Consider the following 72,089-nt stretch of genomic DNA (forward strand, 5'->3'; position numbering starts at 1 on the left):
TCACTACACACCTTTTGGGCTATTCTATCAGTCTTTTGCTTTGCATACCCTCTGTTGGTTGATTCCTAACATCTCTTTCTTAATGGGAGTGTCTTCTTCTCCTTGTTGCTTATCTATTCACTTTTTCCTAGTTTTTCGTTCGATTGGACTACTGTTCTCCATTGTAATAGCACAGCTCAGTAGCTCATCATAAGTTCTTGTTTCCATAGATTAGAAGGCCGAGTGGGAACACTCAGTAGGCATGTTCTCATGGTCTTGTCATTAATAGGCTTTACACTCAATGGATTAATAAGGGCTTGCATTTTGAGCACAAATTCCTGAGTAGACCCGGTCTTCTTCTATTCTAGGTTCTTCCTCTTATGTCTTCCTTCATTTGTCTCTTAAAACTCATCCAAATCGCCTCAAGAAATCTTCCTTTTTTTGCTCCCATTCCTGAACGTAACCCATCATGAACTAGTGAAATAAGCATTGTGTAGTCTCTGTGCACAAAGTAGTACATATAAGTTTACTTAGTGCTGTGTCGATTGATTGTGCATACCCAATAGAAGCTTTGTATTTGCTTGAATGAGTTGTCATCCTCTAGTTGTTGAAAGCTTGTAATTTCAATTTGATTTTGTGCAGTAAGACCATCTTCACCTACCTTTCCTAGCTCATAGCATAGGTTGCAACTGGCTTGATGCTTACTCTCGCATCATGTTGCTTATGGCTTAGAGCAATGCTCACATCCTCAACCATGTTGTTCTCTACTTATGTGGGTTTATTTTTGCTTTTGGAGGACTTCAACCACTTGTGCAATATGTTCTTTTGAATGTTGGAAAATGGGGTCCATTGTCCTATCTATAAGCCCCCGTATGAGGAGAGCACAGGGAAGTGGTACCAATGTAGGAATGGGGGCTATGAGAGTCTACTATGTGAGCATTAGGTTTAAATGCCACATGGGTAGATCTAGGTGGAGGGAGGTATCCATAAGGCAAGCATGTGGGCAGCACCGTAGGCTGCATTTGGGCTACTCATAGTCTAGCTCTGGAAGAGGGCAAGCCTATTGCAGCACACAACAAGAATAAGATGTTTGGTACAGTAGTAGGTATAGGTGGTACGACAATAATTTGTGGGGCTTCCTGGAGCATCCAGATTGGCAGAAGATCTATTGCAAATGTGTAATCATGGTGGATGTTGTGAAGGACAACACAGGTGCTGCTATAGGTCCTAGTGAAAGGGCAAAATGGTGGGTTGTTGTAGGGCCAAAAAGGTCTAGCATATGGTGTGTTATGTGCAGATGAGTAGAGTGGTTGCAGCAGGTATGGAGCAAGAGCCAACAGCCTGGTGCACAGATAAGGGACTAGGGCTGTGGCCTTATGTAGCCTTGTAGGCATGATCTGGTTAGGTTAGTAGAGACTCAGCTAGTTGGGTGGATGTACAGAATGGGTTCGCCAGTCTAGGGGGCCTAGAGCCCTTTATGAAAGGCCCCATTGTGGGGGGAAGCAACCCTCACCGCACTTGGTGCGTACCTACAGCTAGTAGAAGAGCACATGCATGCAGGAGCCAACTGTCCAAGTGCCACATGTGATGACTTCTTCTCTCCCCTTCCCAACTAGTATCTTATTTAAGGAGTTCATCACCACAAAAATAAGAGCTACTAGACACATGGGAAAAATCTATAAGAAATGTTCCATTCGTTTCAAGCTATCATCTAGAAGACATCATAGGCCCATATGCAGATAAAGCTATTCATGTTTGGATTGCGCATAGACTAAACATTACTATTTCTTAGATGTCTGCTACTAAAAACTACACAAATTGTACTAGTGTGTGTCGTTGTGTGCAATTAAGAGTGCTCCTTATAATTTTTACAAAATATGCGTTAGTACTTCGCTCCAATCATACCAACAACATTTAAATACAATAATGATTAAAGTAAGGTAATTGACAAAAGTGCAACACCCAATTTTATATAGAGTTACAAATTACAATATTGTAATTGGAGTGCACTGACAATTCACATTTTGTAGAGCAATGACATTTCACATTTGTCTTCACCCTCTCGCATTCTTCCTCTCGCATTACACAAGCACCACTACTTATAAAAACTGTTCAACATGACAATTCATTGCACTTATAGACATCCCAACACAAAATCAAGGAAGCTTACTAAAACTATCTTTCGAACTTTTGGACTCAATAACTCTTTACTCTGAATATTTCGACCAAGCGGTCAGGGTTCCTTACGCATGCACCTAGGGCTTTATTTAAACTTCGAACATTATTGCTTCGCCTTATTTAAACTTGGAACTTTACTTGCTTCTCTAAATAATGTTGGTTCCTCATTTTCATTACTTTAGTCATGCATGCAAGTGCACCCCATTGTCCTATTGAACCTTTGGTTGGCCAAGCTAGGAACTAACAAAAATGCATGAGTATTAAGTAGAACATATACCTTTGTGTAAGTTTCATCCATGCAAGGGCACAATTTGTAGAAAAACATGGGATAACAGCTTGCTATGTGCCAATTCCCCTCATAGTGAAAGAATTACCACAAGAAAATGATGGAAAGTACATAACGATAAAGACTGCAACACACTGATTTGGAAGATAACTTAGATGTATAACCAAAATAAAATAGATATAATCATATAAACCAAGTACGAAAATTGTTCAGTAATGTATCAACACCTTCAACAAATAATCAAGGGATTAAGATACCAAAGATGGCTTTGTCTTCTACACTCTTTGAGGTAGATGACTCTTGTTTTGCCATGCACCTTTTATGTAGACTTCAGTAGCTACTCAAAGGTAGCTTTTTACAAAGTTCTACTTTATGGTTCTCTGTAGACAAGGTCCCTCCAACGTGAAGAAGTGTGGGACTGTTGCTCTTATAAGAGCTCCTAATTCGATCTCAAGCTCTTATGTTGCTTTTAACCTTTAGTAATGATCTATAACATTGTTGCACTTATGCCCTCCATGTTGCTGGTGGGTAATAGGTCGTTGGTCTATAGGCTAGAGTGCCTTGGAATGCTAGGCCATATACTTTAGAATGCCTCCTAAAAGGCATAATTTTGTTGTAATATCCAACTGCCTTGGCATTAGGTTGGCCCTAAAATCTCTCAAATAGACGTGGCTACTAATTGGCAATGAATTTTGGGCAAATTGATGAGAATTTGTGGTTTGTCAACTAGGTGTTTGACCCCCCCTCGTGCTGCATCTTCAGGTTGGCCTTATATATAATCTAATACAATAAGGATTTCTATGTACTACCCATGTGGTAGCCAATCTATTACCCACATGGTAGCCCTGAACAAATCGTCTTTGTCCCATCTCACATTGTATGTCATCCTCCCCCATTTCCTCCTCACAAGTGGGGAGGTGGCCTTAATATTTCAACACCCCTCTCTCATAGACTCATAGTGACCCCACATCTACATGTCGATGCAAATACTCCATCGGCTCCCTTGGAGAATGGAGAATCTCTCTAGAACAATATTTGAATTCCAGTCCTTGACTCCATACCTTTTGCTCCATCAGGTCACTCCATACATGCAAACCATCCCAAAATGCAAGTTGCATACATCCATTGTTGATCTCGATCCTCATGAAGAAGTCATTCTTCAGCCCATCTAGGTACTTAGGCAAACCCACCTAGTTGTCACCCTATGAATCGGAAACACTCTAAATCTTGCAGAGCACCAAGTTTACCAAGTCTATCTCAACCTAACTATAAAATTAACACCATTGGTGAATTGATCCATAAAACACCACCTTATCTCGAATGGGTATACTCATGCTTATTTTTTCATGTGGATCACCAATCTCCACCAAAATATTTCAATTGGTTTACCAATTGGTTCTTTCAGCATAATGCAATTGGATAAGTATAGCGAAGCCTCTTGATTGCCTATACTAATCGACGTTCCAAGCTCCTCGAAGTCCAAGCTATATGGCAATCTTGTAGCAAGTGTTGAATGCCTCCATAGTGAGAACTCCCCCTCTGTGCATACACAAAATTTTCACCCTCCATTCTTCTAGCAATTAAGAACTCTTGTATAGAAAATCACCACAAAATCAAATTGCTAAAGTCTCTAGTAAAGTAAAATCACATACCTTGGAAATTCAGTTTGTTGCTTGCTATTGAAGCAAGCGAGACATCTCTCAGAAATAAACCATCATATCCCTATCTTTGTTATTTCCATGACCTTATCCTCAAGTCCTTTGATTGAGCAACATCTAATATCTTCCCACATAGTCCAAATCCATGGATCATTCCACCATGTCCTGACACTGTCACCCTTTGCTCTATCTGAGGGATGTTGGGAGCAACGACTTGATTCCATTGTCTTCTGCTAGCCCTCCTTCTTTCCTTGATTTTCCATCTTCTTCTTGCAATCCTTAGCAATATGTCTTGGCTTATCATACTAAAAGCATCTTCTTATTATTCACCTAAAACTTTTGGCTAAATTTTATGGTTTGGTGAGATATATCGAGGCAACCTATTAAGGAGGTATGCACTCACCTTGGAGGACCTATGTTTGTGACCGCTCACTCCTATAGAAGGGTTTAAAAGGAAGTCAAGATCTTGGTACAGTAAATGAGTTCATTTGGCGTGTACATTGTGCTACCTACAATGGACTACTAGCTAGCATTGAGGGTTTCTTTTCCTCCTATCCCTTTCTTGAGTAATAAGACTACATTCTTGGTTTGCATTTGTCTTTCATTAGCTCATCTAGGTTCTTGATAGTTTCATTGAGTAAAATCGGTGCATGTTGAAATATATGTATATGTACATATCTTTGCAAGTTGGAGGGTTCCGTGATGCATGTGTGATGGTCCACATTATTGCTAGTCCATGTGCAAAACTTAAAATATCACTTGATCTATTTCAATATCATTATTTTCCTAGAATAACATTCTTACCATCTTGTGGTGACAAAGTTCGACCCAACTAATTGTATTAAAAGGCCTACTAGAGAGCTATAAGTATTCCACATTCAATGAACTTTGTGATTGTTACAGAAATTATATTTCTGGTATGTCTTGATTTGGATATTATTTTATTTTACTCAAGTGTGACTATGCCAAAGTATTCCATAGGAGCGCTCCAGATGCAGTGGGGGTCCTAGTGGATGCTTTGTGTGGTTAGTTGGGGACGCCTGACTAGCTTGTGTTTTGCCATGCTTGATGGTTGGTATTGTGGGTGATTCCATGTTAATACTGATGTCGCTAGTGTTGCTGGCGTTGTGCTTGATTATTGTACTTTGAGTGCAGTAATGTTGGGATCGGTTGATTCGACGATTCGTTTAACCAATTGTTAATAACTAATGTAATTGGCGGTTTGAGTACAGGTAATGGAACTCACATCGAGGATTAGAGTTAGTGCGAGGGTACCGATCGAGGTGTTGCACAACACATCTTTTATGGCCATAGGCCAATTTTGTATTTCTTTAATATTGCAAGTTTGAGCAATACATTTTAGAGAGGACATAAATCAATTTTGGGCCCAAAGAGGCTATGTAAAGAAAATCCCTTATTTTGGAAGAGGGCGATTGACTCGGGTTGAGTGCTCAGTGGACTGTACATGCCATGGATGGAGAAAAGATAGCGTGCGACACATAGGTAGAGAGAGAAAATTCGGAGGTGCAATGCAGTAAGCCGTCATTGGTACAACACACGGGTCGAGACTCAAGTAGTCCTCCCCAAGACTACTCTCTCCAAAGTGTCCTTTTCCAATTCCACATGAGGGAGCTTCTCACTTTCTTTTCTTCCTCCACGAGAGCATCACCAAATCTCTAATACCACTGAAACCAAAAGGGAGATCTTTCCACACAATAATGACCACTTAACTTAATTGGATAAGAGAACACAATCACAGCACAAGGAGCCATGTGCTAACACTGGCCTTCTGAACATGTATCTATGCCCATAGACTATAGCCTTGCATTGAATAGGCATGTCCTTTACTTCTCCACCCACACTTTTCTCCTAGTTGAAGCGAACCTACTCCTGTGCGAAGCATGTCAGCTCCATCTTGTGCTCACGGATATTATATATCTCCATGAGCAAGGTCTCTCAGGCCTCTAGTGTGTCAGCCTGGCTCGTGTCCTAGCTGAAACTGGAATGGCTGAGACATGAAAGTATGGGGATGAGTTCGAAAGCTGGGCAGTGACTGGGTGAGTTGGGGAAGGTACAAAGATGATGGTGGAATGGATGAGGCAAGCCTAATAGGATGTGGGAGTGTGGGCTGACTGAGAGGGAGAGGGGAGAGAAAGGTCGAGGCATAATGCATAGCAATGTATGACATTACAGAAGTAGGTGTCATAAGTGGTGAGAGAGCTATAACAGGAGAGGAAGGGATGGAAGCAACCGACGTCATGGGTATGAGTATGTCACTAATAGTGTTTGTAGTAGCTATAGCTGGGGATGTAGAGGCTGTAGTAGCTGAAACTAGTGCTAAAGTGGAAGCTAAAGCCGAAAGTGAGGATGTAGAGGGAGGTGACATTGGAACTGAGACTAAAGCGAGGGCTGAGGTCAAAGTAGAGATAGTGGGAGTTGAGACTAGAACTGAGATTGGAGTGGGGGCTGAAGTCGAAGTAGAGATAGCGGTTGAAGTTGAGGTTGAGGTGGGGCCCGCCTTTGCTTTTCTGCAATTACAATCCTTAGAGGAAGTGAGTGAGCAAGATTAACAAAGAAAGTATATAGCAGGTCTAAAATCTAAATTCAGAGCCGAGATATATATTCCATCCTCCTCAATTGAACTCTACGATTTTGCTTGCAAACAATGAATTGTGAGAGGAAGAATGGAATCCCAAAAGAAGGGAAGAGTTTGGAACAGCCTGTACCCTTCCATAAGAAGAGGAGGTTTGATAAAAAACCTTTCTTTAAATCTAAATCTAGTTTTGTTCCACAGGAGATAGATTCTTCTTTGAAGCCGAATGGCAGAAATTTTCAAAAGACAGAAATAAGGTGCTTCAAGTGCAACAAGGTGGGACATATAGCAATTGAATGTCTAGAAAGAAAGAAGACTCCAACGACAAAAGTGCATATGATCGAGAACAAAGCAATTAAGCAAGAGGGAGACACAACTCCAAGCCACTTTGAAGGTGGAGGTAAGTATAATTATCATGCTCTTCTTAAAATGAAAGGTTTCATTAATAGTGAAGTTTTTGTAATTCTACATGATGATGGTAGTACACATGATTCATTTCGGAAAGAGCTTTTAAACCTAGAGTCATTCCCATCTCACTATAAATTAAACCTACTTTCACCAAGACAAAGTATAATTGCACTAGAGAAGTCAAGTATCTAGAAATTTCAATCAAATCTTACAAGGATAGAAGAGACTTCCTAGTGGCATCCCTACAAGGAGTTGATGTCATCTTAGGAATGCCATGGAGACATCAATATAATCTTAAGATAGAATATGACTCACATCAGATGTGGATTGAGAAGCACAAATAAGAAATATGTATGAAGAGATCTATTAAAATGGAAATCAATCCTTTACTCAACCATACACAAGCCAAGAGAGCAATTAGGAAACGGGAGAAAACATATTTGATTTTGGTGAATACGGTAACCACTACTTAGCCAAACACTAAGCCTACACACCAAAAGCTTCTTTCTCAAATTTTTGATTGTTTCTTAGAGGATTTACCACCTGAATTACCATGTTCTCGACCTGAAGATCATACTAGGATAGAAATACTATCGAGCAATACTCCACCTTGCAAGGCTTCTTAGAGTCAACTAGCTAGAATAAAAAGAAATTCAAAAGCAAGTGGAGGAACTAATACAGAGAGGATTAATAAGACCCAGTAGTTCTCCTTATGGAGCACCTATCTTATTGGTGGTAAAAAAGAAGAATGGAACCTATTGAATGTGCATAGACTACCGTGCAGCATGCACTAAACAAAATCATAGTGAAGAACATATACCCAATCCCTAGAATTGATGATCTTTTAGACAAATTGAAAGGGGCCAAGGTTTCATAAGATTGATCTTAAATCTGGCTATCATCAAGTCCGTCTGGTAGAAGAGGATAAATACAAGACTACCTTTAGAATTCAAGTGGGACATTATGAATTCCTAGTTATGTCTTTTGGACTAACTAATGCTCCAGCTACTTTTAGTAGAATGATGAATCAAATCTTTCTTAAACACCAAGATTGTGTGGTAGTATTCTTTGATGATATTTTGGTGTTTAGCAAGGACATTGAGGAGCATAAGGAACATCTAAAGTTAGTCTTTTCACTTTTAAAAGAAATTAATTTGTACATAAATCCTGAAAAGAGTAGTTTCTTCCAAGATCAAATAGAGTGTTTGGGTCGTATAGTATCCGCTGATGGGTTTTTGGGATTATGTAGCTTCTATAGGAAGTTTGTCAAGAATTTTGCATTCATTCCACATCCATTGACAGACCTTCTTAGGAAAGCTAAACATTTCTTATGGATCGAGCATCAAAATAAATCCTTTGCAGCTTTGAAAGAAGCTCTCACGCAAGCTCCTGTGTTGCAACTAACCGATTTCTCTAGACCATTCTTTGTAGTTGTAATCGATGCTAGTGGATATGGGATTGAAGCCATGCTTATGCAAGATGGACATCCTATAGCATATGAGAGCCAAAAATTAAAACCAATAGAATGTAATTAAAGAACATATGATAAAGAATTAACTGCCGCTGTTGTGCATGCCTTACAAAGTATCAAGCATTTGTTGACTTAGCCACCACTAATATCCGATAGGGACATCAAGTGGGCATCATTTACGCAAAGTTTTTAGCCCATGATTGAGTATCATCTTGGAAAAGAGAATGTAGTTGCTGATGCTCTTAGCAAAAAGCCAAGTATTAACCACCTCATTGCTGTAGAGACCTAGACTTTCGAAAGTATGAAGAATTCTTATGAAGAGGATCCAGACTTTTCAGATATATGGAACAAATTAGAGAATAATAATTGGAATCCTATGTTGGACTATATCATGCAATGATGGATACCGCTTTTATCCCCTTTAGAACTATCAGTTCCTATAATCAAACACGCAACTGAGGTCAATTGCAATCCAAGCAACAGGGATGTTACGAAAATTATATTTTGGTATATCTTGCTTTGGATATTACTTTATATTAGTCAAGTGTGACTATGGCAAAGTATTCCATAGGAGCGCACCCGACGTGGCAGGGGTCCTAGTGGATGCTTTGTGTGGTAAGTTGGGGACGCGTGACTAGCTTCCGTTTTGCCATGCTAGATGGTCGGTATTGTGGGTGATTCCATGTTAACAATGATGTCACTAGTGTTTCAGAGAGGACATAAATCCATTTTGGGCCCAAAAAGGCTATGTAAAGCAAATCCCTTATTTTGGAAGAGGGATAATTTTGGCTCCTTGTGCTTTCATGAAATATTATAAATACTCTAGATGAGGAAGCATGAACCACACATCTAGGGGGGGTGGATTGTACCTAGTCTACCGTTGCTATCGTGGTGTGATTGTGTTCTTCTTCTCCAATTAAGTCAAGTGGTGATTATTGTGTGGAAATATCTCCCTTTTGGTTTCAGTGATTCTTTGATGAGGTGACTTAAACTAGATTTTTTTGTGAAAAAGGACGGCCTATATTATGGGAACGTAAACCCCCAATAGACCTAGATATAGAATGTGGCCAACTCAAATAGGCCTGTAGCCCATGGTCTATGATTAAACAACAAGATAAAGATCACCAAACATGGTTTATGTTATGCCAAAATGGTTCTACCTATATGTACCAGGTACTATAGTGTGAGAGAGTCTTGTTTACTTTACAATCCAACCCAAATCCAATATACTTGTTTAAACCAAACCTAGAATAATAGAATCCTTATAGCCCAAGCTCACACCATGACAAAATATCACTTGATTCCTAACCAACAAGAGTGCATTAACAACATCTGCTTGCAAGGTAGTTTTCCAGTTGGAGCCCAAGTAGAATCGGGGTATAAGACCCACTTGTCGAGTTGCATCCTCCACTCTGCCTTGAGTTCTTGGACATTTCCAAAGGATGTGCTTGAGTATCTCTACAAGGACAAGCTCTATTAACTTCTTGTATAGAGGACATGTTGGATTGACCTAAAAGGTCTCGGCTAGTCTCACCAAGACTAGGAGCCACTCATGAAGGATTTTCCAAAGCAAAAAGCTACACCAACCAACCCTATAGCCTTGTCAAATTTCTTTGCATTTGGCCCTCCACGGTCCTATATAATGGCATAGGGACCATTTCTTGTTCAAGTCATGAAATAGGGGTTGTGTCACTAGTAGCCCCTAGTATAAAGCTTTGGTTGTCATTTTTCTTAGGCAATCCTACCAAAGACCCATTGTTTGACCCTCCAATCCCTAGATTCAAGGCAATTCGATGGCCAATAATTTGGGATTCTCCCCAAAACTATCCGAAGTACTGACACTTCTCTCTCATTCAAGGAGAACTCTCCCGAATTACCATCAACTATAGCCAATCCCCTTTGGAGGCATCCCATATGTGTGACGAAGATTGAACACCTTTCTTAAAAAGAGACATGCCCCTTGAGACCCCCCTAACCTTTCTTAAAAAGAGCCATCCCCCCTGAGGCCCCCCTAACCTTTCCAAACAAGGTGAGTCACATAGGCTTTCCAAGGTGTGACTAAGCCCGCAATGAGATTTGAGCCCCTAATTCCTAAAGTAAGTTTAGAGAATAGAAAATCATATGACATGAGACCAATCCATGACTCCACTCCTACACCCTACTCATGCTCAATGTACCACTTATCGTTGTCAACTAAGGGAGAGGAATACTAAAGTAGTCGTGGTAACCACTTCCCATTAATGATGCATTTTTCAATCCCACATCCAGCAAGCCAAGGCCTCCTTGTAGTTTCTTCATCCCTTATGAGTGCATGCTTTTAATCTCATTCATGCTTTTAAAACATACAAGATTATTACTTATCATAGCACATGTAAAACAATGAAACATGCATGTAACTAAAGCAAGCATTGATTAATGCATGCATTTGGGGCTATGTAATGTACCCATATGCAATATATTGGATTCTTTCAAGTTAGATAATACGGATATTGTAAAAGATTGCCATGGTTTCTAGTCATGTTAGCTTTGCCTATGGATTTGGCCTTATGAGGCCCTCAATTCAAAGTTTGCTCTTGCAAGGTAGCCAAAGACATCACCAAAGACAAATTATTATTTTTTTGCTGAAAAGTGGACAAAATATTATTACTATAAAAGTAAGAAAGCCGTACAAAGAAAGATAAAAGTGTAGCTTTCATGTACAAAGGCAAAAGATAACTCCTCCCAAACCTTGCTTATCATTCTCAGAGCCTCATTTCTACTTCCATTAGACTGAACTGTCCTCTTGAAATGCACCATGAACTCCTCAACAGCCATTCTTGAAATAGGTAACCTCTTAAAAACCATCTTGTTTGTGAATGTCCAAATCTACATAATAACCAAGCCTCTGACTGTTGCCACAATGTGTACAAGGCATCGTTCATTCCATTTTTGTCTCCTAGCAGTCACCTTCCATCTGGGATTAAAGAAGACTTGAACAAAACATAATCTTGAACAGTACCACCTTCCATCTAGGATTAAAGAAGACTTGAACAGATTTGAATCTTGAAACTACACCCCTCCATAGTTCATGAGCCAATACACAATCCCATAACAAATGATAGTCCATTTCTTTGCATCTATTGCAAAACAGGCATAAGGGGGAAACCTTTGGGTTTCATTACAAGTACCATCCACAGTAGCAATTTGATTTTGAATGAAGGGGTAGCCTTCTAGTCAGTGGAATCATCCAACAATCGATCGCTGCGAGGTGCACGACCACTCGAAGCCTAGAGGGGCATAGACTTTCCATTGATCTCGTGCCACTATAGAACCCTGTAACGAGGTCTTGTGATTGAAATCTTTTAAGCTCATCTTTGAAAAAGGCTTGCCCGTCTTCCATAAAAGCCTCTGTATCTAGAATCTTATTTAAAGATGTGGTTGGTGGGTCACTCTTCTTTGATCCTCTCCAAAAGAGATCTCACCATTTCACATTCAAGATTAGATAAAGAAAATGTTTGTTTAATACTACATAAATCCAACCACGTGTGCCCTCTTGGATCCTAGGTCTCCATAAAAGTCCTCAAGCCCTTTCTAAGCATCCATACAACCATGGCTAAAAATTTGTGTGGGGCTGCCCTCATTAAAGGTGCAGTCTGTAAGCCAAATAGACCCACCCAAGGAGACATCTCCATTTAGGGATCTGAGGCCTCCCCAACAACATCCTTTAACTTTGCTTTTCCATATCTGTATCACTCTAGCCATAAATTTAGATTGCAAAATCCTTCTAGGCATCTTTGATAGCATGGCATCCTATCACGGATAACAGATTCCCTTTGGAGCATTAAGGCATATTAGCTCCCTTGCAATCTTAGCCCACGGCATCTCCCCTGCAACTAAGAGCAACCACTTCGAACACAAAGCTTCATTTTTAGTTTTCATTCTCACCAAACCCAATCCCTCGAATTTCTTGGGTGTCACAGCTAAGTCCCAATTGAAGGCATGCCATCTACCCTCCCATACAAAACTGGAAATGCTACTATCAACCTTTCGGAGACACGCATTCGAGAAAGGCAAAATGGGATAGCACGTATACCGACAAAGACTCCAAAGCATGCTTAGCCACTGTAATCCTACCTGCTAAAGAAAGCATTCTTCCCTACCATTTATCAAGTTTTGCTATGATCTTTGGAAGCCCACTCAAACTTACTCTTGAGAGAAACTCCAAAAGGATAGCCAAGGTATTTGAAGATTTGGCATTGGGGAATCCAACTAAATAGGACATTGGCTAGTTTTCATCCCAAGGCAGCCACACAGCATTAGATTTATCACTGTTGACTTAGCGTCTGATAGAGTAGCAAATTCACTGATTAATACCATGAAGTTATGCACATTCTCCTCAAGCTAGATTCAAACACTATTGCAGAGGGAGACATGGTCTATTTGCATCTGCTCGCGGAGAGGCTAAAGGATAGTGGTCATATCAAGGTACAACCACACAAATATGGACCTTTTAAAGTGTCAAGCACATTCATGATCATGACAATGCCTATTGTTTTGATCTGCCCCGTTGCTCTTTCTCCACCCAATCTTTCTTTGTTTGCAAGGAAATATGTTTTATACAGTGTGAAGAAGGACTCGGTATTGTTAACGTGGGGGTAATGCTACAACCCTGGGTTGGGTTAAGTTTGGGTTGGCTTATGGTTTATGATGGAGCAAATTAAGATTTCACTAAGCAGGGTTTGGGCTAAATGATGATTGTTGTGAAGAGACGCCGACGTTAAGCGGCCGTGCCCTTCCGCTTAACTTTGACTGACGGCGGCACGCAGAGCCGGAGCTGTGCACAGCAGCATCGCCATAGCCATCCAATCTCCCCTTGCCTTCGATTTTCCATCCTTCCTCCTTCATGCCATCGTCTTCCCACCTCCTCAGGTCCCCATGTATGCTTCTTGCGCTTCTTTCCACCCCAGCATCGTTTCTTTTGGCCCATCCTAGCTCCCCCTCCATCCCCATGCCGTTTTTCCAGTGTTCTCGCCTCCCCTGCACGTAATTGCCTCTGGATCTATCAGCTCCTCGCTCTAGTGGCGTCTCCGAGTATGAATCCCTGCCCCTTTCCCTCCCTGCACTCCCTAAGCTTCTGAGTCTGCATCTGGAATCCGTTGTGGACCTAATGGCTAGCGATGAAGACTTCATACTCTACTCTGCCCTTGCCCCCTGCGGAAGGCCGGACATAGTCAGGCACGACGGTCGAACACACAGCGACGAAGCAGAGTCTTCGCAGAAGCCGTACAGTGCCGGTGATGCCGGGGACGACTACAGCGGAGATCAAGATTTCTGTGGAGGGCATCCGGGGGGCCTGGAGGCGGACCACAGATTGCACAGCAAAGCCCTGGAGGTGCTTCACGGAAGCAAGAGCTTAGAGGGGTTAGATGGCAGAATTTTGGCAATGCAATCACATAATCTAATGGACGGAATCAATGGAGGGCGCCTTCATAGGCGGTCTGATCGAAGCACAGGAAGCAAGAGAAAAGATCGGGACGAAACGAGCGATGGTGGAACGTATTTTAAGAAGGGTAAGAGCAATGCAGGGGGTGATGGGAACAAGAAAGACAGGGAAGAATGGAGCGACGGGGCCATTTCTTGCCTTCTGGATGCTTACACGGATAAATACCTGCAATTAAACAGGGGCAATCTGCGCGGGAATGACTGGGAGGAGGTGGCAGCGATGGTGAGCGAGAGATCGGATGGGCACAAACCGATGAAGACTGTGGATCAGTGCAAGAACAAAGTGGATTCTTTGAAGAAGCGATACAAGACTGAGAAGAATAGAGGGACAGCAGCCAATGGGATGACAGTGAGCTACTGGCCATGGTTCAAGAAGGTAGATGAAATTGTTGGGACAGGACCCAAGCTCACAGTGATGTCTGATGATGAGAAGGAGAGGGCCTCGGCAAGTGCTGCACCCACCAAGCCCACCATGGCTCTGCCCACCAGCAACAACGCTGCCATCGCCCAATGCACTAAGAGGTGAGTCTCTCACGAACCCACTTCATTCTTTTGATCTGTTCATGGTCTTCGCAGACAATGGTTGCGCGCACGCGCGTTACCCTCCCATGCTTTTGCCTAACGCCTCCAACATCCATAACCGCCGTCGTCTACATGTTTAGCCAGGCGTCATCTTCACCAGCATTTTGTGTCGTATCTCCTCCGTCTTCTTCTTCTATTTTGGAGTTTCTTTATATGCATCACTCCTAAGTAGGTTCGCTTAAAAGAGAGAGAAACTTAGACCCACCTCACTTAGATTCTATGCCTCTTGAAAGAGGCAAGCGGACCCCATTAGCCTTGTCCCCAACAACATGAATATGGAGTCAATTCATGCTCATGATGCATTAAAGATTGATACAAGACTAACAACTTGATTAAGGACCTTGGATCTCTAGGTATTAGAGGTTCTCTCTCAAGATGGGCAAGGGAGAGGTTCTAAGATCACGATCTGAGATCGGTTGGCTTCCATAGGTGAAGATCTTGATACGAAGGCTTTGAGAGCTTTGTGCAACGTGCTAAACAAGCTTCCCCATAGCTATGAGGGATTTGTCAAGGCAATTACTATTGATAAGAGCCAGATCAATTTTGAGGAGCTCGGAGCGATGATCGTTGAAGGAAGGCTATGGATGAAGATGTAATAGGGCGATAACAATGCGAAGACATACAATGCTGATGCAAGTGGTGACGATAAAGGGGAGCTAAGGGCTACTTCGGAGATTGATGTTCTCCTAGCAAGGAAGTCTACTCTTGAAGGGTTACACACTTCATCCAATGTGGTATCCAATGTAGTGTTTTGAGAGCTGGCTTTCAATGTAGGCAATTACACGCACTAGATATCTCATGGATAACTCTTTCACACCCCTTTATGTATTCGGTGCCACCTCAAGTGTATCTTCACGGAGAAACGTATAGTGGAAAGGGTACCAACAACTCTAAACGTAACCACCAAGGAGATAATGTTCATCAAAGACATCATGTTCCAAGATGTGAAGTCCCCTCTAGGATCTTATCCAAAACAGCAATCATCAAAACAAAAGGATAAACCCAAGCAAGGGGCTTGGAGATCAGACTCCCACATGGTGTCCCATACCACTATAACCTATACTTTGAATGAACTCACAATAGCTTGGGCCACTCTGTATATAGAAGATCCTGTTTATGGAAAGTGCCCTTGCTAAAATTATGCCATTGCTTTTTGCTAGTGTTTGAGTCCTCTAGCCCCACGTTAGCTTGCTTCCCTTGATCCTAGAGGACCCCCTAACCTTGCTAGGGTTAGTTGTGTAGGCACTTAACACGAGGAAATTGAAGCCCAAGGCGACATGCAAACACTCATGGAGATGCCTTGCAAGACGGGAGACTTCCCATGAAGCACAACTCTTACAAGAGCTACAACTCAATGCAAGGTACAATCTTCTTGAAGAGGACACTTCTGTCTAAACCGAATCTAATATACACTTCCTTATGAAGGGCCACACCCTTTTCAAGGAGTACTTAGTTCATGAACGTACTCGGCCTGCTTATATCCCAAAGGATGGAGAAGAAATAAAAAATCTGGTCATGCTGAAAATGCTACAGAAAATTTGGCAAGACCTAGATCCGAAAATGGACGACTACAAACGAGATTTCAACCCAATTGACAAGTTTGAATTGGAAGACTATCTCGGGAAGGACATATCATGGTACAAACGGCATTTTATCTATGAAGCAAGGAGCAGCTCTCATGAACTGGAGGTGGAAAAGGGCAGGTGGACAAGACACAGAACCCAACCCCTTGGAATGCAAGACTTTGTAGAATTTGTCCCTCAAGGGAGATCGAAAATGAGGAACATATGCTCCTCCCTTGCCGAGTGTATGCACACATCAAGGAAAAATGTAGCAGCAATGCCACCATCTTAAAAACCCTCTTGGGGATGTCGGCCCAGCAGCTAGGAGCCTACATAGAAAATCCTAGGACACCGCAACAACAAAGTCTCTGACAAGGGGCAGCAGTGAGCTAAATGCATGCTTTTGCAGCATAGCAAGTCAAGTGATATATACAGTTTTCTCAAAGTTTTGAATGAAATGAACCACTGTCATTTTGATAGTGGTCACTAGTTTCATAGATCCTATAATATAATCATATTATATCATATCATCTCTCTCTCTCTCTCTCTCTCTAGCATACACGCTTTTGCACTCCGCAAATAGCATGGGCATAGCTAGTGAGAGAAAAGGCAAGCCTCATACACATTACTTTGGTTTAAAGCATGAAAAATTTTTCCCTTGAGATTGTGAGGAGCAACTTAGGGGTGGAAGCAGGACACCACAATTGTCCTCTACCTTACATAGCCTTTCCATGACTAGGACCAATGAGTGTATGATGATGTCTCGCTTTGGCAGGCTTACCACGAGTATCGATATGTTAGAGCAACAGAGTGAAGATGAGGTGGTGGTGTCTGTTACATTTGAGCTAACCACAATTAACTTGTACCTATCACAAGGTTATATATTAACCTAGATATAATAGGTATTAGCTAAGGTAATTAACCCTCAAGGCGAAGGACCGTTAGTCTGGCCTTGTAAGAGCAAGGCTTTGGGCTAGGACCGGGGACATGTTCAGGATCTAGTTTGATCTAGGGATAAAAAGCGTAGTCTAACTGGGGTTTGGTGACAACCCAGAGTTAGACTAGAGCTGGCACTAGATGAGCTCTAGTTCTTGTTTGGCATCTCATAGTGAGAGAGTGCTTTATTGTGGGTGTGCCTGCCCGGAGAGGATAAGATAATCCTGTTCATGTGGAGGCGTTGGCTGTGGTGGCAATCCAGACTAGCTAGTAGGGTTGAGTTGGGGCCCAGTTTGGGCTCACAACTAGGTCGGGCTACCTGACCTGACTCACATGGCCAGCCTCTGGTGGTCGATCAGGTTGGTTGGGGACTATTTATATACCCCCCCTTCTCGACTCTGTGTGTCTCACATTGGGCTTCTCTTGGAGCATTCTCCCACAGTTGTTGATGAGGGACCAAGGAGTTGATGCAGTGAAGGCTTTGCCATGTAGATCTGAGGGCACCTCGAGGGAGCTGATCGTTGGTTGAGTGCTACTGCAGGGTGCTTTGAAACTAAGAACAAAGGCAACTTGCAGAACAGAGCTGTTTGGAGGAGCTTCCTATGGGCATAGACACAATTTGTGTTCGGAGCTCATTGCTTGACGTCGCAGAGACTATGAACACATTGCGTTCTGGAGTTCATTGTTACGAGGTTCCTAGACGTGATGTGTTCCAAGGAATATTGGGCCTAGTGTGTTCCCACAAGCTCATCATTCCACACATGGAACTAGTGTAGACTAGCATGTGAAAACAAAGCCAAACTCATCTCATTTGCTGTTTGACGAGGCATTTTGCTTTGAGGATCTAGGCTATCAGGTGCTTTCATAGAGGTGAATCCAATAGACGTGCTACTGGAGGGTCCATGGTTGCATCTTCATCGGCTTGCTTCTTTAGATCATTGTGCTCTCCATGAGCCACAGGGAGGGTGTTAAAGTTTGGCATCTCATAGTGAGAGTTTATTGTGGGTATGCCCGCGAGGAGAGGATAGGATAAACCTGTTCATGTGGAGGTGTTACGTCAGCCATAATCACGAAAGTCTTAGGATCGATTATGGTGAAGTGGGAAACGAGAGGGCTCGACAGCACTTGCAATAGTATGGAGTGCAATGTGAAGGCCCGGAGGGGGGCATAGAAACATTAAGGTCCATTATGGATACATGGCACTAAGGTAGTTACAAGTGGCAAGTGCTGGGCTTGGAGGGAGGATTCCACAGGGAGCTTGAAGGAAGTCCATACAAGAAGACCAGAGTAGGGGCAAGCAGGCTCATGTCAAAATCCGTGGTAGGGTGGCTAATGGAGCAGAGCCCTCCTTTGTGGTCGGAGTTGTGACATTGGTATCAGAGCCATGCAATGTAGAATTATAGGGGCGTTCGATGATCATAGTGTAGTTTGTAGAAGTGCACACGCCGAAGGTTTGCTGGTTGGTAGCGGATTTAGTATCGTGAGAGTTGTGGGAATCTACAGGTTCATTCATCCCTCAGATGGTTGTTGGGAAAGCACATGGCTGCAACGCCGACTTCATGGTTGCAACGCTATTGAAAGTGAACCATTATTTATACACAGTGATGAAACGCCTTTGTCGTGCAGACGGTAACTGAAGAGAAGTAGCTCGACGTGCAAAAAAGAGTTGGTGTAACATTGGTATTAGGAGGCGACGGTGAGCGAAGCCTGCTGCTATGACTGCTCCATAGGGAATATGACGCGGGTTTTTGGGCTAGTGCCAGAGAAGCAACAAAAGATAGTGCACCAAGAGAGCGACTACTCGATACCCAAATTGTGATATGCTACTCGTTAAGCCTTTTTTTATGCTTTCGACCTTCATGTCGCTGTACTCTTGAACTCCTCGTAAGACTAAGAAGACAAAGAACTCTGCGTGCAGATGAAGAAGATGCAATGCATGAAGACAAAAGCCATATGACTACAGAGGAGTGGATGAATGGGCTGCGTCACAAGACATAGGAAACCGCGACGTGAAGAAGCAGTCAAGCTTGACGTAAAATGCATAGAAATGCACAGAAGAAGAGAAGCCACATCATCTAAGGTCTTTAGACCTTTGTAAAGGCCATGTCAGCACATCATTTATACCCCCCTCCAAAGTTTGAACCCCCTCTCTTTCCAAAGGTCTTAGGGTCCTTTTTCACCCCTCTTCTCTCCAAAGTCTTAAAGGCTACATTTTCTTATAGCACTTCTTTCCACCTTCTAAAGGTCTTTTTCTATCTTCAAATATCTCTAGCCTTGTCATAATTGCTTTGAGATCACGGAAACGGAAGAAGCGGGAGCGAAAGGGTCGTGGATCGAAGAAAGTGTGAAGACGAATCCAAGCCCATCGAGCAAATTCCAAGGAAGTGGCAATCATATTTCTCTCTCTATAAAGCGTTCTGCTTTATCAAAATATGGAAAATTCGCATTTGAAAATGTCAACTCCAGAAAGAGATGAAATAGTTAGGAAGAGCGAGGAAAGGGCTAGAAAAGGAAAAGCCATAGTTGTAGAGGAAATACATGAGGAGGTACAAAATGAAACTCATGAGAATAACATGGAAATGGAGGACATAGACTACGGTGATTATGGAATTCCGTATATGGAATTCACTAAACTTGAAACTCGAATGCAAAATATGGAAAGACAGTTAGGAACTATTAGTGATACATTGAAAATCCTAGCTGAAGCCATAACTAAGTTAGTCGATTCTCAATCGGTAACTCCTACAGAAAAATCACCGATTTCTCCTAATCAAGTTGAGAGGTCCACCTCTCGACTTAGAGAAACATTCTTAAGGACTTTAAACCGCCAATTTTCAATGGGGAAGAAAAAGAGCGCAATAAAGATGCGATTAATACGTTCTTGCAAAAGTGGCAAGACTTCTATCTACGCAAGAATATTCCTCCTACAAATCCATCTACTCAAGAATATTCCTCCTGAAAATCAAGTCATGGAAGTAAGTCTTTCCCTTGGAAACAAGGCCTATAAATGGTGGATGAGCCTCATAGAAAATGATGGAATTCCTAGGTATTGGGTTAAGTTTGAACAAGCCTTCTTAAAAGAGTTTTTACCAGAAAATGAATTAGAAAGAGCATTAGAGTCTTGGGACAAATGCATGATGGGTAAAAACACTCTAGTCTAGTACATAGCGAGCTATAGGGAGGCAGTCCTTAAGCTGAAAGGAATTGATTTATTTTAGAAGATAAGAGGTTTCGCGAGAGGTCTCAAAGACATAAGGGTGAGGTGAAAAGAAATTCTCCCAAAACCTTTGAGGAAGCAATTAAGTATGCCTAAATATATGACGATACGACAGGGAAATCCAAAGTTGGAACTTCAGAACGAACAAGTTATTTTCCAATTTGAAAAGAAAGGGGCACTTTAAGGAGGTTCCTCAGGCACCACCTAAGAAACTTCAAACACAAAATTATCCTCTCTTGAAGAAAGGGATTATGAAAGGACTAGACATGAAATCTTTGCTGCAAATGTTTGGGCACAGACCATGCTGCTTGGAACTGCCCTAAAAACAAACAAGCGGGAGCTAAAGCCCCGAATAGACCTCCACAAAAACAAGTACATGCAGTGCAGCTGTTAATGGTATTGAAAAGTACACTGAGGTAGAGGTCTATCATGAGGATAGCACCCACATGTGCTGTCTATCATCGGGGCAGCCTATCTTTGGTCCTCATGATTTAATGAGAATGCATGGAAAAATAAAGGGACAAAGGGTAAGAGTGATGGTCGATGATAGTGCAACACATAATTTCTTGAACTCCTGCCAACTGGTTAGTTAAGAAATTAAAATTGCCTGAGAGTTCAAGTGTCCATAAATATGTGGTCTCTTTGGCAAAGGGCAGTGATAAAAAAGTTTGGGACACCATGATACATGGTGTAGAGGTGGATATTCAAGGCTATCAGGATGCCTTCGATTTTCAAATCATGCATCTCGATCGAACAGATGTTGTACTTGATCGAGAGTGGTTGTATAATCTTGGGCATAGCTTACAATGGAGTTATCTTAATAACTTAATTATGTTTAAAAAAGAGGGTAGAGTCTTTCATATTCAAAGAGAACATGATGTGCCCAACTCTCCTCTTATTTGTTCGATGATATTGGAATGACTACTACTACACCAAGAAGAATGCGAGGTATATCTCTGTGAACTTACTTTTATTGGTGATTTTATGTCTTCTGCATCAGAAAGAAGTAATATTATTTTTGATAATGCTAAAAAGTATAAATCTTCTTTCAATGATTTAATGTTTGAATTTAAAGATGTTTTTTTGTCTGATTTGCCTGATGGTTTACCCCCTGAGAGAGTAGTAGATTAGAAAATAGATTTAATTTATGGATATACCTTTGTTTGTAAGCCCCCATATAGGATTAGTCAAATAGAGGAGCGTGAGGTCGAAAGATAATCAACGGAATACCTTAGGAAGGGCCAAATTCAACCAAGTAGCTCACCTTGGTCTACACCAGTTTTACCGGTAAAGAAAATGATGTGTTTATGCATAGATTATCGAGCACTAAATAAAATCACAAAAAAAAAAAGTGTATCCTATGCCTGTCATTGATGAGCTCTTTGATCAATTGCAAGGGGCAAAATATTTTACTAAAATTGATTTAAGGTCAGGATATCACCAAGTACGAATTAGGGAAGAGAATGTCCCTAAGACATCATTTTGTACTAGGTATGGGCATTATTAATTTAAAGTAATGCCATTTGGATTAACAAATGCTCCAGCAACTTTCATTACACTTATGAATAGTGTCTTAAGGCCATATTTAGAAAAATTTGATGTAGTATTTTCAGATGATATCCTTATATATAGTAAAACAAAAAAAAGCATTTGGAACATTTGTGAAAGGTGTCTCAGCTGCTTAGAGATAATTCACTCTTTGCTAAAGAATCTGAATTCTTTACAAAATAATGAGACATATAATATCCCAAGAAGGGGTTCGTATGGACCTTGAAAAAGTAAGGGCCATATTGGAATGGCCACATCCTATAAACCTAGAAGAATTACAGATATTCTTAGGTTTGTCCGGATTCTACATCCAAGATTACACTAAGATTGCCTTTCCCATGACAGACCAGCTTAAGGGGAAGGGAAGCACCTTCATATGGGATGAACCTCCAAAGAGAAGTTTTGAAAAATTAAAAGTAGCTATAGCAGTAGCTCCTGTCTTAAAGGTAGTGGATCCCAATGAACCATTCGTGGTTGAGACAGATGCCAGTGATTTTGTTGTTCGAGTGGTACTAAAACCCACTGGGCCTTGGAGGGGGTGATGGTACCGTGTCCAATGACCAGAGGGAGAATAGAATCTGAAACTGATATGCATGTACCTCCTTTGGCTCCCAAGGCAGGAAGCCAAAAAGTCCGGCCTGAAAGCAACTTACCTGACTTTGAGCAATCTGTGACATCTAGTTTGTGTTCCTAAAGAAAAAGAATGTCTAAGGAACCACGTGAAACACCTGGATGGAGCTGATTCCTGATCAGTTGTCTGCGACGGCGATGAGGGATGCTGCCCAATCCTTGTCTATTCCAACTGGCTATCCTCATCGGCGGGAGGAAGTGGGTTGGAATACCTTACCCGACCTGGTGGCAGAAAAAGAACCCTCCACCGGAGCTGACCTACTGCCATATACACGAGGTCCAAGGGGAGGAAAGTCCATAGGTGAGAGAGAGAAAGATCTCTCAATAGGAATGCCAATAACTGGCTCTCCGAAAGTGGAAGGTACAAAATCATCATCTGGGAGGTCAGAGAGGTCCTCCAGAGTGAAAAAGGAGTTCCGTTGAGCTAGTTCTGGGGAGGGGGTCCGAAGGATTCCTACCGAAGCAAGGAGAGAATGTAAGACCTCCTTCCCTCTATCCACGGAAGGAGGCACCTGTACTGGGTCTTGATCAAGAAGTGTTGCGTTGGTTTCCTCAACCTCTATGGTCCGAACAACAGAGGGGACCGTGTTCTGTTCTGGAAAGAGTTGCTCTTGTGGGCTGACATTGCAGATTCGTGGATTATTGGAGGTGACTTCAACATGGTTAAGGCACCATCCGATAAGCAAGGAGGCACATAAGGTGGTATTCATTCCCTCGAGAGAGCAGCTTGGGATGCCTTCTTGTTTAGGTTCAGTGGTAGAGATGTTTGGTCAGATGATGCATTTCATACTCAGTCTCAGTCACTTTTGTTTTCGTGGTCGAACCGTAGGCTGCAGATGCCTATCCAAGCTCGGATTGACAAATTCTATGTGGATGACTAGGCTCTTGATAGAGGGGGGACAGTTTGCATTGCACCTAGTGTTTCCACTTCCGACCATTTTTCGGTAGTTTTGTCTATCTCAGAGCCCCATCTGAGAGGACGGTCTCATAGGATTAGGATCCCCGATGCCTTATACACAGATGACACTCTCACAGAGGTAGTCTTGGAGATCTGGGTTTCTCACATGCAGAGGGGGTGACAGGTCCTTCACATGTGGCCACAGCACTTGCCAGTATCAACGACTTTTATCACTTTGTTGCTCGTGCTCGGCGAGGTGAGGTACTCAGGCGGGAGATTGGTATCTATCGGCAGTTGGTAGCCTTGCAGAGGGAGGAGTACAGGCGACCATCAGATGCTTGGATACAGGAGCGCCTTGCTGCGGCAAGGGCTCACTTGTAGACATTGCTTGATTAGAGAGCAGAGTATGCCTTCCATGCATGGGAGTCCTTTTGGATACAGATGGGAGGGAGAGTCAATAAACATTTTTTCTCTACACTTGGTCCCAGACATAGTAGAGAGAGTGTCAGGCAGCTTATTGACTCTGGCAGCGTTTTGCAGTCTCATCCGAATACCGTCATGCACTTAGCGATAGCTTTCTATGCCTCCCTTCTTTCTGCAGATCCTGACACACAGGCTAGAGATGTGGCTAGAGATGAAATTTGGCAGAGTTTACCTGTGTTGGTCACACCAGAGATGATATGCTCACTTGATGCACGCTTTACCAACACAGAGTTCAGGATTGCTCTCTCCGTCCTTCATAAGGGTAAGTGCCCTAGTTCCGATGGTCTTACTCCATCTTTTTTACAGCCTTTTGGGATATGATAGGTGATCATATTACTTCAGCCCTACAGGGCATTTGGGACTCGGGTGAGATGCCTGACTCAGTGACCAAGGGACTCATACACCTTATCCCGAAAGGTGGCAACATGAAATTTGTATCCCATTGGAGACCCATCACTCTTTTGGGCACTCTATACAAAATCCATGCCAAGGCGATCAGCATCTGATTGCAGCCCCTTCTTCCAGACCTCATCCATGATACTCAGACAGGCTTGTGCATGGCAGGAGCATATCCACAAAGTGGGCTATGCAGAGTGGGCAGAGGTTGGCAGTTCTACTCTTGGACTTTGAAAAAGCCTGTGACAGAGTAGATTGGGGTTTTCTTGAGGGCACTCTTCTACGATTTGGATTTTTAGACGCATGGATTAGAGGGGTGGCCTCCCTTTACAGATCAGCCCACAGCCAGGTTTTGATTGGAGGGGTAAGGGGTGACATGTTTCAGATTTCCAGATCAGTTCGTCAGGGATGCTCTTTAGCGCCCTTCCTCTTTCTTTTTGTGGGAGAAGCTATGAGTATCTTCCTTAGATCTCAGGCTGAGCTTTATGGGCTGAGATTGCCCTTGAGACAGGAGTAGGAGCTTCTTGACTATGAGTTGGCTGATGACAGTGCTATTTTTATTGAGGCCTCTTCGCAGTCACTTGATTCTTTCCGGACAGCCTTGGATATTTTTTGCTCAGCTGTAGGGGCACACATTAATTGGCATAAATCCTTTGGCTTTTGGATCAGTGATGAGGACACTCCAGGTTGGGGAGTTGACATTGGCTTTTTAGAGGGGTGTTCCTGTCAGATATTTGGGATGCCAGGTAGGATTGGGCATCTCTCCAGCACATCAGTTTGCCCCAGTACTAGAAAGTACAGGGAAAAAGCTCCTTTTTTGGAGCTCAGCCAAACTTGACCTTGCATCTAGAGTTGTGGTAGTGAACTAGGTTCTTTTGGCCGCCGCCTAGTTTGTGTGTTCGTGTTGGTGCCGGTCTAGGGATTGCATCACTCAGCTCATTAGACCAGTCAGGAATTTTTTATGGAGTGGACTTGATGGCACAGCAGATGTTGTAGCGAGGGTGGCTTGGGAGACCATTATTCTCCCTACATGTGAAGGGGGCCTTGATATCATTGACCCGGACTTGCAGTGCAGGGCATTGCTTTGTAAGGTGGTGGTGAGGCGACTCATGCCTGGGCAGGAACCTTGGAAGGATTTCTTTTTTTGACGCATTCAGGCTTGCACACCTACCTTGGGAGATGATTGGGTGGACAGCCCTCGCTGGATTTTTACTTCTGTTTCTCTCAGAGCTCATGCCTCTCCTCTAATGACTGCCATCCTGGAACACTCTTTGAAGGGTTCCGCCCTCTACCCTCTTCAAGAACACTCTTTGAAGGGTTCCGCCCTCTAACTGCCACGTGGCCTACGCAGACAGTACCAGCAGGTACAAGTGCAGAAGCAGGTACAACAGGTTGAGGACAGGTACAGCAGCTGATATCGACACTTTACATGTAGGCTGGCAGCAGACAAGGTCGGCACAGTCTGAAGCATATCTGCATGCCACAGACTCAGTCGGCTGAATCAGCCCTATCTCCTCTTCCTTCATTGGTAGATTCTTCTTAAACTAGATATGGTGAAGGTAAGTACAGTTTTGTTTAGGTAAAAATTCTTCATGCTGCATTCACACATTATAAGAGAGTGCATAGTAATGGTGTGTTCAAACAAAGGGTGAAAAATTTTTTTTTGGCAAAAAAGAGACTTCTATTAAGAAAGAAAGAAACTCGCTAGAGCAAGCTCTGTGCGGAAATACAACATGCTAAGCATGTAATAAAAAACACCTCAGAAGAATGAGGTAGAAAGAAACCAAGGCTGAGGCTGAAAATGCTAACTCAACCCTGTAGAAGTCTCAGCAAGGAAGGGAGAGTCTCTCCAATCCCTGAGAAAAGTAACTCTCCTGGAGGAGGCTGCTCGAGAGGATCTTTGCATGGTCGCCCATATGGCCATCAGAATGTGTACCGTATTTGTGCAAGTACTGGCCAATATCTGAGAAGGGTGAACCTGAGAACCCTCCATAGCCTTAGTGCATCTGGCTCTCCAAATGTGCCATGCTGCAATGCTAGCTAAAACCTCCCATGGAGAGTCAACCAAGGAATGAGCAACCTTGAAGAGAGTGGCTGGAACATCCTCTAAAGAGCACGACTCCACAAGGTGTTGTTGGATGTGAAGAGCCCAAGACGAGTCATGTCTCTCAAAGAAAACTTGGGGCCTTGAAAGAGTGAGCCAAGCCAGTGATCCCCAGGTTATATAGAAGGGGAGGCGAACAAAAGTGCTGAAAAGTCTTGCAATCCCCTTCCATATGATTCTCGCCTGTCTGCAATCCCAAAGGCAGTGTTGTACTGTCTCCGAAGCAGAAAGGCAACGAGGGCAAGTAGGGTCAGCCCCGAACCTGGATCTCCAATGGTTCACTGCTATCCCACCATGAATTGAAAGCCTAAAGAAGAGAATGATTTTTCTATTCTGGTGGGATTTCTAGAGCCTCTGCCAAAAAATTTTCTGCAAGTCTGCAGAAATCTGAAAATTCTCCCAATGAGGAGCTCTGGTGGGCCTCCAACCCCTACAGTTGAGCTGGAATTCCCTGGCATTATTGACCGTGTAACGAAAGAAGGGGATGCCCTTCTCTCGGTGCCCTTCATGTATCCACTCCCATTCCCCGGGGTCCCTCTGCAAAAACTTAATTGGGACACCTCCATAGAGCCACAGCCTCCATGAGCCTAGGGCAATGAGTAGCGGGTCAGGATCCAAGTAGCATTGTGAAAGAGAACCATGCTCCATGAAGCCCACTAGCCTGGCTGGCTGAAACGGTACCTTCGACAATATATCGTCTGTGGACTTGGACAGCGGCCCCCCGAAGAAACATCAAAGACTAGGGCATCCTCATGTGTGTTACATAAAGCAATCACCTGCAAAGGAATGCCCAATCTAGAAAATGCCCCCATTCAGGTGGAACAAGTAATAGGCATGTCATCTGTGTCCACCCAATCCAAGGGCAAGGTTGCATCAATCTGTTGAACTCTCCCTGCACTCCCTGTGAGATTATGAACGACTTGGGCCTGTCGGTCTGCAAAAAGCCTCTTGAAGGCTTTCCATGCTCCCACAGTAGATGCAGGGCCCCTCTCCCATTTGGGCCACTCCATGTAAAGACAAGCTCCAAGTGGTTTGCCATGCTCATCCAAAATACTGTCATTCCACATGATAGGCTGCCTTTCAATTTCTTCACGGGTGGACGGGGGAATCCTGCGAAGAGTATTGCTGAAGCTGACCCATGCTTTCAGGATAGCAACCATAAGAGGGGAAGAAGGAGATCTAAGGTGGGCTGTGGTGAAGACCCATTTGGTATTGTGTATCCAATCATCTCCTGAAGTGGGCGTGCGAGACTGTAAGCATCTGATAAAAAAGTCCTTCCAAGGCTCTTGCCCTAGCATAAGTCCTCTCACAACGACCTTGTAGAGTAAGGCTCTGCACTGTAGATCCGGATCGATGATATTCAAACCCCCTTCTCTTGTAGGAAGAATCAAGGTCTCCCAAGCCACCATACATCAGTTGTGCTATCTAGACCATTCCATAAAAATTTTCGTATGGGCCTCTTGAGCTGAGTGATACAATCCCTAGAGTGGCACCAACAAGAGCATACAAACCATGCTATGGCTAGAAGAACCCGGTTAACCATCACCACTCTGGATGCCAAGTCAAGTTTGGCTGAGCTCAAAAAAGGAGCTTTCTTCTGATGCTCTCCAACACCGGAGCAAACTGTTGTGAAGGAGAGATGCCCACCCCAACCTGGCAGCCCAAATATCTGATGGAGACACCCCTCTGTACCCAAGTGAAACCAATATCATTACCCCAACCGGGGTGTCACCCCAACTGGGGTGTCATCATCGCAAACGCAAAAACCATTGGATTTATGCCAATTAATGTGTGCACCTGCAGCCGTGCAAAATAAATCCAAGGCCGTTCGGAAGGAAGTGAGTGTCTTGGGGGAGGCATCCAAAAAAACAGCCTTGTCATCTGCCAACTCACTATCCAGAAGCTCTTCTTCCCGGTGGAGAGGAAGCCTCAGGCCATAAATATCAGCTTGAGATCTAAGGTAGATACTCATAGCTTCCGCCACAAACAGAAAGAGAAAAGGGGCAAGAGGACTGATCTACTGATCTGAAATCTGTTTACTCTTACCCCCCCAATAAGCACCTGGTTATGGGCTGATCTGTAGAGAGAGGATACTCCTCTAATCCATGCATCTGAAAAGCCTAAGCGAGATAGAGTACCCTCTAAAAAATGCCAGTCTACTCTGTCGTAAGCTTTCTATAGTAGAATGGCCAACCTTTGGCGGCTCTGCATGGCCCATTCTAAGGCCTCCCAAAATGAGAAAATATTATCGAAAATACTTCTGCCATGCACAAACCTTATGTGTGTGTCATCAATCAAATCTGGAAGAAAAACCTGTAGCCGCAGACTGATGGCTTTTGCCAGAATCTTGTAAAAGGGTAAGTGATGCAATCTTGAATTTTGCATTGGTGAAAGGTGCATCAAGAGAAACATACAACTCATCCTTCACCAATACAGGGATACACTGCCAAATAACCTCTCTGGCATCATCTATGGCCTGTGTGCTCGGATCTGCAGTAAAAAGGGATGCAAAAAAATATGAAGCTACATGCATGACGACATCAGGATCTGACAGTAACACCCCGTTTGAGTCAACTAGTTGCGAGACACTATCTCTACTATGTTTGGGCCCATGAGTAGAGAAAAAGTGTTTGTTGACCGTGCCACCCATCTGAATCCAAACGGATTCAGATGCATGAAAGGCATAGTTTTCTCTCTGATCTAACAATATCTGTATATGAGCCCTTGTTGCAGCAAGGCGCTCTTGGATCCAAGCATCTGTGGGCCTCTTCTGCTCTTCCCTCTGAAGGGACGCTAATTGTTGGCGTATACCAATCTCACGTCTCCTGGAATCAACGGCTGTATGATAATAGTCACTAATTCCGGATAAGGCTGCAGCTACCTGAGAAGGGCGGGCAACTCCACCCTGTATGTGAGAAACCCAAATCTGTAAAATATCCTCCGTGAGGCTCTCCTCTACATAAAAAGCATCTGGAATCCTGACATTGGTAGAGCGTCCTCTCCGATGAGGCTCAAGAATCTGCAACACCACTGGAAAATGATATGAGGTGGTAATCCCAGTAGAAATGCATACAGATCCGCCTATGTCAAGTGCCCAATCGTCTACATAAAATCTGTCAATACATGCATGGATGGGCATGTGTACTCTCTTGTTCAACCAAGAGTACATGAGTGACTGTGGCATAATATGAAAGGCATCGTCAAACCAAGTGTCCCTGCCACTGTACTAAAAGAGAAAGGCATCCGAGGCTGCCCTCTCCAAAGAATGAATTTCCACCCTGTCTGCCTCTCTTTTTGTCTGATGGCAACTCAACCATGTTGAAATCGCCACCAATGATTCAAGAATCTGCAATGGGGGCCCAAGAGAGTAACTCCTTCCAAAAGGAGACTCGCTCCCCTCTGTTGTTGGGGGCATACAGATTGAGAAGACCAATCTTACGCCCTTTAATCACAATAATGATCCATTGAGCTCTAGAAAATTTATGTGATAGTCTTGGCCCGTGTTAGTTCCACTTTGCTATCTTTGCTTTCTTTAGTCTTAATCTTTGCACTTGGTTATAGCCACCCAAGTAGCTATATATCTTTGATCCATCCAGCTTTTCCAACACTGTTTCTATTAGGCGTAGGGGATAGTGATCCTTGATTGTGGCGTCATTCACATTCTTTAAGTTAACACATATCCTTAGCTTCTTGTTGCGTGATGACGATGGGTGAAACCCAATTAGTGTGCTCTATCTCATAGATGAATCCTGCATCTAAGAGTTTTCTAGTTCGTCATAGACCATGATGCCATATTTGGTTTTGTTCTATATGGTCCACATACCTTAGGGTGGGCACCTTCCCTAATAGGTATCGTGTGTACTTACCGATGATGTTTACTTGAAATATTATGGAATTTGGATTTTCAGTATCCATTTTGAGTGAAAATCAATTATAAATTCATCGATGTTTTATGTGGGAATGGTTAATTTAACAAATAGTGAATGGGAGAAAGCTCCATAGAGAGGCTACGCAATGTTTCCTTGTTGGTTGACGGACTTTTCAGTTCCTTCTCTGCCTGCATGGTCAGTTGTAGGGCCTGTTGCCGGTCTTTGTGTTGTGTGGATTATATAGATGCATATTAATATGAGAGGTTAGGCTTAGACTTCCACATCACATAATAGCCTTAAGCTTGAGCTTAAATATTTAGTAGTGTGTCTATATAATAAATTTATTATGTAGCAAAAAAGAATTTCCTCCTTAGAAAATTCCTTGGCAATTAGTTATTCTGGGCTGTAACACTACGTAATAAATCTGGCATACGCTTCTTGTTTCATTTTTGTGTAAATGGAATTTCATGCTTTGCTACATTGTTTATGGACTTTGTCAGCCGAAGTCATAAGTTTAGGAAAATTTATTGGTTATTCTTTTGATATTTAACATGTTATTCGCTTGAATATGTAAAATTTGTTTCTATGAAAATAAGTTTTCCTTGTGCTTGTCCAAGCCATTTGATGGTCCTTTTTAATCATGTCTTTTGGAAGCTATTGTTCATGGTAGTAGAGCCTCTTTTCGAGCAGGTAGTTTCAGCAAGTTTTTGTTTAAAAGAATAATCTATAGATTTAAAACCACTTTTGCTTGGATGTATTTATGCCTAAGGAAAATATTTTCAACTCATGATGTATGATGGGATGAGTTTGGGCATGCTCGTGGATTCATCTAGATACATGATGTATGATAGGTTTCCAAAGTGTGTTTGAGGTTGTGTATTGATCCTTGGAGGCTGTCGTTGCAAAGCAGGATGCAAGCGGCTGCCCCCATTTCCCTTGGATTTGTAAATACGCCAAAGAAGACGTCATCATCCTTGAGGTGGAGAAGGGTTCTTTTGAAAGTGAGTGGAAAATCTCTTGGAGGCGATCGAATGCAAAGTGTGGACCCAGAGGTAAGAAGTCTCACATACACCACTTGCTCGTAGTAGTCTATCATCAAGTGCTTTTCTTAGGTGCTTATGGATGTAACTTTAGTAGTTTGCTTTCTTAATGGCATACAATCTATCTTACCTTGAAGATAGGATCAAATGCATAAATGAGATTGCAATGTAGAATAACCACAACTTTTCACTTTCACAGAGAGATTTGAAAATAAAGAAATAAATGTGCCATGAGGTGTAAACGAAAAGTACCCCCTAAAGGACTTTAAACCCTTAAGAAATATCTATTTCTAATGATACAATGACTGTAATCCAATAGCATATGGAGTTTAGGCTGTAATATATATATAGCCTGCCTCAAACAAAAGGCTCCTCCATTACACCTGTCCGGTAGGTCTCGTTGCCACACATAAGCAAGAAATCCTCCATTTGGAACCAGAACGACACATCCTACCTCGTCTTGCTAGACGGTTGGAACAATCAAAGTGATTTGCTATGGAGTTGCTTCAGCCTTATCTGTCTGCTCACGAGTCCTCTCACTTTTTCTCTGAGGACACTATCGCCAGTAGTGACCTTTTAGGCAATGGGAAGCCTCGAGAGCTTCCTTTTCAGCATCTAACTTTGTATTCCTTCCCGGGAAGGACTTTAAAATCTCTCCTGCTAGTCGAGCACCATCTTTACGACTCCCAAGTCAATGTATTCATCCTTCCACTGGTAATCGAGGACGAATAGAATGCAGAGTACTGGGAAGACAAGTAGGACAGTAGGCTAATGACCATATCCTTAGATGATTTCTCCTTCCACGCTAGAAGTATCTCTTGCTAAAGCTCCTGGAGCTTGTTGATATACTCCCGCATCGATGGCAAATTCGCGGGATCGAACACCCTTATCTGAACTTCGAGAGACACCCTCTTCACCCAGGTCCACCTAGCTTATACCATGGCCAATATCTAGGTAGATATTGTACACACTTTGATGAGTCTTTGGTTGAGGATGCACGGATTTTTTAATGGTCTTCTTTAGTCAAGCGGATGATTTTACTCAAAGAGTGGAGAGATTTTCCATTCTTTCAGATATCATCACAGAGATGATGTGGCATTTCCAGCCACAGTCTTGGTTCTTATCATTTGTTTCATTTGCTCATACTTTTTGAGTGGTATATTACCAGAGGTTTTCTTGCTCCGCATGCCTTGAGTTTCCTCTCTCGGCTCTTTGTTTCATACTTATGGAAGTCTTTAAAAAAAAAAAAAGGGTAGTAGAGTATCCAAGGCAAGATTTGGAGCTGTAGCTAAGGAAAGTTTATCCTTTCATTTTTTGGCACAACGAACAGGTGTTGTGCAACATTTGCAAGCAACAACAACAGCGATTCCTCACCTATTTTGTTTGCATTTTTGCAGAGGTGAAGTGAATTGTAGGTGTTCAAGACGTAAATGTGAAGTCCACACGTGTGGATTTTTGGAAAAACTTGCTTTTGGTGAATTTTGACATGAAAAATGGATATTCTTATGGACAATTTGGAGGTTACTTGTAGGAATACTCAAAAGTTGTCATGATGGTGAATAGTGAAATGCTACGAGCCAGCTGTCATCCTTGGTGGCCATTTGGCTTGACATTGTCTTTACATCCATGCATTTAGAACCCAAGAGCTGATTTGCATGGTCTTTTCTCAAGTTTATTTACAATTAAGGATCAAGATCCCATAGAGTGATAAAATAGCTTCCCTAACAATCTAACGGCAGATAGGGTGCTTATTGGCATGATGACATGGCATGGCATGTCATGTGTGATGTACAACCCCTTGGTCTAATCTATATCACATCAAACAAAAGGTTGCCGCATTTAGCGATGTTATTAGTCTTTCAACTTTTAGAGGCAGAGATGCCTTAGGAATTTAGTCACATTTTAGGACTCAAGAGTCATGTGGAACTATAGTACGTGTGTCTTGATTGAAATAGCTCGGCTTGCATTCAAAGTCTGTATGTTGGTAATCAAAACCTATTAAATTTGGATTTCCACAATGTGATTGATTTGAATGCACAGGCACCTTCAAATGTTGCAAATTAAAGGGCTTTGTTTCAATTTCAAGCTATTGATTATTTAGGGCACACAATTGTGAGCATAACACTATACTTCAAAAACTAGTTGGAGAAACTGCTTGTAGTCACTAAATTACTCAGCTGCACTATGTAGTATTAAGGGTGTTTTGTCTTCAAGATACTAATAAACGGTAATGCTAATGTTATTTTGTTAGATAACAGCTTTGATTGCAAGGGAGGTGGCATCAGTCACTCGCCTTGGGGTTGAGGTACACCATACTGTTGATGGATTCCGTGAGAGATTTGCAAACGTCCAAATTCTTAATGATCACTTATTAGCTTTATTGTTTATTCGCATAGGTGGCGATAATGGTTGGTGGTGGAAACTTTTTCCATGGATCATCATGGGTCACTTCAGGTGCACTTGATCGTGCCTCTGCAGATCATATCGGGTAATCCACCAAGTTATTGAAATCACTTGCTGTCCATTTCATTGCACTGTGTTCCTTTTTCCTTTGGCAGTTTTCAAATAAAACCAACAGATGGACACGGGCCTTCTCTACAATGTATTTAATGGGGAATGTTAATGCTTAAGAAATGTGCTAGAAATGTTTTGAGGTGTAGTACTAAGAATAAGTCACGTAGCATGTCATCAGGTGATAGAGGTATATACATATGTGCAGAGTTTTGTTAAATTTGCAGCTCTAGATTCTCAAATCGAGCTTACATTATCCTATATAATAATTTTCATTTCCTATCAACTAAGCAAACACACTTATAGCATGTTATATTAAACACTAGTAGTCCATATAATTGCCATGTAGGTTTTATTTCATATAAATATGAACGATAAGAAAAGGGAGGCCACTTAATAGTACGTCGAGTATTTAATAATGAGGAGTCACCCAAATGTTCGTAAGAGAAAATTGGTAGAACATCCGCCCAACAGGAAAGGTTTTTTATTCGATTCCGAGGAGTGGAATCTTGGCAGTGACCCTTTTTTCGGGTCTGCCCGGAGGGGTGCTTATGGAAGCTCCCTCAACTCCCCAAGCCATCCTGATTTCTCTCGCCAAAGAACAAACAACAATTGAAGATTGCCATTCTGTCCCTTCAAGACAGAGTACTGGAGGGCCATACCCACTTAGAGCAGGTTCATGATTGACAAGAGGTCACCATCTATGGTAGTGGTGTTTTTCTTCTCCAGCTGAGTTCTCCCAATTTCAACGAAGGCCCTAGAGTCCAATGTTCCTCACTCCACATCTGGTGTTCTTCATACCGTTGTACCATGGTTTCACAGCTGATGATACCATGTGCCACATTTCCCAGTGATACCTTGTTTCCATGGCCTTTCAAAGGAGTGTCTTCCCATTTTATCTTCCATCGGAGGGTGTGTTTTGGTTATAGTGCTTGAGTCCCCGCCCTCGGCAGCTTGGGTTCTTGCATATGACATGGTTTCTCATCCTAGGGCCCAAGGAGATCATTCTCAACACCCAAGACAATGTCTGTGGTGGACACACCTCGTGAGACCTTCCCTCACATTGTAGGTAGGGTCTCCATTCAGCTGCAGCCTCAGTCAGATCAACAGCGGGAGGGCCATACAAACATGCCCCAACATCATGAGTCATAGATCCCTTGGGTTGAGCCATCTAAGGAGGCTTGGACTTGTGTGGACCAAAGGAAGATGGGCAAGAGAGCAGCAAAGTATCGTAGACACCGTGCATGCCATCCACAATAGGTGAGCATGAGGCCACCACTAGCTCCCCTGGCCAGGAGGAGCAGGCAAAGAGGGGCCCCTCGAAATGCTCTCAGACACCTAAGGGTTGCAACTGGTACCCGGGACACTTGAGCCAATGTCGCTTGGCAAATGTTGATCTTGTGCCAAGTGAAGGGGGATTTGGAATCATGGATCCATAGAGGGCAGAGCAAGGTAGTAGTGCATGGCCTCATTCGAGTATGGAAGCAACTTCGAAGCGCGTGTTTTAGAGAGACCTCCCTTCCAGTATAGCATGAATGCTCCGTTCTCTGTCCTCTTATCACACGAGGTCAACCAGGTTGTCCGTAAGGATCTACTACAGCTACACACTTTTCGGACCTGGTTGGAACCGAGTGAACTCCCAGTGAAGCTTAGCTTCTACAGAGATCACTTCTTACATATCACAGCGGAGGGTTTCATTGACCCACCAGGATACACACAGATTCACCTACCCCACTCGATGAGGATCTCTCTTGGGCAGTTCCGGGTCTCTTCACACAGACTTCGCATCGAGAGCGGCAGAGCAGAGCGACTATCCAGGGAGGGGCGCATATGCACACTATGTGACATAAAGGAGGTTGAGACAGAGGAGCATTTCATCTTCAGGTGTCCTGTGTACTATGAGATCCGAGGACGTTTCCACTACCTCTTCAGAGATAGTTATGGGATTTTAGCCCATTTCCTCTTCTACCCAGACCAACGGTGTTTGGCAGGTTTCATTCAAGAGGCACTTCGACACCGCGAGAGGATACTCCGAGCACGGAGATAGGAGCAGACTTCTTCCTCGGTTGATCCCTCTCAGAGCTCTATTACGGAGTTCTTTCAGCTAGATCACATGGACCCCAACGAGACGAGGCCTCGACATGACCGTGACCCGGAGCCCGTGACCTGACAGCTCAGACAGAGGGTCGACACACAGATCACACTTGGAGAAATCCTCTCCTTGTTTAGAGTCGAAGCCCGACCGACGGGGGTCACAGTATCCCTGGTTAGACGCAGAGCTACGACCAGGAGACGTGCCAGGACCGCACCTTTGAGTGGCCGACAGCACTCTATTGCCGCCTTCATGCCTCCATTGCCTCATCCATCCTGATATCTTGCTGTTGTTGGGGATGATGATGATATTGATGATGATGCTGAGATTGATATATAGTCGACCATCGACATGACTATGCTGTACTTAGGACTTAGTACTGCCATTCTGCATTTTTGCATTTTTTGCATTTTGCATTGGTATGGACGCTCGTCTAGTAGCTTCACTACCACAGCTCGTTGTATCAGGATTTTCACAGTCTCATAGACCCATCGGTCTTCCGAAGAATTTAATAAACTTTCTTTCTTTCTTTCTTTCTTTCTCGCACGGGGGGCCAGTGGCAACGATCTCATCTGTGGATCTCTCAGAGGCCCCCCTCACATGGAAGGGCTCACTATGGATGAGGAGTTTACATAGGATTTGGTAGCGTTTGTCTAGGGGACTCATCCAAGCCAACCCTTGGTGTGGGGGGGAGTGGGGGCCCAAGCCCCTTCTCTGCCATTGAGAGGTTCAAGAGTAAGAGGGATGCATGATGGGACAGTGGGATGCACATTGGTTGGGTGCAGTGGGTCAGTGGCCCAGCAAATTCTTTTGGAGCATGATGGAGTTGATTCCCTTGTGAGGTAGAGGCACATGCAAGAGCCCTCTCTTACCTGCGAGGGATGGGCACAAGGATGCTAGAGATAGATGTTGCCATCCCCGAAGCCTTGAGGGTTGGTTACATGGAGCCTCAGCTCCGCGGCATTATAGGGTGCCCCTTGAGGATACCATATATGCACGCATTATAGAGTGGGTCTAGGGGGTTTTCTGTAGCCAGAGATAGCGGGACATCTTTAGTTGGATGGGGTTTTAGAGATGCTTGAGTGGCAGTAGATCAGGGTAGTGGGCAGTTTGGGCAAGAGCTCATCCATCATCATAGCACCAGTCACTACTCGTGTGCAAGGTTTACTTGAGCCAAGGGTCTTGGACGGCCCTTCGAGAGGTGGAGTGGGATTTGGAGAGTGGTTTTAGCTTTCCTGACTCAGGCACTTCGAGAGGATTATGGAGGTACTCTTTCTCTCATACACTACACGCATCAGTCGCAATCTCCAGCTAGAGGGGGCCGCTTGTACCCCTATGAGGGAGCGGCATTGGGTAGAGCAGCAGGTGCCTTAGGAGGACATTTCCACGTGGCTACGGACCACCCTCTGACCATGGACAATTACATGCTTCTTTTGGACGGTGGCTCACGGGGGATTGTCCATTGGCCCGTGGTTGGAGTAGATGCGTGTGGATGGGAGATGCCTTCGAAACGTGGATAGATCACGAGACGATCCCACGCTTCCTATGGAGCTCCCTTGTAGTGTAGAGGATATAGTACGGCGCCTTCCTGATTGTGACTAGGATGCAGAGGATGCAACAGGACTTCACTTGGGTCATGGTGGCTTGGCTGACTGAGGGGGTCACACCTTCTTGATTGGGGTTACACCATCTTGCATGATTCACTGAGAGAGGGTCTTCCAGATACACGTCTCCTCCTTCCAACTAGCAGGAAGTATCCTTACGAGATGACAATTTTTAGGAGATGTTGTCCATCATCATTGCTTGGAACATCTGGGTTGCCCGTTGTAGATTGGTGATGAGTGGCTAGTGGGTCCCCCCAACAGCCTCCCTCATTGCCATTTAGCAAGATATCACCTACACTTTTTGTGCCATATGGGAAGCAAGGTGGGATGGGCTCTCGGGCAACCATTGAGATGCACACACCTTTGCAAGGCTTGGCCTGCATGTGTCTTCTACATTTTCATGGAGCGTAAGGCATTCACTGGTTATACAGTCTATCTCCTTGGTTGTTGGCCCTCTCAGATATTCCCTAGCCAGTTAGTTGGCTCTCTGTGAATAGGCTGGTCGACAGCCAATTTTTCTTATTTGTAGTGCTTTCACGATCAGCGTCACATGGAGAGCTGGTTTGTATGGTTGGTTTTTAAAAGCATTAATAGAAAGTTTTTTTTGCTGTTTAAAAATCGGTACAACTTAGAAATATAGAGGAATGAACCGTCGGCTCCCAAGGCTTGAAGAACATGAGGTAGATGGCCCCTCATAAGTGTCCCTGAAGCTTAGGATATAACCGATATTTAGGTTGTGAAGAACAAAATTTAAAGAAATTTAATTATTACTATTATTTATGTTTTATTATTATTCTTGAGGTTCGTGTGGGTGGGTGTGTGCTTTAGGGTTGCATCTTAATTTTAAAAATTCTAAAAATTAAAAAATTTAACTTAAGAAAGGGATGTGGTTCAGACGTGTTCCCCTTTCTTTAAATGTATACAAAAATGCACATAAAAATGCCTTTGCCCCCTTAAATTGATTTAGCACTTGTTTGTGTACACTTGCCACCTCCTTCCTTCTGATTCCATCCCAAGGCTTGTTGCTGCCCCTTCCTTGAGTCGCCACAGCCCCCTGCACACATCGTGTAGTCCCTCCCATGGTCCACACAGCATCATAGACTATAGAGTATAGACAAGTAACTCGCTAGTATGTTCTACAATCTCAACCTAGTAATTGGTTTCAACGTTGAGCTTTCAGTCTCAAGTTGAATCTCTTTGTGTATTATTTAGTTCCATGTATTATGTATGCACACTAATAGTCAACTATGATAGAATCTACTTGATTGTTGATGGTGATCAAACTTCGTTCTATGGACTTTAGTCACTAGTACTCTCTCTCTCTCTCTCTCTCTCTCTCTCTCCCTCCGAGCCCTTCAGCTCCTCCCTCAGCCATAGTTACCATTTTGGCCTTTGAAAACGCCGAAACGGAAACGCCATTTCATAATCTCTCTCTCTTCTTTTTTTTTTTGTTGTTGGTGGTGGTGGTGTTGTTGGTGGCCCTCTTTTGATTAAACTGGTTTTGAGAAATGGACAACTCGACTGAGAAAAAGAGTATAGAAGAGGAGAGAAAGTATAGCTCTATATGGATGGGCATTCAGAAGATTAATGATCAGAAAGGCAGTGACCAGCATATCAGATCATGCTTTAACATGTTTCAAAAAGGCAGGATGCAGTGATTGAATACTTGCAGTAAAAGATGAAGGAAAATAATGAAGAAACTATGAGTAAATTGCATGCCTCCATCGAACAGGAGATAGGCAAAATGGAAGATTGAAATGCAAGTGCAGCTAGGGGTTCAAATAGGAAAAATGCAGGAAGAAATGACGCAGATGTTGGATGCTAAGACCAGCCAATATGCCTTGAGGATAAAGGAGTTGGAAGATAAAGTGAAGCCTACAAGCTGAAAATGAAGCCCTAAAGGCACACACTCAAATGGAGGATGGCGAAATCCAGCCCCTCTTAAATGAAGAGCTGAATATGCTCAAGGAATAGATACATACCTTACAAGTGCAGAGGGGAAGGAGAATAATCTTTGCAAGGCATTAGAGGAATTCAAAGCAGTGAATGCAAAACTGAAGAAGGATATGGCAGCTCTACAAGTCACCATGCAAGGGAAACACGAAGAAATCTCTCAGCAAATAAGTGAATGGAATGCAAACGTGAAAGAATGGACTGAATTGGTCAAGAAAGACAAAGCAGCTCCAAAAAAAGAGAGAATTTCTGATGCATTAGAGGAGGAGAAAAGAAGTCATTGAATGTCCTTGTTAGAGGCCTTACCGCTACTGCTCATAACTAAAAACACTAATAAAAAACTTCCAACTGGACCTGAGGAAGGTCGCCAAAGGAATGATTACCTTGTAGAGATCAAATATCTTTACACACACGCACGCACGCATGCACGTGTGCGTACGTGCACACATATTTGTAGAAGTTGGAGATATTTGCATGTATCAGTTGGAGATATCCTGTTTCAAGGTGTCTAGAACCAGCACCCTGCTTCTCTTCTTCTGCATGTGTGCCACCCTCTCCATCTTTTTGCCCATTCATCTCACCTCTCTTTCTACTTCTGCCTTTCCTGTTGCTGCTCTTTCTCTTTGCTTTTCTGCTCGTGAGCATTAGCTCACAGGTTTCATCCCCCCCCCCCCCCCCCCCCCCCGGGCGTTTCTGCTCCTCATCACCTCCTTGGGTGCTTCCTTACTTCGTCAGGCCCGGTCTATTGCTGCCGCCCGCCAGCTGGCCTGGATTCATTCCAGGCCAAGGGCCTGCACCACCTCTCGGGTATCTTTGTTTCTACCCTTCTTCCTTCGCCAGCACGATTTTGTGAGACTTTTGCTGGGCGGCTCTGCACTGCCTACTTCTCCCTCTTTTCCTTCCCCTCCAGCTTAGGTGGCCAAAACCTCCCAACCCCCCCCCCCCCCCCCGGGCCACCCCTCCCCCCCCCCTTCCTTCCTTCCTTCTCTTTGCCTCTCCTTTCACTAGGACGTTCTCTCAACAGCTTCCTCTTTACCCCCTTTCTTCTCTCCTTCCCTCTCTAAACTTGCACTCCTCACTCTTCTCCTTCTACCCTCAGCTCTGCCGTCTATTTCTTCCTTCCCTTACATTTTAGATGCTAGCAGTTCGCCTTCCAAAGGAGTGCGTAGTGGAAAAGGGTGCTTTTCCAGGTCTGGTTAGAGGAGCTCATGTGGCAGCATCCTAACAATATCTATATAATGTGTGCGTGTACATATCTACGTGTGCACACACGCACACACAGACACACACACGGACACACACATGTATATATGTATTTAAAATATAAAGCGCATATCTAGGTGAAATGGCTAGAGAAACCACGAAACTTTCTAAGCTAGATGCCTGAAACTCGTTTTACATTTATCTCTTCTGAGCAGAAAACTGATTTGAAAAAAGCCATGTCTTTCTGGTTTATGCAGAATGATGGCAACTGTCATGAACTCTATCTTCCTTCAAGCATCTTTGGAGAGTGTAGGAGTGCAGACCCGTGTTCAAACTGCATTCAAATTGGCAGAAGTTGCTGAGCCATACATACGGCGAAGAGCAATCCGACATTTGGAGAAAGGCAGAGTCGTCATTTTTGGTGCTGGAATTGGCAATCCCTATTTCACAACAGACACTGCTGCTGTCCTTCGTGCAGCTGAGAGTAAGGTTCTGGTCAAGACATTCATTCGTGTTAGGTTAAAAAAACTCTCATAGTAAGCTAGGGAATATAACAAAGAGATGTAAGGTGTGCACGCATTTTTATGGGTTCATGGGCTGCTGACAATCATCTGGAGATTTTCAATTCGGTAGCCGTTCTCTCAAAGATAGGAGGGTTCTGGCAGTAAATGGATGTCAATGTATCTTATCTATAGTCATCTCTTTTGTTTTGTAAATGGCTGCAGTTAATGCAGAAGTAGTTCTCAAGGCTACTAATGTAGATGGCATTTACGATGGTGACCCAAAGATCAATCCAGATGCTGTCCTTCTAGAGCATCTCTCTTATCGAGATGCTGCAGCAAAGGGAATAACGACGATAGATATCACAGCAGTTACACTCTGCCAGGAGAATGCAATTCCTGGTGAGCATAAGCAATCCTTTTCTTGGGTCGGAGGTGAAAGGTTTCTTGAGTACTTTTTGTAAATTTCAAGTTTTATCTGTAAAGGTGGCTTTTCTCAAGTATTTCTTGTAAACTCCTGGTGGAGTATATGCAACATTCTCTTTTTGTTTTGTTTTGTTTTCTTTTTAAAAGTTTCTTGGTTTGTTGAGGGTGGGGGGAAACACGGGTCTCTGGAGGAGGTTCTGGATATTCAAGTCATATGTGGAATGCTTAAGCAGCCATTTTTTTTCTATTTTGTGGCAGTTGTCATTTTCAACCTGAACGAGCCAGGAAATATTTCTAGAGCCCTCAGTGGCGAACGAATTGGCACTTTGGTTGATCAGACAGGGGGACTGTATCAATGAAAAGCTTGATGTTTGACATCAACGGCTTTGCAATTAGCTTACCTTCATGTCTGAGTTGGCATAAAAGTTTCTGAAACCTTGCAAAATGCACATCATCATGCGTGGATGACTATTTGCAATTGCTTGCTAGCCATACTGGAGATATCCGCCGCTCATGATGTTGTCAAAGGCTGATGCTGAACAAATGTTGATACTATGACCACAGTTTTAGTGATATGTCATTTCAAAAAGGGAGCTCGGGATGGAATTGTACGGAAATGAGTGATGTGCTGCTCCTTTGTACAATATTTTTCAGTAAAAGTGGCTTGTCGGCATGCTAATTATAATGATATCTTCTAGCAGACTGGTTTCCTTATATGGAAACTCTTAAGTGCTGTCAGTCTTTTGAACTCTTGGAACCTCTTTTGCAGCTTGTGCTTTTTATATGGCTACACGTATATTTTGACACTCTTCTGTGAGAAGTGGACTCTGACATTCTACAACAGTATACTTTATGGTGTTGTGTTGGCAAGTAGCTGGGGCTGCAACAGTTCGTCAAATCTGTCTAGGCGAGCTTGCCATTCTATTGAAGAATCCAGCAAGGGTATTTTATGGATAGTCGTATTTGTGACAAAGGATTCACCTATCACAAAGGATAATTTCTCCGAGCTTGATTGCATGCCTTGACCCTTGGTGTAATGAACAAGTTCTAAGACTGTGTGGTGGCAGCCTCCCTGGGACAGTGAGAAGTGTATGCATCCTAGTCTGACCTGGAACATGTAGCATTGGCTCAGTTACTAGCGATATTCGTGCTCATTGAGGGACAATTGAAACATTGTAATTTGAGTTGATGGACGTGGTTAGAACTATGGTAAAGTTAATGTATGGACCTCACATTAAACATAGTAAGATGTACTGGAAGCTTCACGGATGGCACTGTATCACGGCATAACATGCAAGAAATACTCTCTCCTACCCTATCCTCTTAGCAAGACCTTGGACGTGTGTTTGTGGGTTTGGCTAACCTTGTGAGGGCTAACCAATGAAATGTGAGCGTGTAGTTGGGGATAAGGACCCAAATCTTTGTATACATTTGAGTCACACTCCAGGTGAATAAAGAATGAAGATCTAACATTGTAGTTGGATAAGGTCTCCTCTCTCGTCTCCACTTTCTTGGCTATGGCACTCGTCCTTTGCACTCTGATTTGTAAGATGGTATCAGAGCCATGGTAGCTCTTTCTCTTTCTCTTCAGTCTTTCCATATCGTAGCTCCATTTTTCTTTTCAGCCCTTTTTCTAACTGCCAGTTATCTCAAAGTTGCTTGTCACGTTTGTAGTCGTGGTTTCTTAACATTCCCTTTCTTGGCAGTTAACTATTGCTATGAGTGCCTATTGTCGCTGGAAGAGGTTCGGCTGCTACGAGGTGTGTTCTTTTTGGCCAAGCATTGCTCAAGCACTGGATCTATGAAAGGCCTTCTGTTGCTCGTGGCATTTCCCTCATTATATTGCAACTATTCTCTGTAGTGTCTCTTTATTTTGCCTTTTTGAGAAGCACTCGTAGCTCCTCATTTGTTGTTCTGTCATCGACTTTCTCAAGAGCTTATTGCCTTGCATGTTTTCCTTCAGCATGTTCTGCAAGGCTTTGTTGGCAGGAGTACTCTCAATATTTATTGAAGGCCTGGTTGTAGAAGCTTCGGGTCTGCCAAGAGTTTTCCAAATACGTTCCATATCCATTTACCAATCATATTATAAACAAAGAAATTACTGTTGGAGTCTCTGTAGTAGCTCTCTGCCTCTTCTTTGGTGCTGCAAGTTGGGGGACGAGTTAAAGCGACAAACGAATTCTTTGTTCCAGCAGGCTGCAGCAAAATTGTTCACTGAGGATTTCTTTTGCCAAGGCTCTTTTTTGACTAAGCTTCTCCTTGGCCTCTTCTATTGTTGACACATGGGAGAAAATTCTTAGCCTTGGCTAAGTTCCTTTTCTAAGGTCTTTTGGACTGGTCAACTTTTAGGTTGACTGGCTTTTCTGCCTTGCGAGCAATCACAAAGGGAGCTGGTTTTTTGTGCATTATTATTGGCAGCTTCTTTTTCATCCTTTGGGCTTCAATGGCCCGAGTTTTTTGACAAGCATTTTAAATACGGCAAATATTTATTCATTATCTCTTGATAATCAAAGAGCGTATCACCATATATTTATGGGAGAACATTTGATCTGGAGAGTGCAAATGAATCAAAGGAAGTGTCACATTTATAGAGAGATTGGTCATCTTGCATGGGATTGCGAGTTGTCGAGAGGTGGGTACCTATGTAAGCACTTCACAGGATAATGTGGATGGACTTCTTTGGTGGGAAGAAGAGCATGTGAAATGAATGTGAGTGAGTACTCGGGGATAAGGATCCTAATCTTTGTATAAGCTTTCAGTCATGCAGCTTAATAGGGAGCGGAAATCTAACGTTGTAGTTGGATAAGGACTTCTCTCTCATTTCCACTTTCTTAGCTATGGCACTCTTCCTCTGCACTTTGATTTGGAACAACCCTTTCCTCTAACCCCCCTTGTGCCATGCCCTTCTTGTCCTCTCTACCTCCTCTATTTTGAAAGTATGTTTTTTTTATTGGAACAAAGTGTGCATGCACTGGTGGGATTGTATATGGCTCTAAGATGTAGAATTTTTGAAAGTATGTTTTTTTTTCTGGGGAACAAAGTGTGCATGCATTGGTGGGATTGTATATGGCTCTAAGATGTAGAATTTCAAAGCAGTCTGTGGATGAAACTCTCTCTCTCTCTCTCTCTCTCTCTCCCCATACATAGTCTTTGTCTTTTTCGCTTTCCCTTTTATACTGAGAAGGCAGTGACATTTTTTCAACATTTTCCATCCCTACATTGAGAACATTTCTTGTGGTGAGGGTGTTAAGAGTGCTTTTTTTTTGTGATTTATTGAACATTATATATTTATTGTCCCTTGTTTAAGAAAATAATATATTAAAACTTTGGAATATATCTTAAGGTAATTTATGAGGTACACTAGGACTCTTGGTCTCTAGCATAAGTCAATCGGCTTTTACAATGAGGCAAAGAGCTCTCACACGGGGTTAGACCTTGGACTTTGTTGGATCCTAAGCAGTAGACTAAATGGTATTTGGGATCTACACATCCACCATCGAGCAACATGTGGTGCTAGTTCTAGAAAGGTTCATTGTAAGCTTTTGTTTTGGATCCCTTTGAAGACCTTTCTTGCAGGTAGAGTGTTGGTAGTTCACCATGTTCATTTGGACTTCTTCTTGTTTGCAAATGAGCTACATGGGAGAGCTTCAACCATTGGTCCACAATATTTTATGGCAGTCAAATGGCACATGGGATGGGTCATGTGGTGGATGGTCCTCCTATAGACCACGGGGACTAAGCATGGAGATGTAGAGCAAAGCCTTCCCATGCAAGCTTCTTTTTGCAAGTTTACAATCCAGGCATGAAGTCCAATGTGTCAGGATAAGGAAGATGGGATGGGGGCATGGCAACCTTCTCATAGATGAATTTTTGGTCTTGCAAGGGTCCTATGGGGTGAAGGTGTTAGTGTTTGTTAATTAGGTCCATTGTTAGAAACTTGGTTCATTTGGTCAGTTTGACTCGTGTTAATTGGGATTATAGTTTGGGTTAGGTATAATTTAGGGTGTTAAATGTGATTTACGGTTGTTGCTTTTGTTCTCTAGTGGAGGTCTTAAATTGCTTTTTTTTTCTCTATTGTTTGCTTCCACATGGGAGCGGCTTCTTTCTTCATCTTCCCTTAGGAAAACAAAATCTCTAGGGACTCTGAAAAAGTATTTTTCTTGGTAACAAGACAATGTCTCTTATTAAAATTCTAAGAGGTAAGGTTCTCATAACAAGTACTGAAGGAGCTTTTGTTGAGATGGTCTTGAACATACACATTAGCGGACAAGGTGTTGGGTACCTCATCCATTTGCATACCTCCTCCAAGAGATCACGCACTTGCTTATATCCTCTCTCTTCAACAAGAAAGTGACAGTTTTTTATCAACGTGTTTGCTATGGGGACCCCATATATTGCACCAAAGGTCGAAGAGGTGCAAAACATCATGTAATGAGAAGTCCACTATCTTGATGGTACATTGTATCACACCTTCATATGCAATAAACTCTGTGTTTGTTTCTTGAAAGTTCTTCTATTTTTCGCTCATTCTTGCAAATTACCAATCTTTAAAGAGTGAAGTTTTCGCATTCCTTGTAACTTTTACTTTTTGTCTTCTCTGTTCATCTTAAGCCTTTACATCTCATTAACATTCAGTTGTTTCTTTAAATTTAAGAAATCTTCCTTACACTTATTAGAATTAAAAATGAACTATAATAAATCATTGTGTGATTTTTAAATAGACATGGACTTTATCTCCCAATTCCCTGACAACAACTGTATCTTATTTTGTATTTCTTCCTTGGGAAACTTTCCCATTTTGACAGAAGCTTTAAAGTGTACCTCGTAGACTTGTCAAAATTATAGATTCAAATAGTGAAAAAGAAAATGAGTGGAACAATATATTATTTCATGCATTTGAGTTCCAAGAAATTTATCTAGGACTCACAAGTGCAAAAGTATATCTAATTCAATTACAAAAAGAAGATTTCCTCTTCTCTACATTTTTTAATTCTCTACATTGATTGAAACATTTGCATTTAAAATTGAATTGCTCCATGACAACACAAGACTCAATTATTGATGTTTAAACAGTGATAAATTGGTGGGCAAAAAAAGAACAATGCAGATTACGATACAACATACACACATGAACATATTTCCATGCAAATTACGTAAGAAGTTTGATAGAAGAAAAATATGGGCTGACAAAATGGAGGCAAGCTTAAAGAAGAATTTTTTAAAAAAGAAAAGAAAACAATCAAAGAAATTATGAATATAATGAAAATAATTTACCCAACAACAAATATATCTTTAACTTCCATGAAAAGACAAATAAACAAAACTCCAACCCAAATGCAACATTCAGTAACAATTGAAGCATCTAACGAGCTTAACTATGAAGAGGATGAACTCCATTCATCCTCGTGACAAAAAAGAAACAAAAAAGAAATCGAAGACAAAAATCAATATTGTTGAAAATGTTAGTGAGAAAAATACCTCTCTATGTTTGACAAATGTTCAAGACATGTAAGAAAATATATAAAAGAAATAAGGGACACGCCTTCACATGATTGCTTCTCTTGTGAAAGAATGGTTTTCAAGAAGCATAGCATTTACCTTTCCAAAAACAATTTCGAATGGATAGCAAGTAGAAGAGAAGCTACCTATGATACGTTCAAGGAGAAGCATCATTAAATTTGCCATGAATGTAATATAGCAATAAAACATAACTCTATTCCCAAGTAATGGTCAACTTGGGGTCAGTGGAAGTATTTTCAATGCAGTAGCTGATACCATAAGGTCCAATATGCTATGCCACGTTTTCTCAAGGATGAAGCTTTAGTAGTCATTGGAATTGAGAAGAGGCTACAATACAAATCCACCTATGCAATAGGAAATGTTCTACCCATAACTCTTATGAAAGCTCTTCATGTCCTCATAGACAAACATTTGTATGTTGCAAACAATGTTACTATCAACCACAAGTGGTATAAACATGTACTAGCTATGGATCAATCATATTCCAACACTACTATAGTAGAAAATCAACACAATATTGGCATTAATGAAGAAAATGATATTGTTGAAATAGAAACCTTAATTCACAATATCCTAAGTGCAGAAGAGATTGTTGACTTTGAAACACAAGTGACCTATGTTGCTCTAGGAGAGAATCAAAAGCCTTTAGGCCTTTTTCAAGATGGACAATCATATACTTATGGCAATCAAACATGGACATACAATTCATTATAGTTCCATATGCAGTAGCATCATACTGTACATCTTACATAACTAAAATGGACAACGCCATAACACAAACATTGAAACACACTAATGAGAACATGCATGCAAGAGAGCTCTTTCACACAAGAATGGATGCGCAAGATGGGCAATGCATTCCTACACTCTCAGCAAATGAGTGTACAACTTGCTTCTTTCACTACCTTATCTTTGCCATTATATAGATCTAGAAGAGACTTTCAATTCATCAACATAAACAAAAGACAAAATGGAGCATTCCTACTCAAAAGAAGGGACAAACTTCAAAACCTCCTAAATGACTTGACGAAAATATCATATGATTTAAAAATTGACAAATACATAAAAGAATAAGACATGGATCAAAATATGCTTAGCCACCTTTGCATTCCAGTACAACCATAGAAAATAATTGGAAAAAAAGAAGAAGATAAAAAATAATAAGTTAGTTATGTTTAATAATTTTGGCAAGCCAAGTCGGCCCACCAACCAGGGCCACCAACTAGGGTCAGTTTAATGGGGCCCATATGGTCGGCCACCAGATAGGGCACCGGCCCTGTTGGTCAGTCATTTGAAGGGGCCTGGGTAGTTCCTATAAAAGGCCCTCTTCTTAATTCAGCCCAGCATCCAGTGCGATACTAAAAGCCCTTCTCTAAGGTTGTGTTTAGCACTCAGATCTGGTGCAGTTTGTGAGAGAGAGTCCATCAGTTTTCTTCCGCACTCTGCTGTGTTTTGTATTACTCCCTTGGAGCCATTTTCTGCCCACCATCCGATGGATGAATATACTCTCTCTCTCCGTCTATATTTATTTCTGAGTGTGTGTTTGTTGCATTTGTGATCCTCTATCTGAGTTGAGTGTGTGAGAGTTGGAGAGATCTTGGGTGGAGGATTGAGTGATTTTCTCTTCTTTTCTAACATGGTATCAGAGCCATAGACTCTCAACTCTTCTTCATTAAAGCACTCTCTGAAGGAAGGAGTCCCTTGGCAGAAAGGCAATTCTGTTTTCAGCTCAGGCTAGCAAGGGAGGTCAGTACATCTTTTTTGCTTCAGTTTTTCAGTTTACTATTCACCGAGATGGATCAACATTTGGAAGCCTCTACACCCACTCCTCGTCCTTCCTCCTCCTCCAATCATCTTCCTTCTTCATTCATTTCCAAGTTTGGTGAAGTTGGAAAGCTCTATGGGACGAACTATCCAAGTTGGAAAGTTAAGATCCGAAGGCATCTGGTGGCACAAAAGCTATGGAAGATAGTGATTGGGACTAAGATGAAGCCGGAGGACATTGTGGACGAAAGAGGTGATGTTCTATTTGAAGTAGATGCGGATGAACTCAGTGCATAGGAGGAGAGGGATGCTCAAGCCTTAGCAATGCTAATTGGCACGACAATAGATGCTGTGATCCCTTATATCCAGTTGGCAGAGACGTCTTCAGAGGCGTGGGCCATATTGAAGGAGCTGTATGAAATCGACAATATAGCCCGTATCATTACTCTTCAGCATCAACTTTATAATCTTGATATGAATGAGGGTGATAGTGTGCATGACCATTTGACAAAGGTGAAAGTCATGTGGGACCAGCTCGCAGCGGTTGGTTAGAAGATGTGGACTTGAGTCAATTGGCATTTCTCACACTCCACAAGTTGCCACGGAGTTTCAAAAGTTGTGACTATGGTCACTACGGGTCAACGGACTAAGCCACTCACCTTTGAGGAGCTTGGCCCACTACTGCAGGAGGCTCGAGAGAAACTCTTTATGCAAACCGATGAAAAGGCATTAGTGGACAAAGATAAGCCTGGAAAAGGCAAGTCAAAGGAATTCAAGAAGTCAGAGGACGCAGACCGAAAGAAGAAAATGAAGTGCTTTTACTGTGAAAAGCTTAGCCACTCCACCAAAGAATGCCGAAAGAAGAAGGCAGATCAAAAGCGGAAGAGAGAAGCCAGGATCAAAGAAGAGCCTAAGAATGATTCTGCCAATGTGAGGATAGGACAATTGTTTTTAATCAGTGAACATTGTTTAGCGTATGCAGTCAGTGAAGGAAAAGAGGGTTGGTTTGTTGACAGCGGAGCTTCAAAGCACATGTCTAACAAAAAGACTTGGTTTAAAACCATGGAAAGTATACACCCGGATTCCAAAGTTTCTGTCGGGGGTAGCCGGACATGTCCTATGAAGGGCATTGGTAGCATTCCTTTCATTACGACCGTGGGAGAGGAGAAGGATATCTCTAGAGTACTTTATGTACCCAAGCTCTACAAAAACTTACTGTCTGTAAGTCAGATGGACAAGAACAACATATCAGTTCTCTTTGAACGGCAAGGTCACTGTGACATCCAAAGCAAATGGATAGATGGTGGCCTAAGGAATCGAAGAAAATGGATTGTACCACCTCAGTGCAATGTTGGTTCATGGAGACAACGTAAAGTCCAAACTTTGGCATGAGTGCTTCGGTCACGTCAGCTATGGAACCTTGGCTGAAATGTCAAAGTCGAAGATGGTGGATGGACTTCCACCCATTACAGGCAATGATGGTGTTTGTAGGGCTTGTCTAGAAGGCAAGCAACATAGGGACAAGTTCCCACAAGAGGCCTCGTTTCAGGCCAGCAAACCACTTGAGTTGGTTCATGCCGACATTTGTGGCCTAATGTCTACAGCATCGTGGGCAGGATCTAGGTACTCTCTTCTCTTTGTGTATGATTTCAGTAGAATGACCTGGATGTATTGCTTGGCTAAAAAGTCATAGGCTTTTGAGAAATTCAAGGACTGGAAGGCCAGAATTGAAAAGGAGACAGGGCAGAATGTCAAGATGTTCCGTATAGACAGGGGGGAGAATTCACTCCCAATGAGTTCAACACATTTTGTTGCAAGTATGGGATTAAGCGACAACTTACCACAATACATACATCTCAACACGTGTGCTCTGGTGCCTCAAAGGATATCTTTCCTATTTCATATGCTTGGCAAACATCCATGATGCTCTAAAACACTGAGTCCTTGCAAAAGACAATGCAAGTAACATCCCTGTATCATGCAACGGTGGTGTTCAGATCCTTTGCCTCAACCTTATTACTTGGTACGCCTTGCATATTGCTTACAACACCTTTCGATCATCTATAGAACCGAGTCCTCTTTGCCATGTACTCAGATGTAGGTCTCCTGCCCTTCACTGTTTGTGGCTTTCCACAGCCCACTCATAACTCCCTTGCCTTTATCAGGATCTTAGAAAGAGAAGAGCTTTTTTTCAACCTAAATGGAGCAGAATTCAGCCTTTCTAATTCTAGAATGTACTTCGAGTCATCGTTAAATATGCATACATGACAAATGACCCGTTGAAATTTTTCCATCCACTCAATCTGTGGCAAGTTTCCTTTTCTTCCCTCATCAAGGGTGATCCTGCAAGCTTCATAAAAGTGTTGCCCATCAATGGGCTCAAACTTGCATCTTTCCAAGAATCTATTCTTTGCCAGCATGTATCTCTTCTCGATGTCAGTCCCATATCGACTTTGGTACAAAGCCGCTTCACGAACAAAGTCACTCCTTCTAAAGTTCTCAAAAGCATCAAGAAAGTCCACACACTTTTGAAATGTGGCATCAGGCAATGTAGAATCATCTTCTTGAAGTCTCTTAAAGGCCATAGGATGAAGAGTGATATTAGTGGCAACTGGAGTTCTTGTTTTTCTCGTATCTTCATACAATTTGTGTGCAAATGTCTTATCTAGCTTTCTTTGATTTGTGAACAACGAAGCTCGATCAATAAGCATTGTGGCCACGTTGAATTGTGAAAATCCCCAAATGTACCCCTCATCCTCTGGAGGATGTAAGTCTGCCACACTTATAGAAAATTTTGCGAGACGTGTATCTTCTTCTTGCGGATCCTTCTGATCATCACTATCCAATTTTTCACCTGGTTTTAAATAACCTGCACTTGAACGATCTGCCCGTGGAGTAGGAGTTATTTTGGCTCTCTTTCTGGGAATAGTTATGGAACTTGAATCTACTCCATGTGGAGTAGGAGTTATTTTGGCTCTCTTTCTGGGAATAGCTGTGGAACTTGAATCTACTCCACGATCACTCCTTCTTGTTCCTGTAGTTGCAGCAATCGATGGTGTAGGTATAGTTGGAGATACTGTAGTTACTACCGTAGATATTGTAGTTACTCTTGCTGGAGATACCATAGTTATCGCCATAGATATTGGTGGTATAACTTGAGGGCTGCATGTCATAGATGGCGTACTTACTGCTACTGAAGGTAAAACACCACCACTTGGAAATGCATCCCACATTTTCTTCAATGCTTCCAAGGCACTAAGTAATTCTTGGGGTCCCTCAATTGAATTTGGTAAGGGCTTCAAGAAGTGCTTGTGCGTAACTCGTAACTTGTAGACCACATCATCATTCTTCCCTTTGCACACAACTTCTATCAAATTGTTTTCTTTAATGTTGATGGTTGAGAATATGCCACCATTTCTTACTGCCTTTGGAGAATATTTCATGCTTGACACATTCTCGATAATGATCACCAAAAAATACTTTAATTTGCGCTCCATAAAATACCAAGCATGTTCAAGATATTTGAAAGACACCTTGGAACCAAAACTCGAAGCCATAGTTTTCTACAAAGCAATCAAAAACAAAAAATGAGAATTACAATGATTTTCAAACTCAAAATATTAAAATTTTTTTGCTAATTAAATATTCAAATATTAAAAATTAATTAAAAATTCAAAAGTTCAAATATATTTTTAAAAATATATTTTATTAAAATTTTAAAAGTTTAAATATATTTTTATACTTTTAGATACTATTTTTTTATCTAATATTTTTTTACTTAAATAATATAATTTAAAATATTTTATAAACATACATAAAAAATTTAATTTAAAATTTCTAAAATTTTATTTGATTTTTAAAAATTTTTATTTTATTTATTTATATATCTATATATTTAAAATTTAATTTAAATTTTATAATTTTTTTTAAAATTTAGTTATTTATTTAATTTTTATTTTTAAATTTAATATAATTTATTTTATTAATTTAAATTAATTTATGTTATTTTTTAAAAATTTATTTTATTTATTTAAATTAACTCCTTTATTTATAATTTAATTTGTTTTTATTTTTAATTTTTAATTTTTAATTTTAATTTAATATAATTTAGTTTATTTTTTAAATTTATTTAATTTAAAATATTTTTTATTTTATTTTTTTAAAATTTATTTTATTTTATTTAAGTTATTTAAAATTTATTTTTTTTTTCGTGTGTGTGTTTTTTGGGTGGAAATCCAAAGGGACCCCCTTAAGGGAGGGGTTAATCCCCTCCCCTAAGGCCCTCGCAAGCCTCCTATTGCGTGTGCAACAAGTTGGCCCTCGCGGGCCGACTTGTGTGCGCAACAAGGGCCCAAGGGGCCTTAGGGGAGAGGATTAACCCTCTCCCTAACCTGTTGCGTGCAAAGGGCCACTTGTTGCACGCGCAATAAGTTAGGGGGGGTAATCCCTCCTCCTCCCTCCCGTCTCCCTGCCTCCCCCCTCCTTCGCCTCCCTCGTCCCCCCTCCTGCCGTCCCTCCTCCCCCGTCCCCCCTCTTGCCTTCGCCTCCCCTGTCCCCCGTCTTGCCTCCCACCTTCGCCTCCCCGCTCGCTTCCCCTCCCCACCTTCGCCTCGCCCTTGCGGCTCCTTTTTCGCCTCCCCCCTCGTGCCTTCGCCTCCCCCTCCCGCCTCCTGCCTCCCACCTTCGCTTCCCCCTCCTGCCTCCACCTTCGCCTCCCGCCTGTCTCTACCTCTCCTCCCCAAAACCTGTCCCTACCTCCCCGTTCCCAAAAAAAAAAAAACCTTCTGTCTCTCCGCGCCTAGCCTCCCCACTCCTTAAAAAAAGACAAAAGAAAGATCGAAGGGGAGGGGGAGGGAGGGAGAGGATGTAGGAGAAGAGGGGAGGGGGAAGCGGGAGGGGAGGGGAAGGCAGGGAGGGGAGGGGAAAGCGAGAGGAGACGAGAAGGGAGGGGAGGGGAGGGGAAAGTGGGAGGAGAGGGAAGAGAGGGGAGGGGAAGGGAGGAGAGGGGAGGGGGAAGCAGGAGGAAAGGGAAGGGGAGCGGGAGGAGAGGAGACGGGAAGGGAGGGGTGAGAGTGCTCTCAACGGAAGCAAGAACGGAAGAAGGAGAGAGAGAGAGATAGAGAGCCACACAAGTTTGGTGGGTGCAGAACCACCGTAATCTTCTTTTTCATTCATTTATCTATGTGTTTGAGTATTGTACATAACTGGGGTTAAGGCACAGTGACCTTTAACCCCACAACCTCCCACTTAAAGGACAATGTGCCTTCAAGGGAGAACAACCAGTGAGCATACTATCCAATGCCCATCAATACACGACAATACTCAAACCGCTGTGACTAGGTAGACTCTTCGTCAGCATATCTGCAGGGTTATCATCTGTATGAACCTTGACAAGTTCTATGCGCTTGTCCTCAAGTACCTGATGAAATGGTACCTGACCTCAATGTGTTTGGTCTTTGCATGAAAGACCGGATTCCGTGCTAGCTAAATAGCACTCATGGAATCACTATGCAATGTCGGTACACCTGTATGAATCCCCAAATCTCCCACTAGCCGATCAAGCCATATAGCCTCCTTGCAACCCTCTGTGGCTGCAACATACTCAGCCTCTGTGGTAGACAAAGCAATGCACTTCTGTGCACGAGACATCCACGACACTGCACCACCTGCAAAGGTGAACACATAACCAGAAGTGGATCTTCTACTATCCACATGCCCTGCATAGTCTGAATCTGTGTACCCAAGTACACGCATGTCTCCTTTACCAAAGCAAATGCACATCTCCTTGGTACCCTTCATGTACCTCATGATGCACTTAACTGCCTCCCAATGCCTCTTTCCTGGATTAGCCATATACCGGCTAACAACTCCCACTGCAAATGCAATGTCTGGTCTAGTAGCTATCATAGCATACATAAGACTCCCAACTGCTGATGCATAAGGAACCTTGGCCATCATGGCCCTTTCCTCATCTGATTTGGGACTATCTGTGTGACTCAGTTTCACATATGGAGGCAATGGAGTACTCACTGCCTTCCCCCCCTCCATATTGAAACGCTGCAATACTTTTGTAACATACTCTTTTTGTGAAAGCCAAATGAGTTTCCTACTCCGATCACGCGTGATGCGCATACCAAGAATATGACCTGCAAGTCCCAAATCCTTCATATCAAAGGCCTCATGCAACTTGGCCTTTAATGCATCTAGCTCATAAGTATTCTTGCTAGCCAATAGCATATCATCCACATATAGTGCCAGGATTATCAGGCTACTATCCTTAGCTCTTTTAGTGTAGAGGCAGTGATCAATTTCACTCCTTCTAAAACCCTGGGACCGAATGAAAGCATCAAACTTCTGATACCATTCTCTAGGTGCTTGCTTAAGACCATAGAGACTCTTCTTTAGCTTGCAAACTAAATGCTCTTTGCCCTTTTCTTCAAAGCCTTCCGGCTGCACCATGTAAATTTCCTCATGCAAATCCCCATGCAAGAAAGCTGTCTTGACATCCATCTGCATAAGCTCCATATCCTCTGCTGCCACTAGTCCAAGCATGCATCTAAGTGTGGTCATCTTCACAACTGGAGAAAATATCTCATCAAAGTCCACACCCTTCTCTTGCTTGAACCCTTTAGCAACCAAACGGGCCTTGTACCTAGGCACATCATCACCTGTGACCTTCATTTTGTAGACTCATTTACATGGCAATGCTTTCTTTCCATGTGGCAAAGAAACCAAGTCCCAAGTCTTATTCTTCATAAGTGAACTCATCTCTGATTGCATAGCATACTCCCACTTGCATTGATCCTCACGCATCATAGCCTCTTTGTAGCAAGAAGGCTCCCCGCAATCAGTAAGCATCACATAGTCTACCCCTGGAACAAACCTATCAGGCAGTCTAGACACTCTAGATGATCTTCTCAAGGGCATTTCAGCTTGCTGTCCCACTTGCATATCAGCCACATTTGGCTCATCATTTCCACCAATAGATGATCCATCATCTACCCTTGATTGTATACCTGTGGGAGTACTTGGTGGTACCATTTCTTGCACATTTGGTGCATGGACAGCTTGCTGTCTATCAACATATGCAGGTGGATTCACATCCTGGAAAGTGATTCTCCTCATTTCCACATCCCTCATGGGTGCCTTATGCATCTTCTTCTCATTGAAGACCACATCATGGCTGCGTATGATCTTCTTTGCTTCTGGATCCCAGAGACGATAGCCCATCTCTCCACTTTCACCATAACCTAGAAAGATGCATTTCCTAGACTTAGGATCTAGCTTCTTTCGAAGCTCTTTTGGCACATGTGCATATGCCTCACACCCAAATATACGCAAATGAGAGTAAGAGGGCTTCTTTCCACTCCATGCCTCTTCAGGAATACCACCATCCAAACTCTTACTAGGTGATCTATTGATCACATGCACTGCAGTCTTCATTGCCTCAGCCCAAAAACCACCAGAAAGACTTGCATTGGAAAGCATGCATTGCAACCTTTCTGGAATGGTACGGTTCATCTTTTCTGCAACTGGATTTTGCTCTGGAGTACGAGGGGATGTAAGCTCCCTCTTAATCCCACGAGTATCACAAAAATGCTGAAAGTCATGAGAGAGATACTCTCCACCATTGTCAATCCGTAGGCATTTAAGCGTTCTACCTGACTGATTCTCAACCAAGGCCAGCCATTTCTGAAATACCTGGAACACATCACTCTTCCGAGCTATAGCATAAGCCCACACTTTCCTAGTTGCATCATCAATGAATGTCACATAGTATTCAGCCCTGCCTAATGACCGTGTAGGCATGGGACCACATACGTCTGAATGCACCAAATCAAGCATTTCAAACTCTTTCTTTCCCCTTCTTTTATGGGCTGATTTAGTCTACTTCCCATAGAGACAATGCTCACAAAATTCAAAATCAGAGAAACTCAAATGCGGTACATAACCCAAACGGCATAAGAGTTTCATTCCATTCTGGCTCATGTGCCCCAACTTGCAATGCCACAAAGAAGTGCTTGGCTGCTCGGTTATTGCAACAACATGATCAAATACCCCTGATACATGTAAGGGATACAAAGTCCCACACTTGGCACCCCTGGCCAAAAGCATAGAGCCCTTCTGAATTTTCCAACTTTGAAAGCCAAAAGTGGTGTGAAAACCAGCATCATCTAGCTGACCCACTGAAATAAGACTCTTGGTCAACTTAGGCACATGTCTCACATGTTTCAAAACAAATGCAGACCCATTTGCAAAAGAAAACTTTATGTCACCTGCTCCCACTATGTCACATGCATAGTCATTTCCAAGATGCACACAACCTGTCTTTCCACTGTCATAAGTGGAGAACCATTCCCTATGGGGAGTAACATGGAATGAAGCACCAGAATCCAAAATCCAATCCTGGGAATATGCATCATCTGAAGTGGTAAGCAACTCTGCAGATAAACTAGACATGAAGAGAACATCATTGTCACTATCACGTGTGACTGCATTGATCTCCTCGATCTTCACTTTTCCTTTGTCCTCCCTTGGACTCTCTTCCTTTTGATTTGCACCCCAATTTGCATTCTTTTTCTTATTCTTTTGCTCTCTTTTCAGCTTGTAGCAATCCTTTTTCATATGGCCCTTCTTGCCACAATGGTAACACTCAATGTTCCATGCCTTGGATCTTCTACGAGACTTCCCTCTTTCTTGGGACTTCCCCCTGAACTGTGATCTGGCCCTTTGCGCATTTAAGGCTGCATCCTGCTTGTTGCCATCCATAGACTTCCGTCTAATCTCCTCGGCCAACAAGCTACCCACAACATCATCAAATTTCAGTACTCCACCAGGTGCAGAGTTACTGACAGCTGTACGGAAGGTATCCCGTGAGGATGGCAATGAACATAAGAGAAATATTGCCTTAGTCTCCGCATCAAAATTCATTTTCTGAGCCTGAAGCTAGCTGAAAATAATATTGAATTCATTCAAATGAGAAGCAATGGAGACCCCTTCCTTCATCTGCAGCTCAAACAACCTCTTCATGAGGTAAACTTTATTAGAGGCAGTTTCCTTCTCATAAGTGGCACATAGTTTCTTCCACAAATCTTCCGTAGTCTGCTCATTTACTACTGTGAAATAAACTGACTCTGCAAGATGAAGTCTAATAGTAGACTTTGCTAATGCATCCAACTCATTCCAATCATCCTCAGACATATCCGCAGGCTTAGCTTCAATACCTGCCAAGGGTTTAATCTGCTTCTTTTGAATAAGCACATCTCTTATTTGTTCTTTCCACAAAGAAAAGTTTGTCCCATCAAACTTTTTAATGCTCAAAAACTCCTTTTCAGACATGGAAGAGGATGCCATGATACAAATGAAACAAAAATCCCAAATGCTAGTGCCTGCAAGAGAGAATCACACCAAATACCAGGTGCACCCAAATGTGTATGCCACAATAGTGTGAAATATCACCAAAACTCAAAGCTCAAAGCATCAAAAGATGCATCTGACTCATGTGCATATACTATGCATCCATATGAGCAAATCTGGCCAAAAAGAAAATGCCAATAAGTGCCAAATGACTCAAGCATAAACACTGTCCACTGGCATATGCATCAATAATGTCTCATCCAAGAGAGCATAGCACTATCAGTGTATCACCTGCAATGTTTCAAAGCTGTCCCTCAGCATAAAATAGCATCCATGTGCAAAGCGTCCATAAAAATAGCATCCCATAAGGCAATTTGGGCCTATCAGCACATCCAATAAGACCGCAATGCATCCAAATGGCCTATAAATCATCCACTGCAACCCAATGCACACCACGAATGAGCGCACAACACTGCTCAAACTGCAACCAGAGTGATCTGCATAAGGTATGCTCAAGAAATCATAGTCCCACGGTAATGAGCGCTACTGAAAATAGAACCTGAGATGCCTCAAAACATGGGTGCCATTGCATAATCGGACTCAGCAAGAAAATCTGCAAATATCTCTCTTCTGCCAGAACTCCAAAATCCCAACCGATGAGTGAGAAACGGGAGTCAATACTTATCCACTGCCATGTGGCATAAATCTAAGGTTTCAAAACCTTAGAATGAAAAATGCATAACAGAGAGACGAAATCGAATACACAGAGATTTATAACTCTGAAAATCCTTCACCAAATCGCGCAAGAACTGACAGGTAGGGTTTTTGGGCGTCCGGAACGCAATGGGACAGACGGTTTTGGAAACCGTGGTCTCAATCACTGGGTCCAACACACGGACTGAAAAACGTTTTTGGAAACAGAGCTATCTGTAAACTCCACCGGAGTGCGAATGATGATGAGCAACATAGAAGTTTTAGGACCTCCTGAGTCCACTGGAACTGACAGATCTGCAAATGGTTGCTCCAAACTTGAGTTCCAACACCCGGGCAAAAAACGCAGGAACTGACACAGTGAGTCAGAAATCCAATGAAATGATCCCAGATTCAAGAATGAAGGTGTTTCCAAGCTCCTAAAGTGAAGTGGACACCAAAAGCAAGCAATAGTTGCCTCTACAAGTCAATATGGAGTCTTTGTCATCGAACGGAATAGGGAAAAGCTCAAAAAACGACTTTTTCTTTGAAAGCTCTTAACAGGCTCTCAAAACCACTTCGCAAAGCCAAAGTGACTTTTCCAAAGGTTCCTCGAAGGTCTCTGCACACTCGGATGCAAGTAAAGTCACCCACAAAGCTTCCCACAGAGCTTCTCCTTCCTCCCACAGAGCTGCTGAGCTTCCAGCATTCACACACGCTCAGCTAGATCACTCGGGCTCTGATACTAGTTGAGAGTGCTCTCAACGGAAGCAAGAACGAAAGAAGGAGAGAGAGAGAGATAGAGAGCCACACAAGTTTGGTGGGTGCAGAACCACCCTAATCTTCTTTTTCATTCATTTATCTATGTGTTTGAGTATTGTACATAACTGGGGTTAAGGCACAGTGACCTTTAACCCCACAAGGGGAGCGAGAGGAGAGGGGAAGGAAGGGAGAGAGGGAGTACCTAGGTGGGGAGGTGGTGGAGGAGCTCTAGGAAAGTTGTGAGAGAGAATGAGGAGAAGTAGAGTTTTATAGGAAATGGGTAGCTTTTCGAGCAAGTAAGCTTTTTTAGGTTAAGTCAGCTTTTTTTAGTTTTTTAGGTTTTTTTAGTTCTTTTAGGTTCACTATAAATAGAACGTTCTTCACTCTCTCTTTCATTCAAAGTTCATTCTTTCATACTCCATGCTTGTCTCCTCTCATCAACCTGTTGCAGGATTCTCAAAATTTTCAAAATGCTGCAAGAGGTGAGTTCATTTCCAATGTATTGCGTACGCAAGGACTTCTAAGAATCAACTTTTTGTAAATTTCATTTTTTTTTTCAAATCCGATTCTTTTCTGTAAGACCTATTGCATACGCAACAACTTCAAAAAACCTTTTTTTTCATTAATTTTTTTTTTCCACAAATTTTCATCTTTACCTCAAACTCTCATAACCTATTGTCACAAATTTCTCTCAAACTCAAACTCTCCCAGCTTATTGGCCACGTAACAATTTTTGAAAAAAAAACAAAACAAAACAATCTATTACAAATTTCTCTCTCAACCTCAAAACCACTAAAACCTCCCTACTTATTGCGTACGCAATAACTTCAAAACAAAATTTAACCATAAAACTCTCCAAAAACTCTTCTCACGACACTTTATTAATATGAGAAATCCATTTATAATATTTTTACTCTATAATATAATAAATTTTTATTAACTAATATTAGAATATAATTTTGCTAAAAATATATATTATTAATCTATAAATTAATATAAATATTATATAATTATTATATAAATACATTGATTTAAAATATATAACAATGAAAATATGTGCTTTATATAATACTTATTCTTCAATAGTGAATGTATTTGTAAGGTAGTTCTTAATATGAAAAATCTCTACAATATTCTTCCTGCTATTAACTAGATATTAAATTTTAGTTTTAATAAAGATATACATTATTAACTTAAAAAGTAATATAAATATAATGTAATTATTTTATAAATTTAAATAAATATATATAAATTATTAATATTATACATTAATAACATTTAAAATTATATATATTATATAGTAATAACCTTTAAATTTTAAAAAGTAGTCAATCAAAGAATTGAATTAATTTAAAAAATAAGAAAATATTAAAATTTACACACGTGCTTTTAGCATGTATGCTTTTCTCCCATGTGTATAATACTTGTTAGTCGAAGAATGAAGAATTAGATAATGCATTTGTAAGGTAGGTATTTAAAACCATAGAATCTAGAAGAGGTTTAGCATGCTTGCTTATCTTTGTTACAATATGTAAACTTTGTAAAAGCCTTAAACTTTGTTTAAGGCTTTGCACAAAACTATAGTATCATTGAATCCATATCATTTTTCTACTTTAGCAACCACCAGATATCCATGGTATGAATGCATGATATGGAATACATATTTCTTCTGAATATTTCTTATCACATACTTCTTATACACCATGCAGCATGAATGTAAGAAAATATGAATCGGTGTGCTTTTAGCCTATGTGCTTGTCCCTAATCAGTAGGATACTTTGACTAGGTAGACTTATAATTACTTAAAGTAAAGCCTTTGCAAAGGATCGTACCTAGTATTGGATATAAACAAAACACTTTGGAAAGCATATAATATATAGTCTATATATATATCTAAACTAAATACTTTGGAATGCATATTTTATATAGTCTATATACCTTAAATCTTACACCCTAAATCTTAAATGCTAAAGTTCCCTAAATCTTAGGTTATACAATCTAAGCTCTTAAACTTATATATCAGTTCTAATCCCTAAACCCTAAACCCTAAACCTTAAATCCTAACCGCTATAGTTTAATTTTTAAAACCTAATTTCCAGATCCTAAACCCTAGATTCTAGACTCTAAGCTCATGACCTTATATACTAAACCCTAAACCCTAAACCTCAAACCCTAAAACCTAAACCCTAAATCCTAAACCTTAAAACAATAATCATAAACCCTAAACCCTAAATGCTAAATCCTAAATCCTATACCCTAAACCCTAAACTCGAGATCTTAAACCCTAAACCCTAAATCCTAAACCCTTAGTCCTAAACCCTAAACCCTAAAATCATAATCATAAACCCAAAACCCTAAATACTAAATCTTAAATCTTAAGCCCTAAATCCTTAACCCTAGATTCTAAACCCTAAACCCTAACCCTAAAATACAACTAAAATTTAATGATTTTTTTCAATTTGTGTAATAGGTTTGATATATCCCCCAACCTGTTATAAGTGGAACAGGTTAATGGTGCACCCAACCTATTATAAAAATCAAGGAATTTTCTTGATTTGTACAACAGGTTGGATATACCCCCCAACCTGTTGCTCAAGCAATAGGTTGGGGGTTACATCCAACCTATTTGCACAACAGGTTGGGGTCTCCCCAACCTGTTGCTTGAGTAACAGGTTGGGGAGTATATCCAACCTGTTGCACAAATCAAGAATTTTCTTGATTTGTGCAATAGGTTGGAGGTTGGATATATCCCCCAACCTCTTGCTTGAGCAACAGGTTGGATATTGAGCAACAGGTTGGGGGATATATCCAACCTATTGCACAAATCAATAGTTTTCTTGATTTGTGCAACATGTTGGATATACCCCCCAACCTGTTGCTCAAGTAACAGGTTGGGGGATATATCCAATCTGTTGTGCAAATAAAAAAAATTCATTAAATTTTGGTTGTATTTTACGGTTAGGGTTTAGGGTTAAGGATTTAGGATTTAGGATTTAGGGTTTAGGATTTACAGTTTTGGGTTTATGGTTTAGGGTTTAGGATTTAGTGTTTAGGAGTTTAGGATTTAGGGTTTAGAGATTAAATGTTGAAAGTTTAGGATTTACGATGGTTAAGATGTTTTGGTATTAATTGTTTAAAGTTTAAAGTAATAATAAGCTCAATGATTATTTATTGTGTCTTTTTTTGAGTTGCTAATCTATTTTTGTACATAAAACAGGTATTCACCCTTATTGAGGGTATGGATGTGGTGTTATATAAGAAGAATGAAGTGGTGGCTTTTGGATGAATTCATAGTCTTGATCCTATGAATGTGTGTCATTTCCAATGTTGTGGTGAGAGAAGATATGTAGTGATAATCACCAACGTTATAAATCCTGAAGTACATTTAAAATATCCACATGGAGACTTTGAAACATTGGGAGATATCTTGCAGTGTGACATATTTGATATGCAAGCACACAAAATGCTTTGGGACCAACACGAAATTGTTCCAAAGATGTACTTTTAAGATATCAAGAAAACTTATTTTGAGGGGGAAAAAGTAGAGATGTTATCTTGCTCCGAAGAAGTTTTAGCAATTGGCAACTTTAAGGGCTATGCTCAGATTTTTCTCTGTATAGTGGAGATAATTAAATTGACTAGTGCAGGTGTTATTCAAAATGCAATGGATAGTACTTCATGTGGGGGTTAAAGGTCACTATGCCTTTACCCCGGTTATGTACAATACTCAAACACATATATAAATGAATGAAAAAGAAGATTAGGGTGGTTCTGCACCCACCAAAACTTGTGTGGCTCTCTCTCTCTCTCTCCTTCTTCTATTCTTGCTTCCATTGAGAGCACTCTCAACTGGTATCAGAGCCCGGGTGATCTAGCTGAGCGTGCGTGAATGCTTGAAGCTCAGCAGCTTTGTGGGAGAAAGGAGAAGCTCTGTGGGAAGCTTTGTGGGTGACTTTACTTGCATCCGAGTGTGTAGAGACCTTGGAGGAACCTTTGGAAAAGTCACTTTGGTTTTGCGAAGTGGTTTTGAGAGCCTGTTAAGTGTTTTCAAAGAAAAAGTCATTTTTTGAGCTTTTCCCTATTCCATTCGATGACAGAGACTCCATATTGACTTGTAGAGGCAACTGTTGCTTGCTTTTGGTGTCCACTTCACTTCAGGAGCTTGGAAACACCTTCATTCTTGAATCTGATTGGATTTCTGACTCACTGTGTTAGTTTCTGCGTTTTTTGCATGGGTGTTGGAACTCAAGTTTGGAGCAACCATTTGCAGATCTGTTAGTTCCGGTGGACTCAGGAGGTCCTAAAACTTCTATGTTGCTCATCATTCGCACTCCGGTGGAGTTTACAAACAGGTCTGTTTCCAAAAACGTTTTTCAGTCCATGTGTTGGACCCAGTGATTGAGACCACGGTTTCCAAAACCGTCTATCCCATTGCATTTCGGATGCCCAAAAACCCCTACCTGATCACTTCTTGCACGATCGGTGGAGGATTTTCAGAGTTATAGATCTCTGTGTATTCGATTTCGTCTCTCTATTATGCATTTTTTCATTCTAAGGTTTTGAAACCTTAGATTTATGCCACATGGCAGTGGATAAGTGTTGACTCCCATTTCTCACTCATCGGTTGGGATTTTGGAGTTCTGGCAGAAGAGAGATATTTGCAGATTTTTTTGCTGAGTCCGATTATGCAATGGCGCCCATATTTTGAGGCATCTTAGGTTCTATTTTCAGTAGCGGTCATTACCCTGGGACTATGATTTCTTGAGTATACCTTATGTAGATCACTCTGGTTGTAGTTTGAGCAGTGTGCGCTCATTCGTGGTATACATTGGGTTGCAGTGGATGATTTATAGGACATTTGGATGCATTACGGTCCTTATTGGATGCGCTGATATGCCCAAATTGCCTTGTGGGATGCTATTTTTTATGGATGCTTTGCACATGGATGCTATTTTATGATGAGGGATAGCTTTGACACATTGCAGAAGATGCACTGATAGTGCTATGCTCTCTTGGATGAGATATTATTTATGCATATGCCAGTGGACGGTGTTTATTCTTGAGTCATTTGGCACTTATTGGCATTTTGGATTGCCATTGCAGTTGGCATTTTCTTTTGGGCCAGATTTGCTCATATGGATGCATAGTATATGCACATGAGTCAGATGCTTTGAGCTTTGAGTTTTGGTGATATTTTAGTCTATTGTGGGATACACATTTGGGTGCACCTGGTATTTGGTGTGATTCTCTCTTGCAGGTACTAGCATTTGGGATTTTGTTTCATTTGCATCATGGCATCCTCTTCCATGTCTGAAAAGGAGTTTTTCAACATTAAAAAGTTTTATGGGACAAACTTTTCTTTGTGGAAAGAACAAATAAGGGATGTGCTTATTCAAAAGAAGCAGATTCAACCCTTGGCAGGGATTGAAGCTAAGCCTGCAAATATGTCTGAGGATGATTGGAATGAGTTGGATGCATTAGCAAAGTCTACTATTAGACTTCATCTTGTAGAGTTAGTTTATTTCACAGTAGTAAATGAGCAGACTACGGAAGATTTGTGGAAGAAACTATGTGCCACTTATGAGAAGGAAACTGCCTCTAATAAAGTTTACCTCATGAAGAGGTTGTTTGAGCTGTAGATGAGCTATAGATGAAGGAAGGGGTCTCCATTGCTTCTCACTTGAATGAATTCAATATTATTTTCAGCCAGCTTCAGGCTCAAAAGATGAATTTTGATGTGGAGACTAAGGCAATATTTCTCTTATGTTCATTGCCATCCTCATGGGATACCTTCCGTATAGCTGTCAGCAACTCTGCACCTGGTGGAGTACTGAAATTTGATGATGTTGTGGGTAGCTTGTTGGCCGAGGAGATTAGATGAAAGTCTATGGATGGCAACAAGCAGGATGCAGCCTTAAATGTGCAAAGGGGCAGATCACAGTTTAGGGGGAAGTCCCAAGAAAGAGGGAAGTCTCATAGCAAATCCAGGGCATGGAACATTGAGTGTTACCACTATGGCAAGAAGGGCCATATGAAAAAGGATTGCTACAAGAAGCCAAAAAGAGAGCAAAAGGATAAGAAAAAGAATGCAAATTGGGGTGCAAATCAAAAGGAAGAGAGTCTAAGGGAGGACAAAGGAAAAGTGAAGATCGAGGAGATCAATGCAGTCACACATGATAGTGACAATGACGTTCTCTTCATGTCTAGTTTATCTGCAGAGTTGCTTACCACTTCAAATGATGCATATTCCCAGGATTGGATTTTGGATTCCGGTGCTTCATTCCATGTTACTCCCCATAGGGAATGGTTCTCCACTTATGATAGTGGAAAGACAGGTTGTGTGCATCTTGGAAATGACTATGCATGTGACATAGTGGGAGTAGGTGACATAATGTTTTCTTTTGCAAATGGGTCTGCACTTGTTTTTAAACATGTGAGACATGTGCCTAAGCTGACCAAGAGTCTTATTTCATTGGGTCAGCTAGATGATGTTGGTTTTCACACCACTTTTGGCTTTCAGAGTTGGAAAATTCAGAAGGGCTCTATGCTTTTGGCCAGGGGTGCCAAGTGTGGGACTTTGTATCCCTTACATGTATCAGGGGTATTTGATCATGTTGTTGCAATAACCGAGCAGCCAAGCACTTCTTTGTGGCATTGCAGGTTGGGGCACATGAGCCAGAATGGAATGAAACTCTTATGCCGTTTGGGTTATGTACCGCATTGAGTTTCTCTGATTTTGAATTTTGTGAGCACTGTCTCTATGGGAAGCATACTAAATTAGCCCATAAAAGAAGGGGAAAGAAAGAGTTTGAAAAGCTTGATTTGGTGCATTCAGACATATGTGGTCCCATGCCTACATGGTCATTAGGCGGGGCTGAATACTATGTGACATTCATTGATGATGCAACTAGGAAAGTGTGGGCTTATGCTATAGCTCGGAAGAGTGATGTATTCCAGGTATTTCAGAAATGGCTGGCCTTGGTTGAGAATCAATCAGGTAGAATGCTTAAATGCCTACGGACTGACAATGGTGGAGAGTATCTCTCTCATGACTTTTAGCATTTCTATAATACACGTGGGATTAAGAGGGAGCTCACATCCCCTCGTACTCCAGAGCAAAATCCAGTTGCAGAAAAGATGAACCGCACCATTCAAGAAAGGTTGCAATGCATGCTTTCCAATGCAAGTCTTTTTGGTGGTTTTTGGGCTGAGGCAATGAAGACTGCAGTACATGTGATCAATAGATCACCTAGTAAGAGTTTGGATGGTGGTATTCCTGAAGAGGCATGGAGTGGCAAGAAGCCCTCTTACTCTCATTTGCATATATTTGGGTGTGAGGCATATGCACATGTGCCAAAAGAGCTTCGAAAGAAGCTAGATCCCAAGTCTAGGAAATGCATCTTTCTGGGTTATGGTGAAAGTGGAGAGATAGGCTATCGTCTCTGGGATCCAGAAGCAAAGAAGATCATACGCAGGCATGATGTAGTCTTCAATGAGAAGAAGATGCATAAGGCACCCATGAGGGATGTGGAAATGAGGAGAATCACTTTCCAGGATGTGAATCCACCTGCATATGTTGATAGACAGCAAGCTGTCCATGCACCAAATGTGCAAGAAATGGTACCACCAAGTACTTCCATAGGTATACAATCAAGGATAGATGATGGATCATCTATTGGTGGAAATGATGAGCCAAATGTGGCTTATATGTAGGTGGGACAGCAAGCTGAAATGCCCTTGAGAAGATCATCTAGAGTGTCTAGGCCGCCTGATGAGTTTGTTCCAAGGGTAGACTATGTGATGCTTACTGATTGTGGGGAGCCTTCTTGCTACAAAGAGGCTATGATGTGTGAGGATCAATGCAAGTGGGAGTATGCTATGCAATCAGAGATGAGTTCACTTATGAAGAATAAGACTTGGGACTTGGTTTCTTTGCCACATGGAAAGAAAGCATTGCGATGTAAATGGGTCTACAAGATGAAGGTCACAGGTGATGATGTGCATAGGTACAAGGCCTGTTTGGTTGCTAAAGGGTTCAAGCAAGAGAAGGGTGTGGACTTTGACAAAATATTCTCTCCAGTTGTGAAGATGACCACACTTAGATGCATGCTTGGACTAGTGGCAGTAGAGGATATAGAGCTTATGCAGATGGATGTCAAGACAGCTTTCTTGCATGGGGATTTGCATGAGGAAATTTACATGGTGTAGCCGGAAGGCTTTGAAGAAAAGGACAAAGAGCATTAGGAAAAAAGGGAGCTCATTTTGGGGCCCTATAAGAAATTCACTATTTTCTCTTTTCTCTCTCTACAAAAGCAAGAAAATATGGATACTTTCATGAGAAATGTCAGTGTGAAAAGGAATAAATATATTCTTTCACATGCTTTACATTCAATGTTCATATAAGAGCAACACTTTTCTGTGCAGAATATGGTGATTTTGACACCACAGATGCGTCCGGAACGGCCCAAAACCCCAAGAACGGCATTGGAAACGCTGGAATTGGACATCCAGAGGCCCGGAAACGGCCAAAAAAGGCCGAAAAGTGAGATTGCTGCAAATCTCACTTTTCGGCCTTTTTTGGCCGTTTCCAGGCCTCTGGATGTCCGATTCTCCAGTGCCGTTCTGCAAATCTCACTTTTCAACCTTTTTTGGCCGTTTCTGGGCCTCTGGATGTCCGATTCCAGCATTTCCAGTGCCGTTCTTGGGGTTTTGGGCCGTTCTAGACGCGTCTGCGGTGTCAGAATCACCAAATTCTGCACAGAAAATATTTTTTTTAAAGATTCAAATTAGATCACCTCATTAATGTGACATGCTTCTATGAACATATAGTACTATTTCATTTTCTTATTTTCATCTTCTTTTGTTGAATTTTCAATGTTACGTTGGCCCACTCCTGATTGGTTGAGAGCCTATTTTCTCTCTCTTCTAACAGGCCCTAAAATGAGCTCCCCTTTTCCCTAATGGCATTTAGTTTGCAAGCTGAAGAAGAGTCTCTATGGTCTTAAGCAAGCACCTAGAGAATGGTATCAGAAGTTTGATGCTTTCATTCGGTCCCAAGGTTTTAGAAGGAGTGAAATTGATCACTGCCTCTACACTAAAAGGGCTAAGGATAATAGCCTAATAATAACTATATGTGGATGATATGCTATTGGCTAGCAAGAATACTTATGAGCTAGATGCATTAAAGGCCAAGTTGCATGAAGCCTTTGATATGAAGGATTTGGGATTTGCACGTCATATTCTTGGTATGTGCATCACGCGTGATTGGAGTAGAAAACTCTTTTGGCTTTCACAAAAAGAGTATGTTACAAAAGTATTGCAGCATTTCAATATAGAGGGGGGGAAGGCAGTGAGTACTCCATTGCCTCCATATGTGAAACCGAGTCATACAGATAGTCCCAAATCAGATGAGGAGAGGGCCATGATGGCCAAGGTTCCTTATGCATTAGCAGTTGGGAGTCTTATGTATGCTATGATAGCTACTAGACCAGACATTGCATTTGTAGTGGGAGTTGTTAGCCGGTATATGGCTAATCCAAGAAAGAGGCATTGGGAGGCAGTTAAGTGCATCATGAGGTACATGAAGGGTACCAAGGAGATGTGCATTTGCTTTGGTAGAGGAGACATGCGTGTACTTGGGTACATAGATTCAGACTATGCAGGGCATGTGGATAGTAGGAGATCCACTTCTGGTTATTTGTTCACCTTTGCAGGTGGTGCAGTGTCGTGGATGTCTCGCGCACAGAAGTGCATTGCTTTGTCTACCACAGAGGCTGAGTATGTTGCAGCCACAGAGGGTTACAAGGAGGCTATATGGCTTGATTGGCTAGTGGGAGATTTGGGGATTCATAAAGGTGTACCGACATTGCATAGTGATTCCATGAGTGCTATTCAGCTAGCACGGAATCCGGTCTTTCATGCAAAGACCAAACACATTGAGGTCAAGTACAATTTCATCAGGGTAGTACTTGAGGACAAGCGCATAGAGCTTGTAAAGGTTCATACAGATGATAACCCTACAGATATGCTGACGAAGAGTCTACCTAGTCAGCGGTTTGAGTATTGTCGTGTATTGATGGGCATTGGATAGTATGCCCACTGGCTGTTCTCCCTTAAAGGCACATTGTCCTTTAAGTGGGAGGTTGTGGGGGTTAAAGGTCACTGTGCCTTTACCCCGATTATGTACAATACTCAAACACATATATAAATGAATGAAAAAGAAGATTAGGGTGGTTCTGCACCCACTAAAACTTGTGTGCCTCTCTGTCTCTCTCTCTCTCCTTCCATTCTTGCTTCTGTTGAGAGCACTCTCACTTCACATCTAGACGTCCATAATACTACGTCTCATCTACAAGCTCATAGTAATTGTAAATGGGTTTTAGCTTTCTTGAAATCAAGTTTGCCCAAGATAGTTTCCTTCAATGTCATGGAAGACACAACAGAATATAAGAAAAGGACTATAACACGAATGGGATCCAAATTGATAAGAAGCTATAGTAGTGATCAAGAGTATCATAGTGGCATGCTCACAGGTATTGAGGACATTATAGTAATAGATGTTGATGCAGAAGGTTTCTTGTGTTGCACGTGACTCAAATATACTCACTGGTATAGAAGACTTGTCTTGTGTTGCAAGTGACTTGAATAGGCTCACTAGTATAGAAGACTTGTCCTGTGTTGCAAGTGACTTAAACAGGCTCATTGGTATAGAAGACTTGTCCTGTGTTACAAGTGACTCGAATAGGCTCACTGGTATAGAAGACTTGTCCTGTGTTGTAAGTGACTCAAACATGCTTACTGATCTAGAAGACTTGTCTTGTGTTGAGAATAATAAGATGGGACCACAAAGAAAAATACATGCAAAGATCGATGGGATAAGTGATGCAATAACAGGAATTGATGATATTAGTGACAATGATCATGATGTTACCACTCAAATGCATGGCAAAGGGGGCAAAGAATCTAAGACTTGTGATGTTGTTTGTAATATTGGTGCTAGCATGCCAGAGAATATAGATGGGAGAATCTTGAGTTACGAAAGAGAAAGAGTTCAATCACAAAATTCAAGAGGCATTGGCAACAAATTGACATCAATGAACATGTCTACCAGATTGCCATTTCCAAGATATTATAAGGCATCAAATAATTCTCAAGCCTACACAGCATTTGATTATAGAGATGAAGATTCAAGGGAAATGGATTCGAGGTTTGAAACTAGAAAGCAAGAAACTATTTACAAAAAGAAAGTATGTGAGTGTGAAGAGGCGAAGAATCATGGCATCAATTCCAAAAGCAAAGAGACATGTAATGTTATCTGAGGAGAATATGGAAAGGATGCTTATGCGAGTTTGTTGCAAGAGACTTTGCATTAGAAAAGTTGGAAAAATGATTGTGCAGCCATACGCCTTGGTATTTGGAGTAAGACAGTGCCTAATAGACATAACTATCTTCTTCAAGAGTTTTCATGCTTTCTTCATCAAGGCACTGATCAAGATTTGGGCACAAGACACTGTAAACCTCGATTGAAACCCATGGTTAATGGGAGACCCATTTGTAATCGAAGATATCAATGGTTAACTGGACTATCACATGGCACATACTGGACCATCTAGGTAGAGGTGAAAGAAAAAGTGGTTCATACAATTCATGGAAATACCTACAAGCTTAAATGCCATGGAAGCACAATAAATGCAATCGCAACATTAAAGCAAGTTCTCAAAGACCATGCATTACCATAGCCTCATCTTTAACAAACAATGCTAGATGGACATGTCGAATATCAACAACACCTTCCTTTGGGAATGACAAAGAAGGTCGTCCTAGAAACTATCAATAAAACTTTACAAGACAGAGACAAGAGCATGATTTCACGGTCAACCTTGTACAAAATTTGGCATAGAGATTTTTGCCATGTCGAGACACCATCAAAGCAAAGGATGTCAAAATGGAAGACATGTGATGAATTAAAAAATGCCATTAAACATAGTAAATATGAGTAGCAGCGAGGAAGATATATTAAATGGCAATCAATCCATTTACGTCATGTGTAGGATGCTCGAAAGTTGTATGCTTCTTGGAGAGAGGAAGCTATTTCACATGTCGATAAGTCCATGTGCATCACCATTAATGGCATGGACCAGAATATAATAACTTTGCCATGATATAGACGTATCCCACCGGCATTGGAGGGCAAATGTGGACTAAAAACACACTTGTGTGGAGTATTAGTACATGGATACCGAATCTTTTGTGATGTATGGATTGATAGTTTGCATGACCATGATAGTAACCAGGTTGTTACATCAATCATGAAAGCAATAAGAAAGGTTAGAGATGCTCGTGGATGTTTACCTAACACATTGTGAATACAAGCTGATAATTGTTGGAG

At 41.9% G+C, this 72,089-nt stretch overlaps 1 protein-coding gene across 2 annotated transcripts; it reads left to right on the plus strand.

The window, feature by feature from the left end:
• The first annotated feature begins 13,355 nt into the window (after positions 1 to 13,355).
• LOC147895692 (uncharacterized) lies at positions 13,356 to 42,837 on the plus strand. 2 transcript variants are annotated; one of them, XM_087382511.1, is made up of 7 exons: positions 13,356 to 14,576; positions 31,190 to 31,331; positions 33,571 to 33,624; positions 33,716 to 33,807; positions 40,940 to 41,166; positions 41,408 to 41,584; positions 41,867 to 42,837. In XM_087382511.1, exons 1-7 carry the CDS (start codon positions 13,720 to 13,722, stop codon positions 41,965 to 41,967), a joined length of 1,650 nt encoding a protein of 549 aa, XP_087238637.1. In that variant the 5' UTR covers positions 13,356 to 13,719; the 3' UTR covers positions 41,968 to 42,837. The 2 variants fall into 2 exon arrangements, with proteins under 2 accessions (XP_087238637.1, XP_087238638.1); XM_087382512.1 differs by lacking the exon at positions 41,867 to 42,837 and having other exon boundaries at positions 40,940 to 41,171; positions 41,408 to 41,548.
• The last annotated feature ends 29,252 nt before the right edge of the window (positions 42,838 to 72,089 follow it).

The sequence above is a fragment of the Dipteris shenzhenensis genome, chromosome 12, assembly GCF_047967505.1.
Source record: "Dipteris shenzhenensis isolate YYH24624 ecotype China chromosome 12, Dip_SZ_1.0, whole genome shotgun sequence".
Lineage (NCBI taxonomy): Eukaryota > Viridiplantae > Streptophyta > Polypodiopsida > Gleicheniales > Dipteridaceae > Dipteris > Dipteris shenzhenensis.

Excerpts from the sequence above, each read along its gene's own strand:
- LOC147895692 (XM_087382511.1), top strand. The coding sequence starts at position 13,720 with ATGGCTAGCGATGAAGACTTCATACTCTACTCTGCCCTTGCCCCCTGC. Across the intron at positions 33,625-33,715 it reads TCACTCGCCTTGGGGTTGAG|GTGGCGATAATGGTTGGTGG; the intron begins GTACACCATACT and ends TTATTCGCATAG. Across the intron at positions 41,167-41,407 it reads TGTCCTTCGTGCAGCTGAGA|TTAATGCAGAAGTAGTTCTC; the intron begins GTAAGGTTCTGG and ends AAATGGCTGCAG.